The sequence below is a fragment of the Oryza sativa genome, chromosome 7, assembly GCF_034140825.1.
Source record: "Oryza sativa Japonica Group chromosome 7, ASM3414082v1".
NCBI lineage: Eukaryota > Viridiplantae > Streptophyta > Magnoliopsida > Poales > Poaceae > Oryza > Oryza sativa.
The window spans coordinates 17410908-17480960 of record NC_089041.1 but is presented as its reverse complement, the minus strand read 5'-3'; the positions used below and the strand labels follow the sequence as shown (position 1 = coordinate 17480960).

Below are 70053 nucleotides of genomic sequence, written 5' to 3'. Positions count from 1 at the left end.
ACTCGAAACCCTAACTCAAAACTCAACTCAATTGCTCTCAAAAGCGATACCAGGAAGCCTCACGCTCCCCCTCTATTTATACCTGAGGTAGGCAGCCTAAAGCCACGAACCAAACTCATACTAGGAGTCCTAAACACCTTAGGAAACTTTACATAACCAATCATACCAAATTTGGACTCCTTCCAAATTCGACTCCGCATCCCATACGAACACAATACCCCCATCGTATGACATATGGAATCTCCATCAACCACGTGCATCAACTCTAGCCTTAGTATCCCGCATGATCTCTGACCACCACGGACGTCGTCTTATCCCCAAGCCGACTCTTGGTCCATCACTGCAAATACTCTCTCGAGGCATCGAGTCACCTACACATGAAATAAACAAAGAAACCATATTCCGAGACCTAGCTATCTCCAACTTGACTCATTAGTAGCAAACAACAGTATTACATACGTATAGTATCCATCTAGAAGCCATAATCATGAAACAATCACGGATATCCAAACAAACAACCCGAAACTGAAACCGACATAGAGTCAGCCAGTCGATCACCGCTAGTCTGACCCACATACATAGCCCGGTCTGACTGGTCACATAAAATAACAGCACCTGTAATTCACCTGTAAATCCAATCATCTCCAAAACCACTTCGTGAATAAATTCCAAATAACAAAACCAATAATCTCCGATACCAATTGTTCATCATAGAATAATAATTAAAAACACCTTTGATTTTACACTTTTCCTAGCTTTTAACTGATGTAACTTAATTTCTTATTATTTTAGCGCAACCCAAACTTTTTCGATGCAACACCTTTTCTCTCTTCGAATAATAACTCTCAAAAAAAAGTTGGCAGACATGCAGAGAAGGTGGCTTAGTAAAGCGAGAGGGTACTAGGGTTGTGTTCTTCCCCCTCCTTTCCGAACTCACTTCTCTCGTTATCCATGCGCACACTTCCCAAACTGCTAAACAGTTTGTTAGAGCGAGTACAATAGTAGGCTACAAGTCAGCTGTAAACACATGTGGAGGAGGGAAGAGAAGAGAGAGAAGAAAAGCGGGCTACGGATTTGCAGCCGACTGCTACACGGACTCCAATACATTGTGTGTGTATGAAAGGTGGGACCATACATTAATGGTATAGTATATGCTTATAGGTAACTTGTATGAATGAGCTATTAGATTGGCTGCTAGAGCATGTGTAATAGTATAGCCAACTATTGGCTCCAAATCATCTAGAGCCAATTCATACAATAGTTACCTATAAACATGTAATATAAAATTAATGTCTGGTCCCACCTGTCATACAAATACATCTTAGAGTCTGTGCTGCAGCTGGCTACAAATCTGTAGCTCGTTGCTCTTATCTCTCCTGTTTTATCTGTTTAAAATATGTTTATAGCTGACTTATAGTCTGCTATTGGCATACAATGGCAAAGAAACCAAGAGTTCATGAACATGGTGGTCATAGCTAAACAAAAATTTGGATATCCTTTCTTCATCGAAGCAATTGCTACAGCACTCAGGAACATTTGGAAGAGGAGAAATGATCTTATCTTTAACAACATTCAGCCCTCCTTTAGTTACTGGAAATTATTTTACAAAGAGGAGTTAACTCTACTTTTGCATACAGTAAAAGAGCAAGACCGTTTAACTTGGCAATCATGGATTGAACATTTGTAATCTCTCCATCTCTCCCTACCCCGCCCCCTACTTTTTCTTGTGTATAAACCTTTGGTTTCTTTAATGCATCATAGTAAGAGCCTCTCTTGTTGTTTAACCGTAAAAAATAACTGCTAAAAGGTACGTTTTTTAAAAATATATTTTCGAAAGTTATATACTTTAAAGAATCATATTAATCCATTTTTAAATAAATTAGCTACCACTTAGTTAATCATGCACTAATAAGTCGTAATAAGTCGAACCGTTTTACGGTTGGAGGGATTAGTTTCCAACCCCAGTAAACGAATACAGCCTGGATGTTCTTGGCATGCATAGAAAAAAAACATGCATGAAAAGGACACTGACTGAGATTCATTTTTTAGTTCAAAATCAGATATTGATAACAGGATTCCATGAGTGATAGGTGTTGTGTTTGCCAAGCTCAAGGAGGTTGTAATTTATTAAATCGGGTTTGTTCCAAAGAACCGTGAGACATTATACACTGTTCAATATTTTTTCATTGATAGATTCAAGCACTACTTGTTCTACATTTGTTTCTGATGGGGAAAATCTGCCCAATGTTTCAATAATTACTAGTAAATTTCTAGTGTTTGTGTGTTCACCAAAAACATTAGTTATCTTACCAGTTTTCAGTTTTCAGCTCAATGAGTCCTCTGTTGTGGACTAACCTGATGGAGTGCCTTTTTATTCCCATAATATTGCTTTAACGAGTTTACTCACATGGTCTTTTACTATCCTCATCCACCCCCTCATTATATATATATATATATATATATATATATATATATATATATATATATATATATATATATATATATATATATATATATATATATATATATATATATATATATATATATATCTATATATATATGTGTGTGTGTGTGTGTGTGTGTGTGTGTGTGTGTGTGTGTTGGTCAATATCCTGTCCCCCCACCCCCCGACGGTTAATTTGGGCTTCCATTGACGAGCTACTTTCGGCAAGAAGTAGTGAAATTTCATCACAAGCCGTGTTCTGTGACGATCTTATGACGAATGATCGAGAACATCGTCGCAGAGCCCCTTCTGTGACAAAAACACTGCGTTCGTCGCAAACGGCCGTGACGATTTTGGATGTGTGATTCAGCCTTTCTTTTACAACGATGGCTCGCTTGGAATGGGAGGTATTAGGACGTACAAATGTACAGCGAGAGATGAACTAACGGGGCTAGCATGGTGTCCTGAAACTGCAAGTCAAATTGATTGCGCTGAAGCGACGAAAATTTCTTTCAGGAACACGGGTGTGCAGTAGTCATCCTGTCTGAGGGCTGAAGAAGGCTAGCTAATAGCTACAGGAGAGATATTTTCCCTAAGGTCTGAAATTCTCCTGCCTGATATGATGTTAGCGTCTGAACTAGATAGACATACATGTGTGGACAGTGGCATGCAGGCATACGCTATGGAAGTCTCATATACACATAAAAGCATCGAAGTAAGTTTAATTTGTATGGTCAAACGAGGTCATAGGAAAACTAACGTTTATTGTATATACTTATCATGGGAAAAATCCATGACTTGTTATCACCTGTGACATAGGTCCCCATTGGTTGGACAAGAGATGTAATAGCTTACTTATTAATTAGCGACAAAAACTAATTTATGAGTAAAACTTTCATATATTTCTTAGCAACTAAGCTAATGCTGAAAAACAAACTACGTTAAAGAAATATCGAAATAAACTTTAAAATTCAAAATTTGGCAGCGACTTATCAGCTAAAAATCATCACTTCTTTTTATCACCACTGACATACTTCCTCCGTTTCACAATGTAAGTCATTTTAGTAATTTTCATATTCATATTGATGTTAATGAATCTAGACTCATGTACCATCAATATAAATGTGGGAAATGGTAGAATGACTTACATTATGAAACATAGGGAGCAGTAGTTTTCACGTGAAGTTTAATCTGTGTGCCTACTCAGATAGATCTGCAGCTGAACATATTGAATTGCAGTCAGTTGATTACACTTTTGCTGGCACCAATTGCATAGCTTTAACGTTTTTCTCTCTGTTCGGGTCACCGGTCAACTTCAGTCATTTTTAGCATCGGCATGTGCAGATAGCAAAACCGTTCTCACCTACTTACCTGCGTACATTTGCACGACCTCTTTATGCATTTTTCACATTGTAGCTCATTTTTAAAAATCATCTTATAAATATATCCTTAAAAGAACATATTCCATGAGTGGACTCCTAGTTCATCGCCAACAATTCCATCTGATGTCTCGCCAACGACATTAATTAGCACCGAAACCCACCCCCATGGCACAGAAGCAGCTAACATATACTTAGGGCCCCTTTGAATCTCAGGATTGAAAAAACGGAGGAATATAAAAAACACAGGATTTTGATAGGAATACAAGTGTAAAACAGAGGATTGCAAACATAGGAAAAATATATGAATGACCGTTTGATTAGATTGCAGGAAAAATGCAGGAATCAGATGAGAGAGATAGACTGTAAAACAGAGGATTGCAAAACATATGAAAAATATAGGAATGATCGTTTGATTAAACCACAGGAAAAATGCAGGAATGAGATGAGAGAGATAGATTCAAGGAAAGTTTTCCAAGAGGTTAAAGTGGATGTTAACTTTCCTACGTTTTTGCTCTAAAATTATAGGAATAGGAAAGTTTCCTACGTTTTTCCTTTTCTTATTCATACGAATCAAAGGCATGAATAGTGTAGGATTTCAATTCCTTTGTTTTTTCTCCATTTTTCCTCCAATTCAAAGGGGGCCTTAAGAAATTACACATTCAACTTAAAAGGATACTCCCCATGATTGTATTTGATCATCATATAAGTTTTTTTATCAAGACTAAGCCTGCGTTCGAGCGCAGGAGAAAGAGAGAAAGATAGTTTTGTTTTCCGCGCGCACGCTTGCCGAACTACTAAACGGTGTGTTTTTTGCAAAAAATTTATATAGGAAAGTTGCTTTAAAAAATCATATTAATCTATTTTTGAAGTTTAAAATAATTAATATTCAATTAATCATGTGCTAATTGCTCAACTCGTTTTGCGTATCTTCCCAATCTCCTCAATCCCCTCCTTCTCAAACACACCCTAAGGAATGTTTAACTTTCCTATATTTTATTTAATGTGAGTATATGGTGGGACAGAATTAAGAAATTTGTAGACTTTAACTCTCCCCACATTCACAAGAAACGATGGCTTAACTACCCCAACTACCTTCCTATATGCATGCATAGATGCAATAATGTTGTGCATCAAATTAACAAATTAAAGGTCCAGGGTTATGTGATGATCAATTTGGAAAATCTGATTTTTGGTTATGTGATGATTAATCTAGAACGATGATTAATCTAGAACGGAGTATGTGTAGTCCAGTGGTGAGATGGCATGTGCATTCCTGAAATAAGTATTTTTAGGGGTTTATTTGTAAAAACTGCAGAAATACCTCATTTCACCTCTTTCTTTACACATTCATGTGTCTTCCTTCCCATTTATAGCTACCATATGTAGCTCGATCAGAATATGCATCACACAAGGTAGAGAGATGTTCATGCAGGTCGTTGTTCCCTACTCAAGCTGCTGCTGGATTTGTGGCTTATTGCTCGTATTAGACATGGGAAGTTCACTTAAAACACCCAATCCTAATCTAACAGCATACAGCCAGCAGATAAACATCACTGAACTGAATTACATAAAACCAATCATTCAATATCAGGTTATCTAAAACAAGAGCTACTACACCCGGCCCAGAGGCATCACACTACTGGAAAATCAGTTTTTGGTGACTGTCCCACAGCTTTTGTGATGGTTAAATAAATACCTTCACCAAAATATTATTTCGTGACAGTGATGAGTGCACTGTCATGAAAATAGATTTTCGTGAAAGCAAAAGTAATGCAGTCACAGAAAAAAAATGTTTTTGTGAGTAAACTCGTATTACAATCACCAAAGAGGCAAAGATCAATTTACTCAGGAACCCACTCTAGTATTAAGCTGAGGTTGGCCCAATAACAGGGAGAAGCCCATGAATACTCCAGGCCTGTTTATTACCAGTGCTTCTGATCGATCGTTATCGAGGGTTTTTTCACGTCGCGTTTTTTCCCACCGCCGCCGCCGCCGCCACCACCACCACTGCAGTTGCTCACCTCTCCGTCGCGGGTTACGTCGCCGGCGACCACCCTACCCTGTACTCACTCTCCTCCCCCTCCCCGCTCTCACCTTTCTCTTCGTTTTCTGCTGTTCTACATCTGGAAACTTTTCGTTTTTCCAGCCAGCCTGCGCTGATCTCCATCGTCCCGCGAGCGAGTAGAGCAGAGCAGCGCCGCTTCCTCTTGTCGTCGGCGGCGGCGAGCACTACTGTAAGCACATCCTCTTACTCATCCCTCGTCCCTCCCATCTGTACCCGCAATATGTGTGTCCTGGAGATGTTGCTAGTTTCTGGATCTGCAGCGATAGATTTCCCCTTTTTGAGTTGGACATATTCTTCTTTGTTCATGCACAATAGACATTAGGTTCCAGATTTAACCCCCTATATAGCATGGGCAAATCAATCTCTGGAGAAGTAAAATTCTTTTCACAGGAGGTGGGGGTCGTTGGGGGCAAATCAAATTTAAGTTTCATAAGTTCACTACTTATTTAGATGGGCTAGCTTTTTATTTCTTATTTAGAGCAATAGAAATGCAAGTTGTTCACTGTACATATCAAATACTACTGGCTTTTGTTTTTCATTTCATTTGTTTGTGGATTATGCAGATTACATTATTCTACTACTTGCTGTTATGTAGCACAATTGTACTGTACGATAGAAATTAGAAACAATATATCTATAGTGGAGTTGTCAAGTGGCTCAATTGATTTAGATGATCAATGGTTTGAGGAGGTCCTAGAATTGAGATAGTTTATTTTCTGAAATATACATTTTTCCTATACACTTATCAGTCTTGTATGCTTCTGCTTCTGAAAATATCAGCTTGTTTTTGGATAAATGATGCGTATATGATGTTGGGTTAGTAATCCTTCTGATTTAACACTCTATAGGAGACTAAACCTTGAATTTACTGGAGAAGTATCAACAAAATAGCAGACAAAATCAGTTTGATATCCATCAAGGTAAAACTGAAACACAATTTTCAATCCTTTCTAGTTCTTTTTAACTTTATCTGCTGCAATGCACCTGTATGTTGAATCCTATTTTACTGTTACATGCTATCATGTAAGAATCTTGATCTACATTGACACATGCATATGTAGAAATATACTACTATATATATATAACTACTGTTCAGGAGCAGTTAGTAGTACAACTCCTAGATATAGTACAACTCCTAGATATAGTGACAAGTATAACTACAGGTAGCTTATTAGATGTAGTATCTTGATGTGATTAGGCTGCTTCTATTGTTCATATCTAGTTTAATATATGAGCCTAAGTTTTATACTGAATAGAAAAATTCTTAATCACAGTATGGCGAATAACCGTGAGTGGATGTATGCTCGGTGGAAACGTGGTTGTGCACTGACTGATGAGTGGGTAGAACAAACTAAGGGTTTCTTCGATCACGCCTTTTCCCTTCCAAATATCGTTGTTAGTGGAAAAATTAAGTGCCCATGCTCCTTATGTTGGAACTACGTTTCGCACAAACGGCAAATGATCGAGATGCATTTGTGTCGTGAGGGTTTCAAGGAGAATTACATGAATTGGACAGAACATGGTGAGTGTATTGGTCAAGATCAAGCCACAACTTCAGAAGGTAATGAAGATTTTGATGAACCGGATCGGATGGATGACATGTTGGCTGACATAGCCAGCGATTACCAGCTTTCTGAGGAAGAACCCACAGCTTCTGCTCAGGCCTACTACAAGATGGTGGCTAGTGCAGATGAAAAGGTACACGATCAAACAACACACACCTGTTTATCTACCATAGCTCGTCTGCTTGCCATCAAGTCACAGTACAACATGCCATCAGCATGCTATGATGATGTGATGCAATTGATCCATGAGCTCCTCCCTGCTGGGTCAAAGTTGGATGATAACTTCTATCGTTCAAAGAAAACTCTTGCTGGCATAGGGATGCCATATGAAAAAATTTATGTGTGCTACAACAATTGCATGCTTTACTACAAAGACAATGCCGAGAAAGTTAGATGTGACTTTTTCAAAACATCTCGGTATGAGAATGACAATAGCAAAGTTCCACGTAAGGTTCTAAGGTATCTCCCTATCATACCTAGACTGCAAAGGTTGTATAGTAATGAAGAGATAGCAGTCCAAATGAGATGGCACAAAGAACACCCTACACATAAGCTAAATGTGATGATGCACCCACGTGATGGTGAAGCATGGATTCAATTTGATGTAGATTTTTCTACTTTTGCACAAGATCCAAGAAATGTCCGGCTTGGTCTAGCTATAGATGGATTCACACCTTTCAACATGACTGCTGCGTCATACTCCTGTTGGCCTGTCTTTATAGTACCATACAATCTCCCACCAGACATTTGCATGAAACCAGAGAACATAATGCTTGCCCTTGTTATCCCTGGTCCTCAACATCCTGGAAAGAACTTGAGCACACTATTGGAACCTTTGGTGGATGAGTTACTTCAGATATGGGATGATGTAACCACATGGGATGCTTCGAAGAAGGAAAACTTGACTATGAGAGCAGCATATCTTTGGTCGATCCATGGCTTTCGTGCTTATGGTGATTTTGCAGGTTGGAGCACCAATGGTAACTTAGCATGCCCAACATGTATGTGTGAGTCAAAAGCATTCAGGCTCCATAATGGAGGGAAAAGTTGTTGGTTTGATTGCCATTGATGCTTCCTTCCAAGTGACCATGAGTTTCGGACTCAAGCAAATGCATTTCGAAAGAACACAACAGTACACCACTGTTAGAATTTCAATGGTTACTCTCATTGAGAAGAGGATGGCACTTAGAATGGGGCAATTTTCTGGTTTTCTTCATTCACAAACTCAAAAGCCATATCCTCCCAAAGAGGATTGGATACATATTTATAGCTGCTTGTAGCAGCCATGCTAGGGCAAGTGGGTGCTGTCCTAGAGCATCCCAACAAACTGTCCTAGAGCATCTCAACAAACTGCTGTCCTAGCTGTCCTAGAGCATCCAAACTGAAAGTACAAATGCTGTCCTAGAGCTAAAAAGCAAGAAAAAGCACCACAAGACCAAGACCAAGACTTATTCATACATTCTCCCCCTAAGTCTTGTGCGCCGTCTTGTGGGAAAGTTGAGCCATCCCGATCCGGGAGCAAACCTCAAGGAACTTGATCCTCCCAAGGGGCTTGGTGAGCAAATCCGCAAGCTGGTCCTTGGTGTTGATGTAGCTCGCCTTGATGCTCCCTTCCTCCAAGTAGCTTCGGATGAAGTGATACCTCACCCGGATGTGCTTGCTCCGTTCGTGAAAACCAGGGTTCTTTACCAGGGCTAGAGCGGACTTGCTATCCACCCTGAGCTCCACCGCTCCAATGTCTCTGCCGAGGAGATCACTAAGCAGTAGAGCAAGCCAGAGCGCCTGGGTCGAAGCGGCGGAGGCCGCCATGTACTCGGCCTCGCAGCTGGACAGGGCCACCATCTGCTGCTTTACCGACTGCCAGCTAACGAGGCACTCGCCGAGGAAGAAGAGAATCCCGCTCGTGCTCTTGCTGGTGTCGATGTCGCCGGCGTGGTCGCTGTCGCTGTACCCGACGAAGTGTGCCTTGCCAGGACACCTCGAGTAGTATAGACCGTGGTCAAGAGTCCCCGCAACGTAGCGGATGATCCTCTTCACAGCCTGCTGGTGCTCCGTCGTCGGTCGCTGCATGAACCGACTGACGTAGCCAACGGAGAAGGCCAAGTCTGGCCGTGTGTGGGTGAGGTAGCGAAGGCTCCCCACAAGACGTCGGTACTGTGTAGCATCCACTTCCTCCGTCGTGCTATTGCGGCTCAGCTTCAGTCTCTCCTCCATCAGAGTGAGAGCTGGGTTGCAATCGGTGAGTCCAGCCAGCTCAACAACGCGCTTGGCGTAGGCGGTCTGTCGAAGCGTGATCCCGGAGTCGTCCTGGTGCACCTCGATCCCCAGGTAGAAGGAGAGGCCCCAGATCACTCATCTGGAAGGTGGCCTTTATCTCCTCCTTGAACGCTGCGACCTCCGCATCCTTGGTGCCGGTGATCACCAAGTCGTCGACGTAGACACCCACCAGCAAGGCTTTTCCACCATTGCCCCGTCGGTAGATGGCCGTCTCGTACGGGCTTTGCTCGAAGCCCATCCCCTTGAGCGTGGAATCCAACTTGGCATTCCACACCCTCGGTGCCTGCCGCAAGCCATAGAGGGCCTTGTGCAGGCGTAGCACTTTGCCCTCCTTGCCGGGGATCACAAATCCCGGCGGCTGGTGCACGTAGACCTTCTCCTTCAAGTCGCCGTTCTGAAACGTCGACTTGACGTCCATGTGATGGACGCCCCAGCCTTCCTAAGCAGCCAGCGCAAGAAGGAGTCGCACGGACTCCATCCGTGCCACGGGAGCGAAGGCATCGTCGTAGTTGATCCCCTCCTGCTGCACGAAATCGCGTGCCACCAAGAGCACAAAGAGTTTGTGCTTACAAAGCCTTTTCCAGCTAACTTGACCAACAATGCTCCTGCTGCTCAACGTAGGGAGCATGAAAAGCGATGCAATGATTATCTTGATATAAGCTGTCTCATGCTTGCTACTATGTCCCCTGAGCTTCAAAGGCAATATGAGGCATTGGATGCTCATACGATAATCACGGGACTACGTAACATGTTTGAGGACCAAGCAAGAGCTGAGAGGTTTAATACCTCAAAGTCCTTATTTGCGTGCGGGCTTGCAGAAGGTAATCCAATGAGCCCACATGTGGTCAAAATGATTGGTTACACCGAGAGTCTGGATAAGCTTGGCTTTCCCCTTAGCCGAGAGTTGGCTACTGATTTGATTCTCCAGTCGCTCCCTCCCTGCTTTGAGCCGTTCATAATGAATTTCAACATGAACAACCTGAACAGGACCTTGGCAGAATTGCATGGGATGCTAAAGACTGCCGAGGAAAGCATTAAGAAAAACTCCAACCATATGATGGTTATGCATAAGCGCAAGCCCAACAACAAGAAAAGTGGTCAAAAGAGAAAGGTAAACTCTGATGAGATCACGAGTACTAGCAACTCTAAGACCAAGGTTCAAAAGATAGGGCCCGCTAAGGATGCAGAGTGCTTCTTTTGCAAGGAGACAGGTCATTGAAAAAGAAAATGTAAGAAATACCTAGAGTAGCTCAAGCAGAAGCAGCAGGATGGAAAGAGTTCCACCTCAGGTATTAATGTTATAGAAATTAATCTTGCTACTTCCTCTACTAATTCTTGGGTATTTGATACCAGGTCAGTTGCTCACATATGCAAATCGTTGTAGGGGCTGAAAAAAAGTAGGAGCTTAGCAAGAGGCGAAGTGGACATTCGCATGGGCAATGGAGCAAGAGTTGCTGCTGTTGCGGTCGGCACTATGCCATTATCTTTACCATCAGGATTAGTTTTGGAGTTAAATAATTGTTATTGCATTCCAGCTTTGTGTAAGAACGTTATCTCTGCTTCTTGTTTGCAAGCAGAGGGTTATGGTTTTATATCTGTAGACAATGGTTGTTTAGTCTATTATAATGACATTTTCTATTTCCATGCACCCATGATGAATGGCTTATACATTGTGAATCTTGATGGATGTTCAGTCTATAACATTAATGCAAAAAGGCAACGTCCTAATGATTTGAATTCCACTTTTATTTGGCATTGTCGCTTGGGTCATATAAATGAGAAACGCATGGAGAAACTTCGTAGAGATGGACTTCTACACTCGTTTGATTTTGAATCATTTGAGACATGCGAATCTTGTTTACTTGGCAAAATGACAAAGGCACCTTTCATGGGTCAAAGTGAAAGGGCAAGTGAACTATTGGGACTAGTACATACTGATGTATGTGGACCAATGAGCTCAACTGCCAGAGGTGGTTTTGGGTACTTTATTACCTTTACTGATGACTTTAGTAGATATGGTTATGTCTACTTAATGAGGCATAAGTCTGAGTCCTTTGAAAAGTTCAAGAAATTTTAGAATGAGGTACAAAATCATTTGGGCAAGACAATCAAGTATCTATGATCTGATCGTGGTGGAGAGTACTTGAGCCTTGAATTTGGCAATCATCTAAAGGAGTGTGGAATTGTTCCACAACTCACTCCGCCAGGAACGCCTCAGTGGAATGGGGTGTCTGAACGGAGGAATCGTACATTGTTGGACATGGTGTGATCAATGATGAGCCAAACTGATCTGCCGCTAAGCTTTTGGGGTTACGCTCTAGAGACAGCTGCGTTCACACTGAACAGGGTTCCATCAAAATCAGTGGATAAGACACCATATGAGATATGGATAGGAAAGCGTCCCAGTTTGTCTTTCCTAAAGATTTGGGGTTGTGAGGTCTATGTAACACGTTTGCAATCGGACAAACTCACACCTAAATCAGATAAATGCTTCTTTCTGGGGTATCCTAAGGAAACGAAAGGATATTATTTTTATAATCGGGAAGAGGGCAAAGTGTTTGTCGCCCCACACGGTGTTTTCTTGGAAAAAAAAGTTTATTTCAAGAAAGGATAGTGGGAGCATGGTGCGACTTGAAGAAATTCAGGAAACACCGGAAAATGCTTCAGCGTCCACACAACCACAAGCTGAGCAAGATGTTGTTCAACAGGTTGAACAAGTTGTTGTTGAACTAGTTGTGGAAGCATCGGCTTCACGAAGGTCCGAAAGGATACGGCGTACACCTGCGAGGTATGCGTTGTTAACTTCAGGACAACATGATATATTGTTGTTAGACAACAATGAACCTACTACCTATGAGGAAGCAATGGTGGGACCAGACTCTGAGAAATGGCTTGGAGCCATGAAATTCGAAATAGAATCCATGCATGTCAATCAAGTTCGGAACTTGGTTGATCCACCTGATGGTGTAAAAGCCATTGAGTGCAAATGGGTCTTTAAGAAAAAGACAGATGTAGATGGAAATGTTCACATCTACAAGGCACGATTGGTGGCAAAAGGTTTCAGACAAATTCAAGGTATTGATTATGATGAAACTTTCTCGCCAGTCGCCATGCTAAAATCTATTCGGATTGTTTTAGCGATTGCTGCTTATTTCGATTATGAGATATGGCAAATGGATGTCAAAACAGTTTTCCTCAATGGAAATCTTGATGAGGATGTGTACATGACACAACCCAAGAGATTTGTTGATCCACAATTAGCTAAAAAGATATGCAAATTGCAGAAATCTATTTATGGGTTGAAGCAAGCATCTCGGAGTTGGAATATTCGTTTTAACGAAGTAGTCAAGGCGTTGGGCTTTGTCAAAAACGAAGAAGAGCCTTGTGTATACAAGAAGATTAGTGGGAACGCACTGGTATTTCTAATCCTATATGTAGATGATATATTATTGATCGGGAATGATATTCCTATGCTTGAATCCGTTAAGACATCTTTGAAAAACAGTTTTTCAATGTAGGACTTAGGGGAAGCAGCATATATTCTGGGCATAAGGATCTATAGAGATAGATCAAAGAGGCTAATTGGATTAAGCTAGAGTACATACATTGACAAGGTGTTGAAAATGTTCAACATGCAAGATTCTAAGAAAGGTTTCTTACCGATGTCACATGGCATTAATCTTGGCAAGAATCAGTGTCCTCAAACGACTGATGAGCGAAACAAGATGAGTGTGATTCCATATGCCTCGGCAATCGGATCCATCATGTATGCTATGCTATGTACACATCCAGATGTTTCATATGCACTTAGTGCAACAAGCCGATACCAATCAGATCTAGGTGAGAGTCACTGGATAGCTGTAAAGAATATCCTGAACTACTTGAGAAGAACTAAGGATATGTTCCTAGTCTATGGAGGACAGGAAGAGCTCATTGTAAATGGTTACACTGACGCAAGCTTCCAAACCGACAAAGATGATTTTAGATCGCAGTCTGGATTTGTGTTCTGCCTGAATGGAGGCGCTGTGAGTTGGAAGAGTTCCAAGCAAGATACAGTGGCTGATTCTACAACAGAAGTTGAATACATTGCCGCTTCTGAAGCAGCAAAGGAGGCTGTTTGGATAAAGAAATTCGTTTCTCAGCTAGGTGTGATGACTAGTGCTTCTAGCCCTATGGACCTCTATTGCGATAATAGTGGTGCCATTGCGCAAGCCAAGGAACCTAGATCGCATCAAAAGTTCAAACACATCTTACGGCGGTATTACCTCATTCGCGAGATAGTGGGTAGAGGAGATGTGAAGATATGCAAAATACATACGGATTTGAATGTTGCAGATCCGTTGACAAAGCCACTCCCTCAGCCTAAGCATGAGGCACACACTAGGGCAATGGGTATAAGATACGTTCATGATTGACTCTAGTGCAAGTGGGAGACTGTTAGTGATATGCCCTAGAGTCAATCATAGAGATGATTGTATCACATACTATGTTTACATATTTATCCGACTTTGTTCCTTGAAATAGATAAACTCGTTATTGGTTAATGAATATGTGATTCTTTCATGAGACTCTTTATGTTATGTGTTGCTATTTCTAAAGGATCTCTGATCAAATATCATATGTGGAACAAATATGTTTAGATGATCAGCACATGTATTAATTGATGATCATGTCTCATAGATCATGGTATAGAGATACCAAATTAATAATGTGGACACATGTTAGTGAACATGTTGTTGGATAGACCCAACATAAGACACGGCAAGAGCCATATGAGTTGTGTCATCAGTGATCTCATTGAGTGTTGGTGTTGAATCCTTAGACCTAAAATTATCATGGTTCTCAACATGTGTAGTAGCTTACTTACGGACTGCTAAACGCTACTCCGTAATTGGGTAGTTATAAAAGTAGTTTTCGGGTATGCTATGAAACATGTAGTGGGATATGAATAATCAAGATGGGATTTGCCCCTCCTATGGAGAGATATCTCTGGGCCCCTCGATGTTGTAGATTATGGAAGTGCATGGCCATGCCAAAGGTGATTGAGGAGTCAATCACAAGTTATATAATCTATCAACAGGTTCGAGTGAATGATTGAGCTATTAGAGGATGGCACATATCTAGCCTTGAGCTTAATCGATATCGTGAGGCAAAGGGGTTCATACAAGTATACACTAGAGGTTCAGGCGATATGATTTTTATGTAGGCCCGGTGGGTCAATATGTTCTGCTAGGGGCCGCTGTTGACGCGTGGACCGAAAAGGAGTTTTCGGGTTACAGCCGAGTATATATGAACCTACAGGGTCGCACACTTAATGGGCCAGAATAAGGGGATTGGATGGAGATCCAATATGAGCTTAATTCGGATAGGGATCCGAATAGGAGTCCTACGGGCCTTGGAGGCCCGAGTGATGGATCATATATATTCGTGAGGGTGTGACCGGCGGAGGCATTGCATCACATGAGAAACCCTAGCCGTCACTTCCCTCCCCGAGCAAAACCCTAGCCGTGCGCGGGTGCTAGCACATCTACGCGTGGCGTTCCGTCCCTGTACGTGTGGATACCGGTAGAGGCGCCGCTGGTTTGCGGTGCTGATCGGCGTGGGAGTACGGCGAGGAGAACGCACGAGGAGGAGAAGGTCGAGCCGGTGCGATCGACTACTTCCTCTACATCGACGCGCGCTACTTCGCGAGAGTTCCTTTGACTTCTCAGCGTCTTCTTCCGCTGCGCAGCGCGTCGAGTGGTAATGATCTATGATCTAATACTTGCATGGTTCCTGGTTTACGCGATAGAAAATTTTGATTTATGCTATCGTAGCCTACGTGTATCCCAACAGATATGAACCTCTTATTGGTTTTGTAAGGGGAAATACGGTCAACCTCTCATTGGCAGGAATAAAAGCAACTAAGTTTGATGGTATGTAAAACTAGATTATCAGATAAGTTCTTTAAAGTAAAATTTTGAGATTATGCACCCCCAATTTTTGGTTTTGGATATATAGATTTAGTTATGATCAATTCTTATTTACATGAGCATTAGGCTTTAATAGTGCTTAAGCTGGGTCCATCCGGTCTATGTATACTTCCGTGCGGCAAAGCCGCAGTTATTTTCTAGTGCAACCTGATTGAAGGTGGATGAATACAAGTGTATGTGTTTTAATTCTCAATAGCAAATCCAGCAAGTGGAGTAATAATACATGCATATTGCCATGTCGGTATACGTGCTAAATTAATGCATCAATTGGCTTTACTCCTCTCTGCTGATCTGGTTCATCTCTAATAGGTTCTATCATAATAAACCTAAAGAACCAAAAGCTAAGTACCCAGCCACTTTTACTTACCTCCTACCCTTCATAGTTCATCACAGGGATGATGTATCTTGCAGGCCTGTCTGCCTTCTTCCTCCTCTTACTAATTTCCAAAAATTTTCTTGGTTATATCGGCATGGGAGTTGTCAGGATATACAGATGGAGGTGAATGTTACAGCCCAGGACGAAGTAGAATGAACAACGAAGAACAGTTACCACAATCAGAGCCTATTTGAGACATTCCTGCACGAGGTTGTTTCTTGGAGGAAGAGGGAAGAGACTTCGTGGCCATCTCCATCTCGAGGATGTTTGAAATCTTTCTGAACATGAACAAAGCATTCCTTTCACTCTTGAATAAATTTATCTTGCTTTGTGTATAGTGTATAGATCGACCCTGTCAGGCCATTTTTGAGATGGCACACCCTTGAAATATGGTCATGACCACCAAGATCCATGTTCACTGCTCGAGCTGCTGCTGGATTTACGACTTATTACTCTACTCACCGATAACTTCAAGATTTTACTGGACACGTGCAAAGCTGTCAGCCAAGATTTTGCAACAATTGAGAACTCTCTATTGAGTGTTAACTAATTTACGATAAGACCTTGGACAAAGGATCGTAGCAATTGAAACCACAAGGATAACGTTGTGCATTGGTTAGAGGTTACATATATAAGTACGTCACTCACAAAAATAAGGACAAAATAATTCGAAAGAATTCATCGTACCTAAGAGACCACAGTACCTTCCATGAATACAAAAACTGGTAGGAGGGATACAATACGGGGTGAACGTTATCTCTTCCAGATCTGTTTCCCCCATCGATTCCATTTTCTCCCCGATCGAGCAGCTAGTCGCTTTGTCCTACTCGTTCTCCATTCGTCAACTCCTTTGCCCCAGTCACCATCCTCCTCCTTCCTCCCTCGACCCCTAGACCATCATCCCCAACATCGATGACATCACCTAACCTCTTTCTCTCCTACAGTGGATCTAGGGTATGAGAGAGAGTGGGTATCATTACTTGATCATGTATGGAGCCATCAACATAAGGAATAAAGGAGATATGTTTTAGTTTTAATGAGGTAGTGGTTAATGTATAAAATAGGCCTAACGTTAGCAGAAATCCTACTGTATCTAATGGCTAATATTTGAATGAAGAACAATCCAATGGCTACGCTTTTGATGATGTGGCTACACGTAATTGTAGATAATGGCAACATATCCTATGCACACAGACCCTCACGTGTACACACGTGCACACCAACTAAAAAATGTCACCAAAAAATCTAGAAAAAATCATACATATACTTTCAATTGTATTACACCTAGGGTTAAAATCTTAACGTCAAATTCATTATATTTTAGCTGTAACAAAAAAACAAAAAATCTGATAGTTTTAAGGTTGCAATTTTGTCAGAATTTTATCTTTTTTTGTTATTCTCTATGTAGAATGAATTTGAAGATGCGACTTTGCACGTAGATGTAATACTATTGAAAGTACATGTATGAATTTTCCTAGAATTTTTTGTGATAATTTTTAGTTGGTGTACACGGTGTGTACACGCGAGGGCCTGTGTGCATAGGATACGCTCCCGTAGTGTGGCTAACTATATAGGAATAGTAGATAACTCTGAAAGTCCAAAGAAAAACTCAAGAGTAGATACAAAGATGAATATCTTATATTGGTGCCTATATTGTAGAGAGGCGTCACTCTTTATAGCGTTACATACATGTTGCTCACTTGTGTATAGGACCATGTATCACATCTCTTTACTCCTCCCAACCTCCTATCTTCTCTGCTCCTATTTACACACCCCTGTTTTTAACCCTCAAACTTTCACTACTCCCTCTTTATAGTTCACATGCCCTCCCCTCTTTTCTCCCTCACTTCCCTGTTTAAAGGTTCAGTGATTCTTAGTCACTATCAACCAATTTCATATTAGGGTGACCGATACATATATCACCACCACATGTGAAACACAAGGTCGATTACACAATTTGGCAAGTCTTTGCTGCCGTCAGTTCATTCATTGGACTAAATCTTAATTGTTAACTATAACTAGCCTATCTGCCTTCTTTCTCCACTTTCCTCCAATTTTCTAGGGCATAGCTCATCAGCCAAGCACTGCTGGTTCGATCGGCTTGGGAGTTGTCAGGAGATGCAGATTATGAATAACAACAGAGCACAGGATGAAATAAAACAAACAATGATGTGGTTTATTTGCTTTGTTTGGGATGCTACTCGAACAACGAAGCATGGCGAACACGATCTGAGCCTACCGGGGACACAATCGCACGAAAGTTGTCTCTGCAAGCAAGACAGGTTGCAAGGCTCATTGTTTGGTTTATCTAGCTTTGACCAAGCCTCATAGGTGGTTACCGCACCTGCTGTGTAAGCGGTGTATTTTTGCCGTCGCAGGAGAGCCTCAGTGATCAACCTTTTCCTGGTTGTTATGGGTTAGATTGCCATCAAAAGCAAGGATTTTTATCGTCTACCAAACACCATAGGATTATCCTTGCTCAGATCCAAACGCACCCTACCTAGCCATCATTCCTTAGCCAGGCAATATTCCTTCAGGCAATGGATTGTTCTGAGTACATAACTTTATTTTGCTTGATGTATATACTTTGCCAGGCAATATTTTTTTGAGATATTGCACAAAGCATAAGACCCACCAACATCCATGTTCTTTGCTTCAAGCTGCTGCTGGATTAATTGTGTGTTCGTATCAGACACGCGGTGTGCTGTGTGAACCAGCAAGCACATGCGCCCAAGCAGCAACAGAACTCACTGATGATGAAATTGCAAACGAATTATTTAAATAAAATTTTGAATGTGAACAACAAATTTGAGGGAAATTGAAAAGGTGAGGGGAACAGCTCAACAGCATGCTGCCTCTGCCGCTGCTGTTGACGTCGCTGCACACCTGCACCTACACCGTCGCAGGAGCGTTGCTGCTATCAACTTCGCCGGAGGGGCGCTTTTGCGTACCGGCCGTCCATTATAGAAAATGGATAATTAGTATTTTTCTGAAGGAAGGGAAATTAGTACATTACTTATTTGATAAATGTATTTGGGGAAAGTGAAAATATTTTTTTGTTAGAACAATAAATCATACTTCCTCCACTTCATATTACAAGTCGTTTTGATTTTTTTTTCTAATCAAATTTCTTTAAGTTTGACCAAATTTATAAAAAAATATAGTAGTATTTTCAACATAAAACCAGCATATTATCAATATATTCAAGACTAGAGTTAATGAAACTAATTTAGTATTTTTTTTATGTTGCTGAACTTTTCACAAATTTTATCAAACTTGATAAAGTTTGACTGAAAAAAAAAATAAAACCACTTATACAGTATAAAATTAAGGGAGTAAAATAATCGATGGCTAGAGGGAGTAAAATAATTGTATGCTGACTCTTACCTTCTCCCTAGAGCGATAAGATGGAGCACTCTAAAATGACTCGACGATATAACTTGGGACAAAGGATTGTAACAATTGAAAACATTCCTTTAAAGAAAGAGGAGTGTGTTGTGACCTGAGCACCTGGCTCAACTAAACCACAAGGATAACATTGAGAATCGATTATGAGGTTACAGAGATAAAACGCATCACTAGCGTATAAAAACTAAGAAGTCACTATTCATTCATAATCTATGACAAAGTAAAAGACCATACACTACGGGCCTATTCGGATTACAGGGTAGGAAAAAATGCAGGAAAAATGCAGGATAGGAAAACCGTAGGAATATGAAAGGAAATCACGTAGAAAATAGAGGATTGAAAAACACAGGAATGTAGAAGCTAAGAGCATTCGGTTTACAGGATAGGGAGAGAACAAGAGCTTGGAGTGGATGGAATTTTCCTCCATTTTTCCTGTGGAATCGGCAGCAAAGGATTTTTTCCCTATAGTTTTCCCACAACCACTTTTTACCATCCGAATGATAGGATATGAAAAATATCCAAGTGAACAGTATTCCCATGAAATTTCCGTAAAAAGCCTGCAATCCGAATGAGCCCTACATGTTCTTCTTTTCATGCAAGTACTAATTCAACCGAAATCATCCCATCTATGAGAGCAAAGTGCCCTGGCCATGAAACCAAAAACCAGAGGTAAACAGAGACATGGTCGTCTGATGGACACTGATCACAATGCCAGAAAGCAGAGCTCGTCGGTGGTGAATTCGTAGTACTAGTCACGGCGAGCATCACGTTGCCGATGCCGTCGCCCCCCTCTGGTTCGGCGTATGGCGTACGTGTCCTCACTTGGTACAAGGATACCACATACTCCACTCCTCATCCGCAAGCAACGACTTGTCCCACTTCCTCAATGGCTAACTTTTGAATAGATATTTGCATATATTTGTGTATATTTTCTTTACTTGTTTTGTACTTTTTGGGGGCTTTTTCTTTAGCTAGCCAAGCTTGAATATATCAAGACTTGAGATCCTCCTCGATCACCTTTCAGCTTCCGGCGGGAGACACTGGATGTGCAAGTATTCTGATGTGATGGCTCTAAGTGAGCCACAAGAGGCAACCGGTAGATCTTGTAGAGCACTAGGTTGACGCGACAACTTATAGAGGTGGAAAAAAAGCTAGAAATTCATGGCTCAGATGGCTCGTAATGAGGTTTGCTCGTAGTGATTTAAACTCGTAGTCTTAATAAGTCGCAGGTTGCTTATTTAGCTCGTTTGTATAAGAGATCATCATATCTTTATATAGTTAGTGCTTCTTATCTAGTGTCTTTTAATTACATCTAAATTATTTGTGTTTAGTGAATTCTTTACTAGTTAGTGTTTATTATTATGTTTATCTATGATATAATGGTAAGTTTGAGATAATAACGGTGGTATAGTTGCGTTAATGAGCCTAATGAGCTTAACGAGCCAACTCACGAGATGCGCCGAATTGGCTGAGCTCGTTAAGATAACAAACTCAAACAAGTCGAGCTTTAATGAGCCGAGAGCTAGCTCATTATCTGCCTACCAGTTAATTTGTCAATGCTCATTAGAGAGTAGATGTGCACCGTGTTTTTTTACTCCTCCCAGGTCCCAAACCTTCTCACTCAATCAGACTTCTTTTGAACGGGTCTGAGTCAAATAGCAGTGATACGTACAACAAATCAGCTTTTTTCTACTGCACTTTTTCGGAAACATAAGACTTTCTCAGATCTTTAATTTACACCGCTACACCCTCTTTATAGTTCACATAACCAACCGTATGTCTTCTTGCCCTCATTTGTGATCCTTTATACAGTATATTGCAAGTTTCATGCTCTATCTCATTGTCCCTTAGCTGCATGCTAGTGGTGCTATGCTGTTGGTTAATTACTATCAATCGTTTCAGATTAGGGTGATAGATAGACACATATATCATCACCACGACACATGAGGAATAGTCATTTCCTTTTGTTAACTCGTTCATAGCTAAACCAAACACCCTTAAAAATAGGTTCGATCTAACCCGACCTATCTTATAATTCCAACCAAAATGTGTATGCTTAGTAGATTGGCATGGGAGGCACCGAGACATGCAAAGGTGATGGCCCTTTGGCTTTCTCGAGTTGGGATGGGCATGGTCCGGACTGACCCACCAGCCTCATTGGCCGGTCCCAAAATTCTGGCTCCAAAGGGTAACAAGTTTGACTAAATTAATCAAACCTCACGTCTTCGCTAGGTCTTCCTCCATCGATCCCCTCGTACAAGCACGCAGCAGTGGTGTCTCCTCATCCCTTCTCATGTCACCAACATCGGCATGGCAGCGCCTCCTCCCTCCTATTGTCCTCCATGCATCCGCGCCTGCGTGATGGCAGTGCCTCCCGTTTAGTCTAGTCCTCCATGCCGACGCCACCTGTTGCTTTCCTCCACAATGGTGCAACAGCGTCTCATCTACTCCCTCTGTCCCAAAAAGACTCAGTCTTTTTATGTTCAACGTTTGACTATCCGTCTTATATGAATTTTTTTTATGATTAGTATTTTCGTTGTTGTTAGATGATAAAACATGATTAATATTTTATGTGTGACTTATATTTTTAAATTTTTTCATAATTTTTTCAAATAAGACGGATGGTTAAACATTAGACACGGAAACCCAGAAATTGAGTCTTTTTGAGACGGAGGGAGTACGTCCTATCAGTTCTCTCCCTCGACTTTGACACAATCATTTGACAAGGAAGAGAACACTTGGGCTCTTCTTTGTAGGTAGCCAATTAACCTAGAGTTCCTCTTTTATTGATATGATCAAGAGAGTGTTGGAAATATGGTCATAAATCGGCATATTTTAATCCAAAATATTAAGACTATAAACATGACATGCACAGTGTGAAATGATCTAGTAATAAAGCTAAACATAACCAGGAGCATGCTTAAGGGTAAAATAAGCATTAACGTTGAGACAACGTAATAACATTGCGACTGACAGATTTAACAAAGAGAAAGGTAGCAGAAGGATGTTTATACCCTATAAAAGTCCCTCCGCTGGATTGTGAGGCAGAATTGCCTCCGTTGGTGTTCTCGATCGGTGCGCCACCTCCTGTTCCTGGCGCACCACCTCCTGCCGCACCGTGCGCGCCACCTCCTGTTCCTGGCGCCCCATCTCCTGCCGCACCGGAAGCACCACCACCAGTAGACATCGCGTGATGCAGAACGAACCGAACATAGACGAAGAAGCGAGCGGAGCAGTCGTGCGGAAGCACTCCCAAAAACCTGATCACCCGCCTACCCGTGCAGATTACATGCGAAGGTGTAGTTTTAACCGAACGTAGACGAAGAAACGAGCGGAGCAGTCATGCGGAAGCACTCCCCAAAAACCTGATCACCCGCCTACCCTTGCAGATTACAGGCGAAGGTGTAGTTTTAACCGAACGTAGACGAAGAAGCGAGCGGAGCAGTCATGCGGAAGCACTCTCCAAAAACCTGATCACCCGCCTACCCGTGCAGATCTCAGGCAAACCAAAAACCTGATCACCCGCCTACGCGTGCAGATCTCAGGCGAAGGTGTAGTTTCGAGGCCCTGCTCGTCCCAATCACTTGCGGGGAGAACAGAACAGAGGTAGCACAGGCACACAGAGGAAGAGAAACCAACCAGCGATGGAAAGAATGCGTGGAGAATCTGATCGACGGTGCGCCCGCCCCGCCCCGTCCCGGCGCGCGTGGCTTTCCGATCCCCACCTCAATCGGTCAACCGGGAGCCTCCAATAACTCTCTATTTAAGTTGAGATACTCCACTTTTAATTCTCAAGGTGGTATTATTATCTTTAACATTTATTATGGGCCCTTGAGATTTTAATAGAAATAAATCGGGCCTAACCCATTTATTCTAACAGAAAGCACTTGTTTTTTTAAAAAAAAAATTCAATCTACTCGATCTATTGGAAAGCACTTGTTTTTCTAAATTTCGATCTACTCGATCTGCTGCTTCCTCATGCTTCTGAGTTATTCCTCTTTTATCGATTTTGATCCAGAAAGCACTTGTTTTTCTTAATTTCAATCTACTCGTAGCTTTCTTGTGCTCCTGAGGTATTCGATCTGGTCCTATGAATCGGAACTTCAACTAAGTGTTATTGTCATTGCTGTAATTTCTGAAGCTACTATAGTTGTATGTGCTAGCACTGATGATGCGTCGGTGATAGAAAAGATAATCTCAAGTCGTTGCTATTAATTAACATCAGTTGAAATCAAACATTTCTGATCAAGAAATCAATAGGTTATATTTTACTACTACATTCTTTTACTTTGTTTGGCATGTTATATGTGTAATCAGGATATGATCTTCTTTTTTATGGATCGACTCATTGTACCCACCAAAACCCCCGTTTGACACCGTTAATTTACAACCTAGGTGGGTCGCATGAGACGAGTCTACGTCGGACCGTCCCGGTGCACGCCCACCCCTATCCCCGAGTACCTGACTGGAAAAAAGTTCCAAGACGTTCCGTCTTGACATGTAGCTAAGTATTACCTCCTTGCACAAATGTTTGACGTCGGTTAGTTCGATTTTGAGCTAACCAACGTCAAACAAAAAAGAATGGAGCTGGGAGTAGCACGGATGCAGTGATTCGCCACCAAATCTTGAGCAGCTTGCAGCGTTCTTCCTTTGGGCAGCTACACACACATCGGTCTTCCTGTCTTCTGTATCAGTGCTGCGTGCTTGTCTAGTACCTGCATCCTGTAGGAAGGACCAGGGAGACTAAGCATCGTTGCAGTGACTAACTTCACCGCTCTATGAAATTCTTGAAATTTTGTGGTTGTGCATGGTGCCTTCTCATTCCACAGGGTATTGAAGCTTTTCTTTAATTAATTGGCATATGATTTGTGACTTAAGAAGCTAATCCCAACACCAGACACTGTTAAAACCTTTGGCTAACTTAACTTCATGTTTATTTTGTAATGTTCTTACTATGGCTGTGTTGTATCCTGGTAAGTTTCAAATATATACTGCCGGAAACTTTATTTTAGTACAATTGATTGTCTGATTTTTTTCCCCTTTTCTTCAAGACATGGAACATCTTAACCTCACGCTTCTTGGTCTACACTATGCTGCATGGAAAGCAGTATGTGGATCATTATTCCTTCATCTGAGGCATAAATTAATTAACCAAAGTTTGATATGCAATGCAATTGAATTGATCGAATTGAACTAACATCTCAAGGAATAATTAAGTCTACACTCCGCAGACATCCAAGATATATAGCTGTAGAGAGTCAAGAGTACTTCACTGGGCTGCCCTGCACTTCAAGAAGCTGGAAAAAAAAAACATGATCCTTTTTTATCACCACTGACAATGCTGCCACTTGAGTACATTTTGGCACTTATGCATTTCTTTACATCTTCCCTCCCTCTTCTTTACTCACCAGTACTCAAACTTTTACTTTGGCCATGTCAAGCCTGAACTATACCACAGAATGCATACAGAGGGTAAGTAAAAACCATTCTCACCTGCCTACGGCCTACCTGCATTTGCACTACCTCGCTCTCCTCCTCTTTCTTTTACGAGGTCTTTTACAGTGCTTGGAAGGTACCTGAGGTACCTCCTTAATAAATTGTTATCCACCGTTAATCTTCAAAGGGTAATTTAGGAACAAAATTTTTTACACTGCACAAATCCATTCACCATGAAGGCAAAGGGTAATGGGTACTCGAGCAGGTCGATCATGCACATTGATGAGACAATCAAAATCGATCGAACATCTTGAATGATCGAACTAACAGCAAGGCAGTCAATCTCATCTCAGGTTCGGATCATCAAATTAATCAGAAGTTTCAGAAGCACAAGGGCCTCAGGCTGTCAGGCAGCCGAGATCACAGCTACAGGATACGAAAGAAAAACGACACCAACTGACCAACTAGTGATGAAGCGATCAAGCGAACAATCCAATCCTGCAGATAGATTGACCAGATCGATCACCGGAGATCTCAAATCAATTGACGCGGCCCTAATCAGAACACCTCCTCCCGCGCCATCCGCCATGGAGATCATGGAAACGAGGTCCACCGCTTTTGCCATTTACCGAAAAATAATTTAATAAAAATCAATTACTATTTTACCCTTCCACCTTTCGTACCTGGCCCACTCCTTTAATACCTTTTTTCTAGTACCTTCTCTCTCTGTCCGTTAGATCATTATTGATCAAGGGTTCTAATTAATTTAAAGTATTCAAGAAGATCTCTTCTTTTACACGTTCATATATTTGCATCTTCCTTACCATTTAGCTACCGAATATACAAGCAGCGCTCGCGATCGATCAGAATGCATGACACAGTGAGGGTACAGATCAGATCGATGTTCATGTAGGTCGTTGCCATTTCTTGGCCTCCTTTAATTCCTCCCTAGCTAATTCTATTCTTCCTTGCTAGCACGTCAATGTCCCGATCCTTATTTCGGCATGGGAGACATTGGGAGATATGCCACCCGTCGAATTCATGGATGAGAATTAATTAACAATCTAGACATGTAGACAGCTGAATATTTGGTATGGAATCAACGGGTTCATTGTTCACGTAGCAGCATCGGTATACTGAGGTTTGTGTTGCAAGCACAACTACTGCACACATATTGAGAGATATATAGTAATTAGAGATAATTAAGAAAAGGAGAACGAGTATCACATGTGTAACGAAGAGGAAAATATCAACTGCAGAGTAGCTTATGTTGCCTAGAGAGATTATTTTCTGTAGGATCGAAACACAAGAAGTAAGCCAACCAGAGAAGAGTGAATGGTTGGTATGCCCAAAAACCTAATCTTTTTGCGGAATAAAAAGTTACCCTCAAATTCGATGGATAGCGGTCTGACCGAAGTAGTTGCGCCGGTCTGACTGTCTGGAACACGTCAGTCTAACCGATATAGATCGATCGGTCAAACCGCCGAAATCTGCCGCTAGCTCCTGTCACCGCCGCCGGTCTGACTGCCGTGATACCGTCGGTCTGACCGTCGGTGTCCCGCCAGTTGGACCGCCGCACCCGAGAAAACACAAATCGAAGAACTCTCAAAGTAGATAACAACTTTATTTCTTCTCTCTATGTTTACAAAGTGCACCAACAGCACTCCTCTATCGTTTCCCGCGCGCATGTTTTTCAAACTACTAAATGGTACGTTTTTTGAAAGTTTCTATACGAAAGTTACTTAAAAAAATAAATTAGTCTATTTTTGAAAAAAAAAATAGCTAATACTTGATTAATCACGCGCTAATGGATCGCTCCATTTTCCGTGCACAACACCCAGCACTTACATACGAACACAGCCTTACACCTAATCCAGACTACATACCACTATATTGTATACATGCCAAAGGCTTGTGTTTACTCCTTTTTTAGGAATACGCAAGGAGCGCATTTTTTTCATTAAGAGAAATAAAAGTTATTTACAGTGATAAAAGGAAAACAAGCAGAGGACCGATACAGGACACTATGGAAAACTATAGGAATATCTCGCGCTAAATTTGGCTACCACGACCTCGTAAAGGCCAAACAGCGGGGATCTCGTGATTAGCCGACTTCCAAAGCATGGCCTCCTCTGCCATTGCTTTCGCCACTTCGGTCCAAGACCTTTATTGTTGATTGAAGATTCAGTTGTTCTGTTCCTTCCAAATTGTCCAAGCCACCAGTGTCACGACAGTGTCGAAACCTCGACGATGCCGCTCCCCAATCTTCATTCGGCTCTCACAGAGCCAATTGTTAAAGATGGCTCATTGACAGGTAAGCAGTTCGGACTCCTTATCGCCTGAAGCGTCCACCACCATAATTGTCTCGATTCAGGGCATGCTACTCATGTCTTCTCTGGCTCATCTTTTAACTGTTGCTCTTGCTCCCATCGTTTTAAACCTGAACCAGCTGATATCTACGTACGTACACAGCCAATTCACTTGCCTATTCCTCATCTTCTTCGATCGTCGTCCTGTTCGTTCTTTGGGTAGCTCGTTTCCAAAAAAAAAAAAAAAAAAAAAAAAAACGCTCTTGGTCTCGATCGGCATGGGAGGTGTCAGGAGATAGAGATGCAGGATCATGTCGAACATCAGTAGTAGATAGAATAAACAGTGCTGTGATTTGTTGGATTTCTCTGGGAGTCTAATGGAACAAGGAAGTACGACTACCATTGCCTGAGCCTGAGACGAGAATGCACCAGGAGATGTTCCTGGCAGCAGCACACACAACAAAGTTCATAGCCATGATGTGTGCGTGCGTCTAAAAAGTTGCAAGCTATTTGTTTACACCACTCATTGATGCCTATTGCTTCGTCAGAAAATATCCCCTTCGGCCATCATATAATACATGTAGCATTTCACCACATGTATTATATGACTTCAATTCTCTAGCCACAATTGCACTACCTCACATTCATATGGCATATTTCCACTTTACTTCTTATCCCTCCTTCACTGGGAGGATGTATCATGCACAGGGTTCACTATATCGGTTCAGGGTTTTCTATCGGGGGTCACCGAAATTTCGGTCTGAAATTTTCAAAATTTTGAACAAAATTTAGTTGAATTTGAACAAATATTATCCAAATTCATGAAAAAAAATTGAAAAATTCAAAATTTTCGGCCGAATTAATATCGTATCGGGGGTCACCGAAATGACCGAAATTTCCGAAATTTTGGTCCGAAATTTCCAACCTTGATCATGCATGCCTTCCATCTTCTTCTTTCTGTTTCTCCTCCTCTTCTTCTTCTTCTTCTTCTTCTTGGGTCTAGCTCATTAGTGAAACCGACTGTTTCGACCGGCATGGGTGGTGTACTGGTGTTAGGAGATAAAAATACACAAATATATTAAAGCCTACGAGCAAGGTAGAATAAGCAATGCTTCGATCAATTTTCTTTCTCCGCGAAGCGATTCATGACGGAAGTATGAGTGCAATCGTCCGTGTGGCTAGCTACCGGAGATACAAATGCAGAAGACACTAGTGTACCTGAGACATTAATTTGTTTTTTTAATTTTTACAGACAAGAGGAGGAAACAAAGTTCACACAGCCATGGTTTGTTCGCTCTCTGAAAGACTAGTCTCATGTAATGATACTACTGAGACTACGGGAAACTATTAAGATTTGGAGGTTCCTGATGACTTCCCAATTGTCCAGCCACCTTTAATTTCGGATCATATCTAGACGTTGTTTGAAATTATCATGAATGTGTGAAGAAAATTTGTCTGAGTAAACTTTTCTTCCGTACTGTATAAACCTTTAACCTTCTATGGCGATTTTGGAAGTGCCACAGAGTTTAAAACCCACCTAAATCCATGTTAGTTCCCACAAGTTCACTCAGTTAAACAGAAGCTCAGATCGACATGCAGACTACTCACAGGTGGATGAATACTCCCTCTGGCTTAATAATACTTATCGTTTTTGTCGTTTCCCGCTGGCTTAATAATACTTGTCGTTTTTGTCGTTTTGAATGAGTCTATTATCAAACTTTAAAAACTTTGACTATAAATAACATAAAAATATTTGTCTTACAAAATACCTTGATAAAATCATATATTTATTTATATTTTTATATATATTGTTATAAAAAATAGTGGTCAAAATTGTTTTTTTAAGACCATGTCACTGTCCAAAACGTCAAGAGTACTAACTGATCTCCATACCTAATCCAGCTAGTGGAGTGCACTAAGAGTACTCCCTGTGGGTTTGGATGCCCAACATTTGACCTTCCGTCTTATTTGAAATCGTTTTTATGATTAGTATTTTTATTATTATTAGATAATAAAATATAAATAGTAATTTATGTATGACTTAATTTTAAAAAAAATCATAAATTTTTCAAATATGTATGACTTAATTTTTAAAAAAATCGTAATTTTTTAAAATAAAATGGACGGTTAAACGTTGGACACAGAAACTTATGGTACACTTAAAATGGGACAGAGGGAGCAATACACCTAGCCATATCGGCACATGCCAAATTAAATGCATCACTTATCTTTACTCCTCTATGCTCTGCCTCGTCTCTAATAAGCTCCCATCATTTTAAACCTGAAGAACCAAAAGCTATGCATTTTTACTTACCTCCTACCATCGATCACCGGAAGGACGCATCATGCATACCTTCCCGCCTTCTTCTTCCTCTTCCTCCGATTTTCTTCGGCATGGGAGTCGTCAGGAGATATAGATGCAGGATAACAACACAAATCGAGAGGAAAAAGAATAAACAATGATGTAGTCTATTTGCTTGGTCTTGGAGAGTACACGAACAACGAAGTACAGCTATCACAGATGGCCTACCGGAGGCACAATTGCACTAGTTCGTTTGTGCAAGGAAGACAAAAGAGAACTGTAGCCATGGTTCGTTAGCTTTCTCCTGTCGTCGTGGTGATTTGGAGCTTTAACTCCTAAGAGCATCTCCAACAGTCTCTCCAAGTGACTCTCTAAGTTGAATTTTAGCCATTTCAACCAAAAAAGTTCATCCAACAGCCTCTCCAACCAGATGGCTAAGCCATTTGGCTGGCCAAAACCCTCCCCCCACTAGCCAAATTTGGCCAGCCAAAAGTCACTAGCCAACCGTGGGACCCACCCACTTTCCTCCTCCACTCCTCGTCCGCACCAATCTTGCCTCGTCAGTCGTCGGTTTGTCTCTCGTGTTGGCTAGGCCGTCGCCGGCCGCGACCGCCGCCCTCCGCGCCGTCGCCGCCCTCGACCGCGGCCCCCCGCGCGGTCCCCGGCTGCCGCGACCGCTGCCCTCGACCGCGGCCCTCCGCGCGGTCCCCGGCCGCCGTGACCGCCGCCTTCCGCACCGTCGCCGGCCTCGACCGCAGCCCTCTGCGCAGTCCCTGGCCACGACCGCGGCCCTCCGCGGCCCAGGTCATCGTCGTCGCGAGCCTCCGTGACCGCCGCCCTCCGTGACTGCCGCCGTCCTCCGCGCCCCATGTCTCATCATCACGAGCCTCCAGCCCTCCACCGCCGCTGCTGCCGGGATAGGATTTGGCATGGGAGAAGAAAGGAGGAGGAGGAGGAAGAGAGACTTACTTGTGGGACCCAATGTTAAATTGGAGAATGTGAATGGAGAGACTGTTGGACTAAAAGGTAAATTTGGCTCTCAAATTTTTTAGATGACTGGCCAAATGCTCATTTAGAGAGCTCAAAATAGCCAATCTGTTGGAGATGCTCTTACACCTGATCCAGACTAGCAACCTCATCTTTTCAATTATACTTATACTTATCAGCCAAAATTTATATTTTCAATTTTAAATTCAGAGTTGATTTTGGGTTTTTTCTCAACGTCGTTTATTTTTCAGCTTTTGCTTTTAAATCGTAAAGAACATGTATATAAAAGTTTTATTCACAAATTATGTTTCATTTGTAAGGTCCCCATCAAGCCAAAACGGCTTATTAGGAAATAAAAATAAATTTGTACATAAAACTTTTATAAATGTGTTCTTGGTGACTTAAAAACCAATATTGAAAAAGAAATTACTACGTTGAAAATATCTCAAAATTAAGCTTGAAAATTCAAATTTTGGTTTTTTCTTTGGCTGATTAGGCCAACCGATGAGAGCCTAAATATATAGTTTCATTTTTTTTCTCCAATATACTAAACGATGGGGCTGTATATACCGCTAATATTGCATACATGCCAAAGGCCTGTGTTTACTCCTCCCTTCTCTGGCTCATCTTTTAACTGTCGCTCCCATCGTTTTAAACCTGAACCAGCTGATACCTACGAACATACGCAGCCAATTCACTTGCCTCTTCCTCATCTTCTTCGATCGTCATCCTGTTCGTTCTTTGGGTAGAGCTGGTCAGCAAAAAAACCTTTTGGTCTCGATCGGCATGAGAGGTGTCAGGACTCAGGAGATACAGATGCAGAAGAATGTCGAAGCTTAGTAGTACATAGAATAAACAGGGCTACTGGAAAATGGAAGTACGACTACCACTGCCCGAGCATGAGACACGAATGCACCTGGAAATGTTGCTGTAGCAGCAGCACACACAACAAAGTTCCATAGCCATGATGTGTGCGTCTATTGTTTACACCACTCATGGATGTCTATCGCCTCGTCAGAAAATATCCCTTCGGCCATCTTAGCCCTTGTTTAGTTCCCAACTTTTTCTTCAAACTTTCAACTATTCCATCACATTAAAACTTTCCTACACACATAAACTTCCAGCTTTTTTCTTCAAACTTTTAATTTTGGCATGAAACTAAACACACCCTTATTCTTACGAACTACTACTATGTAGGATTCCACCACATGTATTCTCTAGCTACAATTGCAGGAGAAAATTTTTGAAGCAAGCAACATCGGTGCAACAACTTCCTGTTTTGGACAGAGTTCGGCTAAATTTCTTGTAGGAATGATCACATGTAATTTCCAGAAGTTCAGTCAAATAGCCTACGTCTGAACCTGCCCGGTCAGGAAACACCCCAGATGAACACAGCACTGAATTAAGTTACAGCACATCAACCATTCAACAATAATCATCAGGTTAGCTAAATTGTGAAGCAACAGCTACATCTCAGTGACATGGGGCAGAAGCAGCCCAACTAGAACTCAAATAGTTTATGAAAAAAGGGGGAAAAAATACTACACACAACACAGCCTACAGCAGCTGAGCATTCTTGATTTATACACAGACATGGCATGGATGCATTGTACATTGTACAATAAAACCGCGACATGGACCAAAGAGAAGCTCCTGCCTTAAATTGTTGCGAGAAATTAGTTCATGAACCGGCTGCTACGACAACTTGAAGGACTTGCAGGGGCTAGTTTGATGATAGGAAATGCACTCGGGCGAGAGGATATTCCTTTCCAGCAACCCAAACACCAGTCTGCGACCACTGCACATCCTCCCATTCCAAATTATCCTGCAGCACCTGCGTTGCGTCGAGGTAACAAGAAAACCGTGTGAGAATTGTGGTTTCTGTATGCGAATTATCCACCATTTTAATGTTAGAAAGCAGGACGTTACCTCAAGTTGATCAGCTGGCAGCGGGATACCGATGGAGCGCATAGAGCTCTCAGGCATCGCCTTCTTACAGCGGGACCATCGGAACAAATCCCGCAGTTCATGTTCTGAAGAGGCCCTGTCCCCATTTTGCGAGTGATGGTGGCTACTATTCTGGTGTTTCTCAGTTTCTGCGTCTGCCGCATTGGAGCTTGATCCAACAAGACGAGCCTTTTCTCCACTGAAGCACAGCTCATACCTGTGAAAACTTGCAGTAACAGGAGGGGGGGAAATGAAGGAACTGTGCTCCACAGAAGTCAAAAATATAACTTCAGGTGATGGCCAAATAGTTAACGGTAACAGCTCATACCTATTATAATGTGTTTCCAAGTATATGACTTCGCCTTTTTTCAGCCTCGCAGAAGTATATAATGACTTTTTCAATCCCTTGTCTGCCACAATGCTTATGCTGTATTTCAACCTGAAGTAAAGTAATCAGGTACAAGGTTAGTAGGAGCAACCTTAGCTCAACAAAGACCTAGACAAAGGCTTCTAAAAGCTGAGGAGTTGAGCGCTGAAACAAACAAGCACTCATATGCAACAGAAAAGGCTGCAGTACGTGCTGGATGGAACTTTCATGAGCAAATGAGTAGCATCAGAAGGTAGGTCAAGAAAGTACCATGGCTCGTTGCAGAGATTGTACTGTATTGTGACTTCCCGAACAAATCTTTGTTGACGTAACGCATTCTGCATAGATTATATTGAAAAAAACCTTAGTACAGAATATAGACAAAGATTGCTCATGATAACAAAAACTAAATGTTGCAAAGTGAAGTAAAATGTCTTTGAAATGAAAACATTGATAACAGAAAGAGGAGGTAGAAAATTACAGAAGCTGCTGCTCTTGTTGTCATTGTGCGCTCAACCGCAACCGGAGCAAGTGTAGGCTCCACAGCTGATGTATGGCTTAGGCGAGGCTCAAGATCAATAGTACCACCACCTTTCTGCAAAGCATGTAATACAAACTAAGCAAACAATCTATGGAGCAGTGGTCAATAAAAGGTTTTTACATCAGCAGATTAAAACAAAAGAAAGCACTGAAATTTTGCTCAAAGCAAAAGGAGAACACAGTAGCCTTATATGTTATCTTATACAGTCTTAATACCTTAACAATGCAGCAGCGTTCTATGCGAAAGCTACAACCAATACCAGCACCCCAAGCACGTGAGCGGACATTGTTCCTTAAAGTTGAAGTATAGCCTGGAAGGTAGATCAAGTGTTATACAAGTACTACTAATTTAGCCATATTGCTCTGACCTTTTTAAGTCTAATAATTGGACTGACAAAGAATGAAGGCTTACTGTCTTGTGGCGGTAGAACTCGAACAGTTGCTCGTAGCTCTTGGATTGCAGATGGTGGAGGTGATGATGTAGGGGAGCAGTAACCAGTATGCATAAGCACTAAAAGAAAGACCGTTTAGAAATCAGCTTTCAGAGGTTCGTTTCACGCTTGGAAAATAATCAAGAACTTACCAGCGACAAGATCTGAATCATTTGTATAAATATCCGTTCCCCAAAGTTGAGCACCTTTTACCTACACAACAGTGATTTTAAGAAACAAACAAAATCAAAGGAAGTAATTAGCTTCATTAATTTATGAAGCAATTTGTCAACTACATGAGCAGCAAATATGTAGCAATTGGCATATATGGTTTCAAGAGGAAAGATAAATAGAATATACATCTCTGGTTCAAAGAGATCACAATAGAATAATCTCCTGTAAATATATAAATCTACAGATGCACACTTGCAAGTGAATTACACAATCATTCAGTATTAGGTGTGTTAATATATTAACATTCTGGAATGCAAACTTGGAGATTGATGAAGGGATTAACATATGCCACCTGTAAAAGTCAACACTTACTTGACGGTTAGTGGACGTAACAAACTCTGCGGGTATGCGGATCTCAAGAGTGGGGCCATTTTGCACACTTTCAGCACTTTTAGCTTCTGGGGTTGCTTCAAACTCTTTCCATGATTTCAGAAGCTCTTGCATGCACTCACCAGCTTTATAGACAATGGCTGATGCCTCAGATTTACCTGCAATGGAATGAAACTAAGATAGCAAAATACAAAAACAGCAACTTCCTTACCAGCCTACCTTAGATAAATTATCATTATGCTCAATTTGAAAGTTGCAACGGAATCCTCATAAATATACACCCCGATTACCCTATTTATCCTCTCTGGCTGGATTTTGTCCACAAAATAGACACACACACTAGCACATGCAGTGTAACAAAAAATATCATCCTAAAAGTGAGAAATGTAAAGGGGTTTCAAAATTTTAAATGGATTGGTTATAGCATTAAAATATTCTGAGAAGAAAATGCAAACTTATAAGTCTGCTGGAAAGCTTTCCGTGACAGTTTTGAAGGACATGTCACTATCCCTATTCCATTTTATTCTTCTGTAGTACAAGATATTTGACTGACCTTGAGATCTGCAAGAAAACAAATACAGAAACATATCAAATAAATAATGTTTTTACCTGTTAAATCAAGGTCAGGAAGCACCCATTATGCATTTGAATCAATGATGAAAAAACATAGCAAGATGTATTGTTAAACTTACCCTTCACCATCACGCATCCTAGACCTAAATCGAGGTTCTCGTTGGGATGCTTGACTACCACCCCTTGATCGCGCCATTCTCTTGCGTTGGACACTTCCAAGGGCTTCCTTATCCTTCTCTATATCTCCTTCAGGGCAAGTATCATCTGATTCCTTGTCATTATATTTACTCCTTTGGTCGTGCCTTTCTCCTGCATCCATATCCTTCTCTCTTTTCTTGTCCTTGGGATCCCTATCATGTGATTTCCATGCATCATCTTTAAGTGTCTTCTGCTCTACTGTTTTATTCTCATGCTCGGCACTTTTAACAGCTCCATCAGATGCAGTTTTTTCCAGTATTGCATTCTCCTTTTCAGTTGCTACTGATGACTCCTTTGCAGAATCCTTCTCTCTATCATTGCCTTCCTTGTCCTTCTGGGAATCTTTTCTTTCCCTATCCCACTTTTCAGCATCCCTATCTTCCCTCTGATTCTCTCTTCGTTCAACACTATTGCCTCCAAGCTGAATACCAATTCGGCGATCATTTCTATCATTGTCTCTTGTGCCGAAGTCCCTATGCTTTTCATCCTTCTTTTTCCTGTCCTTATCTCTAAACTTATCTTCAGTTTTAGGTTCAGTTTTATTCTCACCAGTAGATTCATGAGCATCCTTGGACCGCTCATCTGCAGGAACTGGACCTTTGGAAGATTCATCTGTTCCTTGCAAACCAGGGCGGGGAAAACGCCAATCTGCATTATCAGATGGCTGCTCAATATTCCTTTTACCCCTATGTTCTTTGTTATCTTTCCAGGCTATGTTTGAAATTGCTGTAGGATGACCATCTTTGTCCAGTTTGGCATCACCTTTGTAGTCAGCATGTATCCGTCTGTCGGCTCTTATGTCATTGTCATCTGCTCTATTGTCCGTCTTTACATCAGTCTCAACTTTATTGCTCGGAAATTCAACCCTGGGATCACTGTAGACATCTCGAGTGTCAGCCTTTGCCTCCCGAACATCTACCTTAGTGTCCCATGGATCTTTATTTTGCTTTGATTCTAATCTGCCATCAGATGAGATTGAGTGGTCCACAAAGTTGGAGGGGCCAATAGGCATCCTATGTGCCAGAGAGGGCCTCTTATCATCCCGGGGCTCAATACGTTGAACTTTGGCAAATCTCCCATCATGTTCAAACGAACCATGGAAATCACTGCTGCCTGGTTGAATAATTTTCCCAGAAGGGCTTGAGTACAAGCTGCTGTCATCCAACGGCCGTTTTGCCGGTGTGGAGTGACTACCCTCCTCATGCGACCTCTTGGGTGCACCACTCATTTTCCCTCAAAAATGTCAACAGTCCTTCAATATGAACCAAGAAACACAAATACAAAAGGATATAGCCCAATGCCTTTGACACAATGCACTGCCAAAAAAAAATGAAAATTTAGGTCAGAACACATCAGTTACTTTCTTTTTTCCACATAACCAGATTGTGTAATTTAGAGTAAGACATGATGTATAAGGTATTTCACCAACAACAAGAACATTTAAGGGTGCTTATGGGCACATCTAAAATAACCCCCTACAACCTCATGTGCAGTAATAAAAAATCTGGAACAATTTAGTAGTAAAGAGCATGTTGGCATCTAACAATCCACAAAACGTCAATCTAAATTCAATCCAAACAACAAGAAACAAAAAGGAAGGTGTTCTGCTAAAAAGAATCTCCTTTGTTTCTTGACATCTTGATGCAGTTTGGATATGAAAATTTGTGGCGTAGAAGATGCCAACATGCCCTATCTTACTGTTCTTTTTCACATAATCTATCATCACTATTTGCATGGTTTTTAAGGGCTGGAAGCACCCTTGGGGAGTAACCGATACACCGCATTCCATATTGACCTCAGTACTCTGTTCCTAGTTCACCAAACAAGATTCAGCTGTATATTGCACCAAGCTCCCTGTTATCGACTAAGCTACTGTTATACTGTAGTCCATCAGAATGAGGGAAAATCTTCAAGTTTGTAAATGTTCAATTCTACAGGAAGATAAGTCATGAAAAAATGATTTGAATGTATTCTCAAACAAATTACGTGCAGCCCCCTCGTCAATTTCCATGCCAGCCCAGCACCCTCCTCTCTCAGCTACATCATGTCTTGCCATTTTTGCGGTGTCCAGCCGGACTGGTACAACAGGAACAGGGTGGAATCGGCACCCAACAGAATTAAAGATCATTTCTTTACCCCCAATTTCATTTTTTTTATCAAGAGAATGGCGTAGCTTTCACTAGTTCAAACGAAGGAGTGGCGGATCTAACATGGGACATGGGGGTTCACTTCAGTTGAACCCCCAAACCCAAACCTCTTTTTTTTAAAAAAAAAAAAAGAAAAACCAAACCTTTTTGGGAACCATCAAACTGTTATTAGTGTTAAGGGTTAGGGAAAATTTCTAGAACAGAAGCGGTTTGACGCAAATTCGAGAAAAAAAAGTGCGTGGGTAAAGAGAGAGATGGGAAAGAGGATGTGGTTCCTCACCAGGATGGATGGATGGATGGATGCGGCGAGGAAGCAGCCGTACGAACGACGGCGACCCTGCTCGGTCGGTCGGTCGCTGGGTGGATGGATGGATGGGGATCGGCGCAGGCGGCGGTGGCGGAGGATGAGGATGGGATGCGACGGCGGAAGCAGCAGGGACGAACGACGGCGCTGACGCCCAGCTCGGTCGCGGGATGGAATGAATTGGGGGATCAAATCAAGGGCAAAAACTGCACGAGGAGACGCACCACAGAGGCGTCAAAATGGCGAGGGTAACCTAGTAACTTCGCCTACCACTCAAAATGGGCCACACGGCACGGCCCGGCCCATGCACGATTAGGCACGGCTCATTTAGGCCGGGCCGTGCCGTGCCGACATGTAAGGCCTCGCCCCAAGCGTACTACTACAAATTTCAGTTATAGGAATAAGTTCATCTAAGGTCCCTTAACTTGTCAGCGAATTCAATTTTCGTCCTTCAACCCCAAAACCATATACAACAGATCCCTCAACTATCAAAACCGGTGCAGATAAGTTCCCTTGCCGGTTTAGATGGCGGTTTTAGCTGACGTGGCGACTACATGGCTATTTTGACTCGGTCTTCATATGACGTGGCACTAACATGGCGCTTACGTGGCAATTCGATCTAGAAAAATAATAAAATCTGTGGGACCCACACATCAGTTTCACACATATAAATAATAATAAAAAGGTGAGACCCACGTGGGCCCCACATGTCAACCTCACCCCCTCCTCTTCTTCCTCCTCTCTCTCCCCCATCTCCCGTCGTCTTCATCTCTCGCCCCCATCTCTCTCTATCGCCGGCGGAGATAAGGCGCGGCCTCCTCCATGGGCGGCGGCGGGCGAGCTCCCGCTTCCCCACCTGCTTCCCCGCCGCCGCCGCCGTGGGAGGGGAAAGTGATTGGCGGATATTCTTGTTTTCTTTTTTTGTTTAATCTTTGATTGTGCGTGTATGGAGTTCTGGATTAGGAGAAAAAAAAGGTACTTAACTGTCGGTGGATTAGGAGAACATATTAGATATAGCGTTGGTGGATCCAATTTTAATTTGCAAAATTTTGTCAGTACTTAGCTGTCGGCGGCAGTAGATCTGCAGAAATGGAGTCTTTTTTCTGATTGCTTGGTTGCAACCGATGCAGTGGGCAGATAGAAATGGCGGCGGAGACGTTCCTCTTCACCTCCGAGTCCGTGAACGAGGGTCACCCCGACAAGCTGTGCGACCAAGTGTCCGACGCCGTCCTCGACGCGTGCCTTGCCCAGGACCCCGAGGGCAAGGTGGCGTGCGAGACCTGCACCAAGACAAACATGGTCATGGTGTTCGGCGAGATCACCACCAAGGCCACCGTCGACTACGAGAAGATCGTCCGCGACACCTGCCACAACATCGGCTTCGTCTCCGACGACATCGGCCTCGACGCCGACCGCTGCAAGGTGCTCGTCAACATCGAGCAGCAGTCGCCCGACATTGCCCAGGGCGTGCACGGCCACTTCACCAAGCGCCCCGAGGAGATCGGCGCCGGCGACCAGGGCCACATGTTTGGCTACACCACCAACGAGACCCCCGAGCTGATGCCCCTCAGCCACGTCCTCGCCACCAAGCTCGGCGCCCGCCTCACCGAGGTCCGCAAGAACGGCACCTGCGCCTAGCTCAGGCCCGACGGCAAGACCCAAGTCACAGTCGAGTGCCTCAACGACGCCGGCGCCATTGTCCCCGTCCGTGTCCACATCGTAGGGAAGAAGTGAGAGAGGATAGTGGGAAGAAGGGAGCAGCGACGATGGCATGTGGGGCCCACATGGGTCCCACTTTTTTTATTATTTCTGTGTGTGAAACTGACATGTGGTTCCCACGGATTTTATTATTTTTCAAGGACGAAAATCAGATTCGCTGACAAGTTAAGGGACCTTGGATGAACTTATTCCTCAGTTATATTTTCTATGAATAAGTTCACTTTAGGTCCCTTAACTTGTCAACGAATCCGATTTTCGTCCCTCCACTAGAAAACCAGACACAGCGACTCCCTCAACTATCAAAACCAGTATAGATCCTCAACTATCAAAACCAGTATAGATTAGGTCCCTCGGCGGTTTTGAGGGCGGTTTTGGCTGATGTGGCGCTTACGTGGCTAATTTGATTAGGTCTGTCCCACGTGGCATTGATGTGGCGCTTACGTGGCAATTATATATAGGAAAAATAATAAAAACCGTGGGCCCACATGTCAGCTACATAAAAATAATAATAAAAAAGTGGGGCCCACATGTCAGCTACACAACAAATAAATATGGTGGGGCCCACATAGGCCCCACGTCAGTCAGTAGCAATTTATTTCTCCTCTCTCACCCTTCTTCTCCCCTATCTTCGCGTGGGTGGTAGAGCAGCGGGGTCGAGTGGGGGGTGGCGGCGGGCGAACGACGGTGTGAAGCCGACGGGGCAGAGTGGGCAGCGGCGGTGGACGCGAGGGCGAAGTGGTTGCACCCGAAGCCGATGGGGCGGCGGAGCCAAGCGGAGGGCGCCAGCCTCGTCGTCGGCGGGGAGTGGCGCCGAGTTCCTGCCCATGTGCGGCTCCAACTCGGCCGAGGCCCCCGCGCCGCAGGAGCAGAGGCGGAGCTCGAGCTTACCATCCCGTCGACAGGCAGGTGGGAGGCGGTTGCCGAGGAGGGGGTCGCGGTAGGTGGCGGCCGATGAGGAAGACGGAGGTGAGGAAGAGGGGAGGGGAGCCGGCGAGCTCGAGCTCACCATCCCGCCAGCCATCTTCCACTCCCGATGTTGCCTGCTCGCTCCCCACCATCGGCTCACGGTGGCGTCTTCCCCAGGAGCGAGGTCCGCCGAACAGAGGGCACCAGGCAGCAGGCCTCCAGGCTCCCAATGGCGACGGGCGGCCAGCCTCCAGATCTTGGCACCAAGCGGCAGCGGCGGCGGCGGCATCTTCCAGGTCGGCGCGCTTTGTCCTTTTTCCCCGCCGGCCATTGCTCGTCGTGTCGCCCTTCCGGCCGCCGTGACATGGATCCCAACATTGGGGAGAAGGAGGAGGAGACGGGGTGGCCGCCGCCGTGCCGCCGCATTTGGGGTGGTGGTGGTAGGCGCGGCGGCGGGCGTGGGGTGGTGTGCGCTGCGGCGGGGGCGATGGTGGCGAGGAAGCCGTAGATGTTGGAGGTGCCGAGGGAGACGGCGCGGCCGCCGTTGAGGTCAATGGTGTCGAGGAAGCCGAGGGAGAGGGATGAAGGGAGGAGTGAGGCTGACATGTGGGGCCCGCGTGGGCCCTACCATTTTTAAATTATTTTCTGTGTGAACTGACTTGTGGGCCCCACGGGTTTTATTATTTTTTCGAATCGAATTGCCACATCAGCGCCACGTGAGTGCCATGTCAGTTGAAGACGAGTCAAATTAGCCATATAAGTGCCACATCAGCCAAAACCGCCGAGGGATCTAATTTGTACCGGTTTTGATAGTTGAGGGACGAAAATCGGATTCGTTGACAAGTTAAGGGACCTCAGATGTACTTATTCCTTTTTTTTTCCCATCAGAGCTATTAGTCGCCCCGCGGCCCATCCCAGCCCATTACACCCCAAACCACACCCCTCCTCCCTTCGCCCTCGCCTCTCAAACCTCGCCGCGACGCCGCCGCCCCCACCCCCGTCGGCTCGGCCTCGCCGCCGGTGGGGCTGTGCGCTCCTCTGCTCCGGCGGCGCAGCAGGGGCGGTGCAGGCGCGCGGCGGCACGGCCGCACGGCAGCGGTAGTCCTGCTCTTGGCTTCCCGCTTTCGGCGCATTCGCTTGTGGTTAGCACTTAGTATAGTCTGTATAGAGGCTTGCTGCTTTGCTCTTAGTATTTGCTTTGCTGATTTTATCTGAAGTTCTATTTTACCGATTCGACTGAATGATTAGCCTAGTTAGCCATCAGGAATCGAGGATTCATTTAACCGCTTATTGTTATTCAACTTTAACACTTGCTTATCTAGTTAGCTAAGGGGATTCAACTAGCATATGGTTAAGTGTGGCTAAGTGTATATCAGTAATTCACTATATTTTTTATATGAGACACAATCGTTTGGAATTCAGAGAATTTAATGTTCATTTTGTGTATTAGTATGTTATTATGACCAATTTTATCAATATACTATACGAACCTATGCTCAATGTTACGGTGCATATACTATATACTATATAATTACTAGTACGTGATATTATACAAGCTAATTATTAGGATTTTGGGTGTAGACGTGTAGAAAAAAAACCCATGTTATTTTGAATACACAGCTTCTAAATCCTAGGTCCGCCACTTTAGCGCAGAGATGTTCGTGCTCAGCCAGATCGAACACAACCTGCCGATGCCGCCGCACCTGCTGAGCCGGCCACTCGTCGACGCCATCAAGGCTGAGCTTGAGAGGCTCTTCCTCGACAAGGTAATCAACTACCACGAGCTCAGTCACCCCTGTTGTTGATGCTTGTCTCGCTCACGGACGGTTGTGTACAAGAGATTATGATGATGTGTTGCATGCTTCTGCCCCCCCCCCCCACCTGTGCTGTATGTAGGTCGTCGCGAACCTCGGGCTCTGCGTCTCCGTCTACGACATCCGCTCCGTCGAAGGAGGCTTCATCTTTCCAGGAGAGGGCTGCTCCACTTACAAAGTAATTTGTGCTCCCATTGCTTTTACCCTTTTGTTTTGGTGATGGAATTGCGATATATGTATGATACATGTCTGCTTGGTGGTGTACTTGTCTCATAAGATTCTGTAGGAGGTGAATGCCTGAAAAATATTTCAGCACAATTGGAGACTTATTTAAGCTCTAAGTTGATTAATTCTGTTACTCATGTTGGTAGTGTATTTCGAGCCTATGTACTAGTTGCGATCGACTTGATGACAACATAGCATGTTCTCAATGACCCATTGTGATTAGAGTTGTGTCTATTAACATCAGTGCTCTTTCTTACAGTATTTCTGTTAGTGTGGTGTGTGCAACACGTCGTCTCAGTGAACTTATGCATTTAGTTCTGAGGATTCCTACAATTTGCAAATCACTCTTAGATTTCCTTATTTTCCCCATCCTGTATAGGTTTCCTTTAGGTTGCTGATGTTCAGGCCCTTCGTTGGGGAGGTTCTTGTCGGGAAGATCAGTGGATATGATGAAAAGGGTCTGCATGGTGAGTTGCTTATTTTCTTATTGACATTTAAAGAGCTGGTTTGCTGGCAATCTCTTATCTAGTTATCTTGCCTGTTGGAATATTCCATTCCTTTTGTAGCAGTTGTCTATAACATCGGATAACATTTTGTACTGTATGGAATTTTTATGTTCATATTTCCATGTCATAGTATGTCTTATGTCTTCTAAGAATAAGCTACGAAATTTGTATATGATGTTTAACTCTGTATCTGTTGCACTATTTTATCCTGAGGTCATGCTGTTCGAAACAATGGACTAGTTTACTTTCTCATATATCCTTTTGTTTGAATGAAATAGATGTTGATTAATATCATAGTATGCTTCTTTGCCACTGTAGACCTGATTACTAACCTGGAATCAGCATCCTCAATTGCATAAGAGTGATTACATTTCTTGGGGTACACAAACCATTGCTAGCTAAATATCTGGAGGGTAGTTCTGAACTATAGTTATCTGTTTTCAACATAGTATCCTGTTAAACTGAATATGTAAATTTTATCTTTGACAAGCGTGTACTCTTAACTAATTCCTGTTCTTTACTGTTGGACTATTTGTGCCTCACATGTGTATAAAAGTTACAAATGGCCCCTTCCTCTTCTGGTACTAGTTAGTAGGAAAAGCCTCATTCACAAACAATTGGTTGAGCTGATATGGCTACATCTGTTTGGCAGTTTCACTTGATTTCTTCAGTGATATAAGCATTCCCGGGCACTTGATGCAGTATGGCACGGCTAGGTAATGTTTTGTTTTGTTGTTCCTGTACAGCAGTAACTACTATAATTTGAAAACTTGAGGTTCTTACTCTTCTCTGGAGTTATATCATACATTTTGATTTTGATTCCTCTTAGATTAACTTGTTATGTTTGCATCTGCTTGGCATGTACTTCAACCAGATTGGTTATTATGAAAAAAAAATACTATTGAAATTTAGTTCAGTCAGGAACTAAAACAGAATCAGAAATACAGAATCTTTGCAATGGCTTAAATACGTTCTGGATTACTTTATCTGTGTTTAAAAACAAACTCTACAACTGCTGAGGACAGTGGATGTCACCTGAGACTGCTGAGTACACACTGCTACCTTGTTCTGTTTGTCATGAGGAAAGTACTTTCTACATAAATTTATGTTGCTTTATTTTCTTTGCTGCTCATTTCCCCCAGGGCGCTAGATGGTAGGTGGATGCTGAAGACTGAAGATGGTGATGAGCTCTATCTTGATTTAGATGATGAGGTATACAAAATCTGTTTTTTTTCTAAAAAAAAATCAAAGCAATTACCATTCTCTGTATGCTCATGATCAACTTGATTGCTACGCAGATACGATTCTTGGTATCTAGCATAAAATACCCGCCTATCCCAGTCGAGCAAAAGGAGACTGACAGGGCATTTGCTCCAATGCAAATTATTGTATGCCTTGAGAATTATGCTCAATTATTTGAATTCTGGCTTAGTGTCCTTTGATGAGTAACTAGGCTGACTAATGCTTTCGCAGGGAAGCATTAAAGGAGACGGTCTTGGTCTTCTTGCTTGGTGGGCTGCAGATGAAGAGGAAGGAGAGGCCGAGGCCGAGGCAGAGGAATAGTCCCAAGCTACTCCTTTCTCTAGTTTGCTGTTTTTGTGCAGTAAGAGATTTATAGGATTTTTTAGCTAGAATGTCAGTAATTTATATTCTGTGGTATCTGCAACTTGGTCATCTTCTGTTAGGAGCCTGTTCCGTTGCTGTGACATAACTGATGCTGACAGCCGCTAATTTATAACAGTACCAATGAACAGAAGATCATTTTTTTTACGTTAGGGCATGCACTAATTGAGCAGTTTCTGAACTGAACCCTTTTGTGTCAACTATGTAAATCTAGTGATCTGGATTGCTTCCTTGTGATGACATCCCAGGACCAGCAGTCAGCAGAGCAAACCAAGGAAGGCAATTTTGTCCAGTTTTTGACCGACATTACCACCTGCAAGTAGTGCATAAGATCTGGAAGTGAAAGCAACTTGCTGTGAGATGATGTGAACTTGTGGAGGACAAGCTGCCATTGCTGTTGATCTTTTCTTTACGGCGTAGGCAGCTTCCCTACGCTACCCTCTGTTTCTTTCCGTCTGAAAATGGAAGCCTGTAAATATCTTCAGATTCAGTTTGGGCATTTGACAAATGTTTGGCAAACCTGTGAGCAGTTCTTGTTTGGTCATCTTGTGGCTTCCATTGCTCTTGGTGAGCAGATCATTGTTATCTTCTTTTTGAGACATGGGGTAATTAATTAAGAAAGAAGGTAATCAGAAGATAAATTAACTGGGCAATCATATAGATAGAAAGATGGATGGATACAGATACAATCATAGGCAAAATCAAGTCTCGAACTTGCAATTGACGTTCCAAAATTCTAGTATTATTACACGGGACCAAATCAACGAGATAGTGTGATCAAATCGTCCCCATTAAGTGTAAAAACATCGATCAGTAGTGATGATCAACTTTCTATATGAAAGTTGCTCTAAAATATCATATTAATCTATTTTTTAAGTTTGTAACAATCAAAACTCAATCAATCATATGTTAATACCACCTTGTTTTGCGTAAAAAAACTTAATCTTCATCTTCAGAGATAAGAACACCACCTATGATAGATGGATGGATACAGATACAATCATAGGCAAAATCAAGTCTCGAACTTGCAATTGACGTTCCAAAATTCTAGTATTACACGGGACCAAATCAACGAGATAGGTTTGATCAAATCGTCCCCAGTATAAAACAAGCTTGATCTTCTCAAGCTAGTGTGGTGGTGTAAAATTACAATCATGATCAAGAGAGTAGTACAGTAATTAATTTAATTACGGTTGCTGCATGCAGCTGAGCTGCGTAGTGATGAATCTGTATATGTCTAGGTGACCTTGACGCCGTTGTATCTGAGGATCTCGCCGATGAGCTCCCCCCTGCCGGAGCCGACGTAGCGGCCGACGATGTCGCCGTCCCTGATGAAGAGGAAGGTGGGCACCTCGACGACGTCCATGTCGCGGAGGAACTCCATGCAGCTGTCGTTCTCGTCGCCGTTCATGCGGGCGAAGACGGTGGTGTCGGCCATGGTGCGCGACAGCTTCACGACGGTGGGGTACACCTTCACGCAGGGCCCGCATCGCTTGAGCCCCACGTCGAGCACCACCAGCTTGCCGCCCTCGCCGCGGTGGTCGGAGATGAGGGACTCGACGTCGGCGCGGGAGTGGAGCTGGACGACGGCGGAGTGGTGGTCGCCGTAGTAGAGGACGTCGCCGGCGAGCTGGTCGGGGCCGATCCCCTCCTCCTCGTGGACCTTCTCGGCGCCCTTGTAGAAGGTGAAGTGGGGCACGGCGGTGATCCCCTCCCGGCGGCACAGCTCCCGGGTGGCGTCCGACTCGTCGCCCATGACGAGGAGGAAGTCGACGTCGCCGCAGGTGCGGCTCAGCTCCACCATGCACGGGTAGATGCGGCTGCTGTTCACGCTGTGGCTCGCCGCGAACTCCACCACCACCAGCCGCTCCTTCGCCGCCCGCAGCGCGCCGTCGAGCTCCTCCGCGCTGTGCACCTGCACCACCCGCTCGTCCCCGCCGCCGCCGCCGCCGCCCTTCTTCTTCGTCGTCTCCGGCGCCTGCTCCGTGCCGGACACCGCCGCCCTCACCGCGCCGCCGCGCCGCCGCCTCCTCAAGAACCTCGCCGTCTTGCTCCTCCCGCTCCCGCCGCCGCTGGCCGGCGTGGCGCCGCCCAGGCTGGTCGAGCCGGCGAGCGTGGACAGGAAGGCGGCGGTGGATGCCATCGACGACACACAGCTGCTAGCTCCTAGCTTGACAAGCTAGCTAGCTACTGGCTACTGTGGCTACTGCCTAGTGATGAAGGAGAAGAGGAGAAGAGAGGATGAATTAAAGAAGAGAGAATTCAGCAAGAAATGGATGGCAAATAGTAGCTGGAATCCAATCAGAGTTCATCCACACAGCCACTAGTTCAGGATTGGGTTTGTGGCTGGGGGGTTTCAAGCAGCTGAGATTTTTCAAGTTGGGGGGGACTGATTATTTTGCCCATGCACTTTTGTTGGTTTCTCGCCTTGTCAATATTCCTGTCTTGTTTTTTTCCCTTCTAGAAATATATATTCATGGTTTGTTGGTAGCTAGCACAAGCCCTGATTTTTTCCCCCCACATTTAATTTATAGTCATGGTCAGAATTTGTTTTTTCAACTTTTGGAGAATTGGGGGCTGGTATTGAGTTCATGCATGCATGTAAACTTGGATATTTTTGATTTATTGTGATCAAGAACATCAATTGGGTCACCCCAGATTTTGTTGTGAAGGTTATTCCACCAGGTAGTGGATTTTTACCCCCTATCCCAGCCCTGTTGTAGCTCTGCTTCTTAAAAACAAGACAAATAGTGATAAAAATTCTGAAAAAAAATCAACAATATAGAGTACTATATTGCATCTACTACGACTCTCAACCAACTAAATGGGGGAAAAAGAAGGCAAAATATATATACCCATGAATAGTGCAATATTTACAATTTGAATTTGTCATTTATGTTTCTCATTGTGAGTCGAACTTAATTAGTCCTCAAATCTTCGGATAGTAGACATATATTTATTATACCAATGCTACCAGTTTTTTTTCATAACTAGTATTGGCATGTATTTTGATACAATGAATCAATGATGAGACACCCTTAAGGCGTGAAAAATTTCTCAATCCATTGTGATGTATTATCACAACTAGTTCCTTACTTAAAAGAGGGATTTTGAATTTTTTGATCTATAAATAGTTACAATTTAGGATGTACCACTCACGCATCTGTTATTGTGGGATCAGAACAACCACCATGTCATAGGCACGGAGGTTTTTTTTTGGGATCCTGAAATGCCACCTTTATGAGTATCAAATCCTAAATATCCCTACTTGTAAAATTATGAAATAACCGATCATCATGGATGTTAGATGGTCCCTGTAGTTTCAATAAATATATTATAGCAACATTCACAAAATGATTTAAATTTTGTTTTGTGATAATTGAGCACTTGTAGTTGCAATGGCATAATATGAGACGGTTCATCTCAAATTATCTCTAAGGATTCTGATAATTGACCTCCTATTATATCACATATATCTTTCACACGTCTCTATGATTTGTTTTATTTTAATAGGGATATATGAAAAAAATAGTTATCTATTGGCAGGCTACAAATAGATAGAGAATCACTTTAGTGTTTTGTTGCATTGGTGGCAAGCCTTATTTATGTATATCAATGGTTGTATGGAGCTCCTTCAGCGGGGAGGAGTGGCACCCCCCAAGGAAGATTTGGCTATGGAATGGGTGAGCGGAAACGAGGCAATCGAATCATGCAAATAAGAACATATGGTCTTTTTAGACAAGTTTAGGCTGCTCGGAAGCGTATCACCCTACTCTTGTGTTCTTGTTATGAATGAGGGTGATAAAGTTTACAATGTAGATTGGGTGGATGTTGTTCTAAGTAGGAGATGATGAACTCTTCTTCTCTTGAAGTGTGAGTTTATTCTAACTTGGCTTGAATCAGTCTAATTAACTCCGCCTAATCTGACATCGAAAAAAGCAAGCCCCCTTACAGGTGGTGTGGATCCTCCTTTTATAAACGGGGAGGGGGGGGGGTCCACGGTACCAATATGTACATATGAGAGTGGGCCCTACTCCTTAAGTTCGGCATGCTTGGTCTTGTCGATATCCCTTAGGCCTAGCGGAGGTGACTGTTTCACATGCCGATTAACGAGTGAAGTGAAGAAGTCAAAAGTTTTTCCAGGGTGACACGTGCTACAGGGGATAGGTGTGCTTCGTCCTATTGCGTGTTGTCCGGTCGCACACCAGGTTGGCATATACACCTTGCGCACTGAGTGTGAGGCTTGATAGAATACACACGTGAGGAAGTCTGAGCTTGCGAGAGTTAACAATGCGCTGTTGCTCTTCCGAGCACTTGGGGGCAAAGCACAGTTGTGCCCTGAGCACAACCCACAAGGGGTCGTCCCGAGGAGTGAAGTGCCTCGAGCACAACCCATGAGGATAGCACCCTGGGGGCAGACATGCCCTGAGTCGCTAGCGATGAGGATTTTGTTTTTCATTTCACCGACAATGGTAGTTCTAACCAAGATGTTATATTTTGATCATTAGTAGACTATCGAGGATAATATTATCTTGCTTTTTCATCAGCTACCAATGGATACTTTTTTTTATATCATCTTCATGTTAGTAAAATTGTGATTATGAACGTGTGTGCTTGGACAGTATCATGACGACTTTGATGGATGATCACACATTTACAAGGTTACACCCCACAGGACGTCCTTGTTGCAAGAAGATAGAGGCATGCAGCAGTTTGGACTTTGGCTTTGGTTTTTCTTCACTTTGTATATTTCCAGATTAGCTTACATGTATATATGCTCGTTATCAGCATTAGAAATTAAAAATACTAAATCAGTTGTATAATCACGATTCTAGAACAAAAGATACCATCAGCGAGTTATACTTTCTAACATTCATAAGTTCATAGAGATGGTTTTTGGCACCACATGCTTGTACATCGTAACACTTTCTATTTTCCTTTTTTATAAATATACAAGGCAGGAACGAGCACGCTCTCGCTTCGCCCTTCCTTATCAGAGGTGGCACGGGAGGCGATGAGCGCCGGCCACCCCCTCCCCCCATCTTCCTCCAACGCCTCGCCGCCGCCTGAGCGGCCGCCGGCAAAGCCACGCGGTTGCAAGGACGGCGGCGGCGGGGCTCCTCGTTTCTCGCCGTCAGACCTTGCCCGGGTGGCCTGGGGAACCACTCTGGGTGGTGGCGGCGGTGACCGCCAGATCCGCGTCGCTCCGGCCGGATCTGGCGGCTGGGATGGCGACGGCGACGGTAGGGGCGAGCTGTGCCGGGCGGCTGGATCGAAGGCAGCGGGGATGGCGACGGCGGCGGGGAAGGCAGTGGTGCGTCAGAGGCGGATCTGGCTAGGCGGGGCGAGCTGGCGGCGGTGGTGGCGGTGGAGCTCGCAGCGACGAGTCAGCGGCAGCGGGGCGAGCGACGACGACGCGAGGCTTGCGGAGACAACGGTGGCCGGCCGTTGGTACGAGCGGCTGGAGGCGCGGCTGGTGATGGACGACGGCGGCAGCGGCTGAGGCAGCGCCCGTGGTGGCAGCGGCGGTGGCTGATGGCGGCGATGGCTGAGGCTGGCGACGGCGTCTGTGAGAGGAAACACGGAGGGCGAGCTCGAGCCAGTGGCAGCGCTGTGGAGACCGTGGTTGTGGTGGGAGGAAGCATGGCAGACTCGGACGGCTAGCCAAGGGTGTGGCAGACGGCCACATCTGACCAGCGCGGCGCAAGAGGCGCGACTGGTGGTGGAGGAGGCGACTACGGTGCGAGGAGGAGCTGCCGGTGCGTGTGGCGCGGTCTTCGACGTGCGAAGGCTGGCCGGCGGGGTGCGCCGGTGTAGTGGTCCCACATGTCGGCAGAGGTTGAGTGGTGGTGAGCATCGGTGTGTCAGCCGTGGACTCGCCGGTGGTGAGCGGCGGGTGAAAACCCAGCTCGGCCTTAGCCGGACCGACAACGATGGTTCATTCCCCCTCCTGAGGGCGTTATCGTGTTGTCTCATCCCTTAAGAGTGGTTGCCGGGTGAAAGCCCAGTCTTGGGCTCTTTTGAGCCCCCGACGGACGGCGGCGGCAGTTTTCCATCGCTTCTCTCCTTGGAGACGTCGTTTAGACATCCCCTTGCTGAAACCACTCAAACGATTGGTGCAAGCACACTCTAGATAGAGTTAGGCTTTGTGTTGGTTGTGGGCGTTTTTTGGGCAATCTCGTCTATGTTCCTTTGTTGGTCTAGCGGCGGTCGGTCACGCTTTGCGGCGGCCGGTCCGGTACTAGCCTTCTCCTAGACCTGTGTGTTGGCGTTGTCGGTGTATGGGTTGTGGTATATTTTTTTTTCTTTTTCCTGGTTACGACCTTCCAGGGTCTTGTAATTTTTTTCCTGCTCTATCAGTAAAACTTCGCACCGTCTCATGCGAGTCGTTCAAAAAAAAAGTATACAAGGCATTGTTATAGTATAATGTACTAGTCATGATGAAGTTATATTATAGTTAATTGAAAGTTTAGAAAACCTATGAAATTTTTTAAGATTGTCGGAGATATGGGCCCGGGGGTATGCGAAGTGAGGGGAATCTACATTCCCATCCTGCCACGTGTCCCTACAGCCTGGTCCTACCCCCGCATTCCACGAGTCGCAGGAGCGGCCGGAGGGGGGAGGGGGGCCTCGGGGTGCCGCGTCATGCCCCTCGGGCCCTTGCACCGCTTTGCCCCAAGGCCCTCGCCCAGCCGCCATTTGGCGGGGGGAGCAAGTGAGGACGAGGCCCAGGCTGAACCTCCTTTTAAGCGCGCAGCGCCCCAACTGCTCCCTGTCGAATTTAATGCAGTGGGGCAGACGTGCGGCGTGCCCGACTGGCGCGTGATGGTCAAGAATGACCGGTCTGTGACCGGCCTGACGCCGGTCACGTCTGACTAGACAGACAACCGTGCTCCCACGTCGCATCTGCCTCCGGCGGAGTGGAGGTAGGTATGACCCGTCCCATCGGAGGGTCATTCGGAGGGCGGCCACCACAAGTCTTCACCCATTAATGAGGGAATGACAGGACTGTCCCCCATGTTAGGCGAGAGACGGCGCTGGGCCCCGCTCAAGGATAAGCTGTGGTTTAGCTTCCAGGCAAAGGCACAGGTCGAGTTCCGGTCAAGGTAGGGTGGGTCCCCATCCGAGAGAAGAGTAGGTAGAGGCGGTGCATGTGGTATCCCTTGAGGTATAAAAGGAGGACCTTGCTCATCGAGAAAGGGGATGACTCTCGGAAAACCTGAGCTCGAGGAGGAGGGAACTAAGTGTGTTCTCCGGAGTTTAGGAACCCTTGTAACTCTCAGTCTAAATCCCATACACAGGAGTAGGGTATTATGCTTCATAGCGGCCCGAACCTGTATAATTTGGTTGTGTGCGAGCTAGCTAGGAGCCTTGGGGACGGATACGTGATTTCTAGAGGCAAGCTTTTTCCCCTGGCCGAACTCACTAAAGGGGGGGTCTCACGATCTCCCGCTAGAGAGGATCACTCCTCGACAGCTGGCGCGCTAGGTAGGGGGAAGTCGCGCGCTTTAAAGAGAAGTCGTTTTCTTCTGCCCCAAGTTTCCCTCGGCCCTCGACGATGATGGTCGAGGTCCTGGAGGAGGAGGCGGTGGTGTACACCCCTACTCCGCCTGGGAGTGAGGATGCTAGCGAGAGCCGCGGCCCTCGTCACCGCCGCCGCAACTCTCCAACTCCTCCCCGCCGCGATCCCTCGCGGAGGGAGGACCCCACCCAGTCGGGTGGTTCGGCCCTCTCCCCGCCCCCGGGCGGAGGGAGGCCACGACGCGTCAGGGCACGGCGCCGCCTCACTTACGGTGACGGCGGCTCGCCTCGAGGCGCACTTCAGGCAGCGGGTGCCCTTCTGGGGCATCCCCCCGTGAACTCGGAGCCGGAGACCCCTGTCCAGCGCTGGTTGGACGACGTGGCCAACTTGGTCACCACTGCCCAACGGGAGCTGGCCGCGGGCAGCCGACCCGTCGTCACCGGTACGTCGCGTACCCCCATTACCCTCTCCTCGTCAGCGAGGAAGAGGGCCTGTCGATCGGCCACGGCCTCAAGGCGGTCCACGGCTCCAACATCGTCGGAGGCCTCGGGAAGCCGGAGGCGTCACGATGGCCTCTACGGGGAGCAGGACGCTCGAATCAACATCGAGCGACGCCGGGACGAGCGTCGAGCTGCTCGCATGGGGGAAGGCGCCTCCTCATCTGGAGTGCTGCGTTCCTCCTCACGAGGCGGCCCTCCTCCCACGCTCACCCCTAGAGGGACTAGTTGTAGGGCCTTCGTGGCGAGTCTCCGGAATGTTTGGTGGCCCCCGAAGTTTCGCCCCAACCTCACGGAGAAGTATGATGGCAGCATCAATCCCTCCGAGTTCCTCCAGATCTACACCACGATTATCGTGGCAGTAGGGGGCGACGACCGGGTCATGGCGAATTACTTCCCCATGGCCCTCAAGGGTCAGGCGCGGCTGGCTGATGACCTAGCCCCCCGACTCCATCAACTCCTGGGTTGTCCCCCGGATGGTCATTCGGAGGGCGGCCACCACAAGTCTTCACCCATTAATGAGGGAATGACAGGATTGTCCCCCGTGTCAGGCGAGGGACGGCGCTGGGCCCTGCTCAAGGACAAGCTGTGGTTTAGCTTCCAGGCGAAGGCACGGGTCGAGTTCCGGTCAAGGTAGGGTGGGTCCCCATCCGAGAGAAGAGTAAGTAGAGGCGGTGCATGTGGTATCCCCTTGAGGTATAAAAGGAGGACCTTGCCCACCGAGAAAGGGGACGACTCTCAGAAAACCTGAGCTCGAGGAGGAGGGAACTAAGAGTGTTCTCCGGAGTTTAGGAACCCTTGTAACTCTCAGTCTAAATCCCATACACAGGAATAGGGTATTACGCTTTATAGTGGCCCGAACCTGTATAATTTGGTTGTGTGCGAGCTAGCTAGGAGCCTTAGGGACGGATACGTGATTTCTAGAGGCGAGCTTTTTGCCCCGGCCGAACTCACGAAAGGGGGGTCTCACGATCTCCCGCTAGAGAGGATCACTCCTCGACAAAGATAGTTTATGGAAAAAGTATGAATTACCCCCTGAAGTATCGTGGTCGACCAAATCACCCCACTAAACTCGAAACCAGACATTGCTCACCCTGAACTTTCAATACCGGATAAATTACCCCCTCGACCGAATCCAGAGTGGTTTTGTCCCATGTGGCGTACACGTGGCAATCCAGTCAGCATTTTATTTTTTTAAAAAATTATGGGGCCCACCTATCATACCTCTCTTCTCCTCTTCCTCTTCCTCTCTCTCGGGCTCAAAGCGTGCACGGCGCAGGGACGGGCGGCGGCGCGCTGGGGCGGACGGGCAGTCGGCTTGCGGGGGCGATGGGTGGCGGCGTGCTAGGGCGGACGGGCGGTCGGAGCGCGGGGGCCGACGGTGGGCAACGGGCGATGGCGTGCTGAGGCGGACGGGCTGGCGACGCGCGGGGAGGGCGCAGCGGACAACAGGCGGTGCCAAGGAGGGCGTTGGAGGCGACGGGCTACGGCGACAAGTCCATCATCCCCTCGAGCTCCGCAGCTATGGCGACGAGGCGATGAGTCCTCGGCTCAGGCCGGCACCGTCGAGGTCATCCTTCCAGGCAGAGGTGGCAGTGCTGCTAAGACGACATGAGGTAGCCCTTGTCGTCATCGTCCTTTTGGATCTCAAAGTCTGGGAGGAAGGAGGAGAGAGGTGTGGAGCCTCTTCCCCGGTTCCGACAGGGAGTCGGCATGATCCACGGCCTCCCTCTCTCTCTCTTTCTCGGCTCAGGCAGGCGGCGGGCGATGAATCCTCCTCGGGGAGGGCGTGGCAAGCGGCACGCGTGGCGGGGAGGGCACGGTGCTCTACGACAATGAGTTCGCCGCCCATCCACATCGTCCCCATCGACTGTCGTCGCTGTCAATCGGAGCCACACACCCGCGCCAACGATTTCCCCTCCCTGGCCGTCGTGCCCGCCGCTGCTCGCCTTCGGCCGGAGTGACCTAGCCATGCGCACTGCCACTCGCCACCCAGCTCCGTCCTATGCCTCCGCGTCTCGCGCTGCCGCGTACCGCATACCCCCGCGCGCCACCGGCACGCCATGCGCGCGCGAGAGAGAAGACAGAGGAAGAGGGGAAGAGGATGTATGACATGTGGGTCTCACTATTATTTTAAAATAAAATGCTAACTGGATTGCCACGCGTATAAAACAGCTTAGATTCGGTCGAGAGGGGTAATTTGTCCGATATTAAAAATTTATGGTGAGCAATGTCTGATTTTCTATTTAGGGGATAGTTTAAGTCAACCCCGATAGTTCGGGGTAATTCCATACTTTTTTTTTCCTCTTTTTTAACGAGTTTACTCCTGTGACTCTCATGACGTTTGGCCGGCGGCCGTGCCGAGAAAAAACACGCCGGCCACGGTCAAATCTGGTGAAAAGCCCGACCCCTTTCCGTTCCTTCTCTTTGAATTCCAATTTCCAAATTCCAATTTCTACTTTTCCAACCCAACCTCAAACACAACCAATCCACCTCCGATTCCTTCATCCGCCGCCACCGCCGCCGTCGCCGCCGCCGGGATCCCGCCCGCAACCGCACCGCGGCGGCTCCTTCCCTTCCTCCAGGTACCAACCAGGTGCGTGCGCCCGCTGCCCATCTCTCCCTCGCTCTCCCGCCCCCCGCGGAGGCTGGCGCGGGGAGATCTCCGGCGTCCTAGGGCTTCGGCTGCAGCTCTGGCTGCTGCTTGGTGCTTAATTCGCGCGCTGCCGAATTTGATTGATTCCCTCCTCGATCGCCACTTCGTGCCTGAGTTTTTCGGCCCCCCCCCCCCCCCCCCCCCCCCGCCTCGTGGCCGTCGGTGCCTTGGGCGTGAGCGACGAAGGGGAGACGATTTGGGTGGGGGAGCAGTTGGAGCACACGCTCTTCGTGGGTGGGTTTCGCTGTTGCTCCAGCGCAGCACATCTAGAGGAGGCGAGGAGAATTGGGGAAACTGGTAGAGGAGGAGGAGGAGGGGTCCTCACCTCCCTCTCTTTTAGCTAGCGTGATGGATTGTTAGGGTTAGCTGCTAAGGTCTCGGTACCGTCCCTCACTTTGAGGTTTGAGGCTGCTGCAACTGGTCGTTGGATAAATTGCCACCGCGAAAAAGGTTAGAGAAGCTACCGATTCTTTGGGTAGATTGCTTTTCAGATAGATTGTGGTATATCCTACTACTTCAGATTGCTTGCCGACGACGCCAAAACGGCAGCCTTTTTAGCTGACCTAATGTTGCAAATTTTAGTTAAGTTTTTTCAAGGTCTTGCTGCTGGCTGCTTCTACTGAACAATTGTTTTTTCATTCCTAGATTGTGGGATCTTCCTAGAGAGCGCTGTTGTCCTGCACGAGTAGAATAGCAGATGGCGAGGATAAAGCCGAAGCAATTGCTAATTCAAAGCAAGACGAAGAAGGCCCCAACACGGATCAGTTACTCCACTATCGTTACTTGGAACCTAATTGTTATCTTGGTTGCGCTATCCCTCTATGCTACCTACAGGCATTGGCATCACAGGTTAGTGCCCTTTCTTGCAATATTTGTTGATTTGCTGATTTAGTAGCTAGTCCCAAGCACAATTGATCTAGCTTTACTTGCTTTTTGACTTCCTTCACTGATGAGATACCTCACAGGCCAATGCTCGAGACTGAAATGGATCTCCCTCGTGCTGAGGTACGCTAAACAATCTAGTTCATGCCCTATATGCTCTTCTTGTCTTGCTTTGTCTCCAAGTACTTCCTCCTTTATGCCAATGACATGACATGTTTGGGTCTTGGAAAACACCGTGTCTCTGCCTTTTCTGAATCATTGATCCTAGCATTTTGTTTTCCATCTATTTTGAAAACCTTCTTGTTCTATATTTAATGTCCAAATCATATGTATAGTTAATGACCATTGGAACTTCTGTGTTAGTGTTGTAAAATGAGCCATGGTAAACCTTGTTTGCAGCAAATACATGTGTCTTCCTTTTCTTATATAGGTTCGATAATATGCTATGTTATAAATATGACATTTTCTATGGACTTGCAATGGCTTCTGTAGGTGATTTGTGTCCTTATATACATTTTTTTAGAATGACGATATCTGCTGATACGAGCCATACTCAATCTGACATCAAATTCATTGATTTTATTCTCTTATGTGTTCTCTTCCTGACTTCCAGCATGTTGGAAGATCTGAGGATTCCACGAAGACTAGTAGACCAAGCTATGCGGTAAGTTGTACTATTTTCCTTTCACAGGACAAGATTTCTGACCAACTTAGCAGCATATGATGTTAATAAAAATTATATGCCCGATTGTCTTTTAAGTGTGTTGTTAGTATATATCGGGTCAATTTACAATTGTACATGGTACGTTAATTATGTCTTGCTCTTCTGTTGGTCTGGTAGTGACTGCTATACCAGGTTTTGATCTAAATCTTGTGGTATGTTATGCTTTGGAAATGTTGCAATCAACTATTTTCCTGCTTAAAGTAGAATCGAAAATAAGTACACCATGCATGGATATAAACAAATTATCCTTAGGGTAGTCCTTTCCTTATGCACAAACCCTGAACTCCTGAAGGCCTTAACAAGATAAAGAAAACTATCCTTGCCATTGTTGGATTAATCATCAAGTTTTAAATAATCAAAACTCCATAAAAAGACGATGAACTAGTGTTCATCCGGAATTTAGTAGGTTAAGTAGTAATAGTTTTACAGGCTTGAAATGCTTCTGCCAAATGTAGTTAATACTTTCATATCTTAAACATTGTGGTTTTATGCTGCAGAACTAGACCTGATGCACATCCTTTTCTTGTTATGAACTTATGATGTTTGGATGCTAATTATTAGCAGTACAAGCATACAATTAGTAAGAGAAGTAGATTGTATGCTATTGCCTGTAAATATAGGAAATTAAATCTGATGCATATAACCTTTTTTTATGGGAATTTGTGCATATGACCTTACTGAGTAGACATAAAATATTTAATGCAACAATCTTAAGCATTCACTGAACATAATGCTATTGTAATTTTCTTCCTCCAGGTTATTGATACTGCCAAAGGCTCAATTACTATAGAAATTTACAAAGATGCTTCTGCTGATGTTGTGGATAGATTTGTTAGCTTGTGGTGAGCACTGGAATCTTTGCTTAATCTTGTTTTATACTTTTACATGATAATGCTACATGGATGTTGACTTGTCTATGATCATTTTTGGGGCATTATTTGTTTGTGTTGGACTCTCTGGCTATCCGCAGTGGTGCAATTCCACACAAACATGTCATATTCAGTCCCTCTGATTATTTCATGAAAGATACAATTAGAGTATAAGTATCTAGATATGTAATCCATATAATTTTAAGATGGATTGTTGATAAATATATAAGGCTTGCATGCAAATTTAAAGGTCCTTTTCCTATCATGCTCCTATTGATGGTAACTTGCATAGTCCACCCATACAAAGCATCCACTCTCTTCTTTTCCAAAACAGTTACTAAAATGCATTTTTAGTTCCAAACTCTCCTACTTTCTCAATTTCGTAAGCTCCTTAATTCTTACTCAGTCAAATAGACCCCTATTGATTTATGAAGGGAGCATGAGCTATTAAACTTTCTTCAAGATTTTACACAAGAAGTTTTCAGCAAAAGGGTGTGCACTTCTCCCTCTAGTGTACCTCTTTTTGTGGACAGATTCTTCTGTGTTCCCTATTCCTTTCCTTTGCAAAATTTCTTTCTTTTCTTGTGTTCTTGGCATCAGCTTTATTTCTTTGAATACTTTGATCATAATGGATCTTTCTATTTTATTGATAACACATCACACATTGCAGTAATGAGTTAGACAGCTAGTGATCGCAGCATCATGATACTATTAATATGGTTGATAGTCTAGGCACTTGTTTTGGATCCAAATAGATGAAGTTGGTTGCTTGTATCTTGCATAAATGAATGATACCTTAGAGTTTGCAGCAGAATATATAAACCTTTATGGTTGCATGCAAGGTTCTTGAATCCAGTTTCTTGTAAAGATATTGCTTGGTAGGCTATTCCTGTGTCATTAGTCATGCAAAGAATGTAATCAAAGCAACAAATGAAATCTTTTTAGAGGTTGATGAATTGAAATCTGAAGACAACTGTATTCTACAATACTTCCAAGGCAAAAAAACACTACATTTTATTTGTGAAGTGCTTTTATGCTCACCGAAAGCAAGATCACATGAACTTCAATGCGAGTAATTTGAAGCAGGCTCATCATGCTCACCGATTAGCAACTCTAAATGCTTAATGCTCACAATATTTGTTCTTTGAGGTCAAGAAGCCAACTATGATTTATTAAGTACAGTGTGATAAACTGGTTTTGGTTTTGAATATGCGATGTATGATAAACTGTAGTCTGAGATGAGATGATGCTTTACATGTAGCAGCGTGTTTGTAGCGCAAACATATTTGCTACTCCCTCCGTTTCGAAATGTTTGACACCGTTGACTTTTTAGCACATGTTTGACCGTTCGTCTTATTCAAAAACTTTTGTGAAATATATAAAATTATATGCCTACATAAAAATATATTTAACAATGAATCAAATGATAGAAAAAGAATTAATAATTACTTAAATTTTTTGAATAAGACGAACGGTCAAACATGTGCTAAAAAATCAATGGCGTCAAACATTTCGAAACGGAGGGAGTATTATGGTATTTGTTATTTGTACCATATTGCCCTTCAGGATGTCTCGTAGTCTAAGAGTAACTAGTACAATTTCTCTAGGCTTGCATTGCTGGAAGGAATCATGTTTCAAAGGAGAATAGCACACATGTTAAGAATTTATCAAGATAAATTATCCTTTTGTCCTCTTTGGATTATCATCTAACATTTGTTTCAATTGCCAGCAAGAGTAACCATTTTAAAGGAATGCCGTTTCGTCATGTCATCAAAAACTTTGTAATTCAAGGGGGTGATTTCGATTTCAATGGTGCTGCCCAGGAATGGATACTGAAAGCCAAAGCCAGTGGAGAAAACGCTCTAAGGTTTGTCCCCAAATCAATGCACATATAGAATTCTGTTGAAAAGTCTTGGTTTTGCCAGACTTATTTTTTTTCTTTACACTACGTGTATTTCTATGATTTTGCAGTCCAAAGCACGAGGCATTCATGATCGGGACTACGAAGAATCCTAATAATAAAGGATTTGATCTTTTTATCACAACTGCTCCAATTCCTGACTTGAATGACAAGCTTGTTGTATTTGGGCAAGTTATCAATGGACAAGATATTGTTCAGGTACTTTACATTGAATTCTCTCTGGATGCATTAATTCAGTTGCAGTTTCCATACATCATTGGAACCTTTCATTTTTCATTTATATTTAATATCATTTTTCTAAAAACAATATATTTCATGCTGAGATGTTCATGTCCTTACCTCATGATTAGTATTGTTACATATTTGTACATTATTTTGAGTTACAGTAGTGCTAATGCCAATAGGAAATTGAAAGAGTTAGACATGAGTTTAATAGGTGTGCTAATGGAGAGGATATGAGCTAATTCAATGTCATTATCTACAAATGTATCAGACGCATGTGCTTCAACTGGTTGAATTAGTATTTTCTGAGTATGTTCATTTTAATGAGACTTTTTGCTTGTTTGATGACTTAAACAGGAGATCGAAGAAGTTGATACTGATGAGCATTACCAGCCAAAAACCCCTATCGGCATACTCAACATCACGCTAAAACAGCAAGCTTTGAGCTGATAGCTTGTTGTCCTTACCTGAAAATGACTTATCTGTACTCCAAGAGGGTCCATACATCGCCTCCAATTGCTGCTGAAATTGATTATGATTATGGCTTCCTCTAGAAGCCCATGGGTTGCAAAGAAAGAAGGCGCTTAATCTTGCCTGGCAGCTAAAAGCTTCTTCCGTCTCATGGAGTAGTTGTGTATAAATTTATCCCTGGTGTCATTCGGCTGTCAGTTTTTGCAGGCATTACAGTGTATTTTGATGCTTGGTTGTTTCATTGTAAATTTGAAGCCCATTTGGATCATGAATCATAGAACTTGGAATTCATAGTTAGTTATGAGGAATAAGTTCATCTGAGGTCCCTTAACTTTACACCGAATCCGATTTTCGTCCCTCGATCAGAAAACCAGACACAACGGGTCCCTCAACTATTAAAACCGGTGCAGATTATGTTCCTCAGCGGTTTTGAGAGCAGTTTTGGCTGACGTGGCGCCTACGTGGCTAATTTGACTCGGTCTTTGTTTGACGTGGCATTGACATGGCGCTTACATGGCAATTCGACCCGGAAAAATAATAAAACCCGTGGGACCCACATGTCAGTCTCACATAGAAAATAATTAAAAATTTGTGGGACCCATGTGGGCCCCACATGTCAGTCAAACTCACCCTTCCTCTTCTTCCTCCTCTCTCCCCATCTCCCTCTCTTCATCTCTCTCCCCTCTCCTCTCTTCTTCCGGCGAGAGCGGCGAGCTGGAGGGGGCGGTGAGACCGGCGCCCACCGGCGAGAGCAGCGAGCTGGAGGAGGAAGCCGGGGCAATAAAAGGGAGGGAGGATGTAGGGAGGCCGGCGATGGCCGAGCGCCGTGGGCGGGGGCTTGATAGCGACAGACGGAGGGAGAGGTGTGCAGCCGACGGCGGCCAGTGGGAGAGGGAGCGGCGACCGCCCTCCGCCGCAACCCGCCTCCACCACCGAGCTTGTCAGCGACCGCCCACCGGAGTGAGGAGGACGACAGCTGGCGATGGGTGAAGAGGACGAAGGCGGCGGTCTGGAGCAGAGGTCGGAGGAGAGCCCCCAGCCGCCAGGATGGCACTCGATCCGTCGCATTTCACCACCACCGAGCTTGTCAGCGGCAGCCCACCGGAGCGAGGAGCTTCCCCTTCCCCTTCCCCCCATTGACGTCGCCGCCGCAACAGCTGAGGCGCCGCTCCCCATGCCGCCGCTTCTGTGGCGCACGCCGGATGCGGACGGGGACGCCATGGCCGTGGCTGCGGACGACATCAATGTCGACCTCGGCATCCTTGGCGACTCCCAGGCCCCCGCGCCGCCGCCACTAGCGGGGGGAGCAGCGCACGGCGGACGTCCTCCTCTTCCGGCTGCCACCGCCACACCTCCCCGCATGGTTGCATCTCCTCCTCCTCCGGCGGCCATCGCTGCACGCCGCCCCTTCTCCCCGCCGGTCACTGCCCTTCTCTCGGCCGCCACTGCCGGTTCTCGATTGCCGGCGCTGCTCCGGGGGACCTACCGCCGCCCGGGTCAATCTGTTCCGCCCACCGCCGTCGCCGATCCCCTTTTATCGCCCCGGCTTCCTTCTCCAGCTCGCTGCTCTCGCCGGTGGGCGCCGGTCTCGCCGCCCCCTCCAGCTCGCCGCTCTCGTCGGAAGAGGAGAGGAGAGGAGAGAGAGATGAAGAAAGGGAGATGGGGAGAGAGGAGGAATAAGAGGAAGGGTGAGTTTGACTGACATGTGGGGCCCACAATTTTTTTTTATTATTTTCTATATGAGACTGACATGTGGGTCCCACGGGTTTTATTATTTTTCCGGGTCGAATTGCCACATAAGCGCCACGTCAATGCCACGTCGGACGAAGACCGAGTCAAATTAGCCACGTAGACGTCACGTCAGCCAAAACCGCCCTCAAAACCGCCGAGGGACCTAATCTGCACCGGTTTTGATAGTTGAGGGACCCGTTGTGTCTGGTTTTCCGATCGGGGGACGAAAATCGGATTCGGTGTAAAGTTAAGGGACCTCAGATGTACTTATTCCAAAAAAAAAGTGAGAAAATGGACATTTGGCCATGTTTAAAACGCGCGGTTTGCTGGAATGCCATCCCAAAAACATGTTTCTTTAAAATGCCACTATGAAACACGTGCTCACCGTCGCTTTGACATTTTGACCATTTTGGGCATTTTGAAAATCATTTTTGCTGGAATGTAGGGTGATGAGACGGAATTGCCCTCACCGGCGTCTTGAGCAGGCGGGTTCTTGCCTCGTGCCGGTTGCGGTGGCGCAGCTCCCACCGGGAGCCCAGCTCGCCGTCGTGGTGGCGTCCGTCGGCGGCCGCCGCTCCGCAGTCCTCTGCTGCGAGGGCGCGGCTGCTCCGGAGCCGTACCACCGCGGCGGATGGAGTGCGGCGGCCATGGAGGTCGCGCTCGGCGGGCTCGTCGTCGCTCGCCCGGCGATGAAGCGCTTAAGGTTCGATTCTCGAAACATCTGCTTCAACTCTTTTTTTCTGCTGTTCCTTTCTGATTCTGCATCATCACGGCTTATTGCAAACTTCTTTGTCCATCGATCGCAGAACGAAATAGGCTCTCTTCTTTTGAGCCTGCAGATTGCTCTTCTTCTGTATCTTGGTTCTTGTCCCATGGCGCAGAACAAAAGGCTCTTCTTTTCGTCTTCTCTTCATCCTGCATATAGGTTCTTGCTGGAGACCTTCCTCTTGTGCACATCATTGTTCTTGGCTTTGCTGTAGACGGAGCCCCAGGCCCTCAGCAGCTGCAGTTGCGCGCGCACCGCGCCTCGCAGTCCGCCGACGGCGAGTGCTGAAACGGCAGGAGCTCCTTGTTAGCCAGCTCCACGAGCTGCCTCCGCACCTCCCAGTACAGCCCGCCGACCTCGCCGCTCGTGCAGCCGCCGCCGCCGACGGCGCATACCGAGCCGTCCGTCGTGTTGGCCAGGCACTCGCACCAGGCGCCACTCTGGATTTGGAGGTTGGAGGTGTTGAGGAGCACAAGAGTGGGAATGAGGATGCGAGGTGGAGCACGGCGAGGTCGAGCATGGTGGAGTTGACGCGGAGGAAGCCGAGGGCGAAGGCGCTGGCGAGGGCAATTCCATCTTATGACCCGACATTCCAGCGAAAATGATTTCAAAAATACATAAAGTGGTCAAAATGGCAAAGTGGCGGTGAGCACGTGTTCCATATTGTCATTTTAGCGAAACGTGTTTTCGGGATGGCATTCGAGCGAAACCGCTTTTGAACGTGGCCAAATGTTCATTTTCTCGGAAAAAGTACACCAGAGGTCCCTCAACTTGTCATTGAGTTACAAAAACGTCCTCAAACCACAAACCACATATGACCCCGGATTTGTCCGACGTGGCGGCTGAGTCAGCGTAGGACCCACGTGGACCCCACATGTCAGGTGTCCACGTCAGCACCTACTCCTCTCCCCTCTTCTCTTTCTCCATTTCTCTCTTTCCTTCCTCCCTCTCGCTCTTTGCTCTCGCAGGGCATGGGGATGCCGGTGACGAAGGATGGTGCGGCTGGCGACGGCGGCTCCCCGGGAGGCGCCGTGCTGCTCACCGGTAACGTCATCGTCTGGGCCGCCACGTCGTTCCTCTCCCTCTACGCCGGCTAAGTCCTCCTCGTATGGACCTCGCACTGCTGCACCACCGCATCCGACAAAGTGGATGACACCAAGCAATCAACCTCCGACCTCACCGCACCGCTCCTCCTCGATGACGACGCGTCTCACCGCCTCCACTCCCCATCTCCTCCAAGCCCACCTCCGTGCTAAGAATGTTCGCGTGCCGCCTCGTCGATCTCCTCCACTCGCCACTCTACCTCCCGCGCCGCCTCACCATCCTGGACATCGCGTCGCACCGGTGGTCGAAGCCCAACGCGGTGGCCTCGGCGCTCCTCTCCCCGCTCCTCCTCGCCGCCGCCACCGCACCCACCACAACCGCCCTCCTCTCCGCCTTGCTCGCCGGCATCCTCCTCGCCGCTGCCGTTGCGGTCGCCACGGACGCTGCCTCTGTTGAGTTGTGATCCAAATTTATTTGCACTTAATAAAGGCCAGCTTCTGCTGTAGCGAAGCGGAGGCCCATTGCCAGAGGCTTGGGCCGGAGCCCCCGCGGTACGGATCGTTATCCCTTTTAGGGTTCCACCATATATATACCTCTTGTAAGCCGCCATGCGGCGTTGAAACCTCACCCCGATATAGTAAAGATATTTTGCTGGCTGGCGCCTGTGTTTTTCTCTCTCATGCTTTGGGAGGGTTTTTCCACATTAAATCTCGTGTCTTTTGTGATTGATCTATTGTTCTTTATTGTTTATTTGCCCATCGTTTCCTAACAAGTGGTATCAGAGCTTGTTATCAGATTAGGGTTTCGCGATGGCATCGATAAAGTATGATCTACTGCTGCTAGACTATAAGACGAGATTCTCGCTGTGGCAAGTTAAGATGCGGGCTGTTCTAGCGTAATCTTCGGATCATGATGAAGCGTTGGAAAGCTTCGGGAAGAGGAAGAAGGATGAATGGACCACTGAGGAGAAGCGGAAAGATTGTAAGGCTCTGTCGCTGATCCAACTTCATCTGTCTAATGATATTTTGCAAGAAGTGTTGCAGGAAAAAACTGTTGGAGAACTTTGACTTAAACTAGAATCGATCTGCATGTCTAAGGATCTAACCAGTAAGATGCATATGAAGATGAAATTGTTCACGCACAAGTTGCAGGAGAGTGGTTCTGTGTTGAACCACATATCGGTCTTCAAGGAAATCGTTGCCGACCTAGTGTCGATGGAGGTACAGTTTGATGATGAAGATTTAGGTCTTCTACTGTTATGCTCACTGCCTAGTTCTTATGCAAATTTTTGTGACACCATACTATTAAGCTGTGATGAACTAACCCTTGTAAAAGTTTATGAGGCACTCCAAAACAGGGAGAAGATGAAAAGGTTTGGATCAGTCTGATGCGTCGTCCTCCAAGGGTGAAGCATTGCAAGTCAGAGGCAGATCTGAGCAGAGAACCTACAACGACAACAATAATCGTGACAAGGAGCTGGCCGTTGGATGCGATGAAGGAAAGATCATGGGTAATTGCCCTCGGTGCAGAGCAGCAGTGCTCCCCCGGCCCTTCTCATCCCTCCCTATGCACAAGGGCGACGACACTCCCCTGTCCTCCCTAGACGGCAATGGCAGCAGCCTCCATAGACGGCGAGGGTGGCAGTGCTCCCCTATCCTCCGGCATATGTAGGCAGTGGTTTGCAAAGATGCTGGTGTGTGCTCTGCTTTCTTGTTTTGTTTATGATTGTATGTTTTTTTATGAAATTCTCATCTTCTGTTGTGGTGAAAAGCCTTTATGGCTTGATTTTGTTTGCAGCTTCATCTCTTATGTCTACAAGATGTTTGGTCGTGTTCCTCAAATTTTGAAGGTTTTTGGCCAGCAACCGTGCATACTCGTTCATTTTCCTCAAACCTTAAAGGTTCTGGGTCAGCCACAAACGGATCAGAAGCAATATCAGACTTATTTTGCTTCCTGCGGGAACCCTGCGATCTCTTCACAATCTGGATGTGCGCATGGAAGAAGGGAATCGGAAGAAAATACATGGTGTTGAGTTTGATGGATGAACGACATGGATGCGAGCTCGACACGGATAGGGACGGCATACAAAATTCTTGGGAAAACATCTTAGATTTTTATAATGGGTAAAGAATATATATACACCAGGTGATTTCCTGCTTTTTCCTACAGGAATTACTAAGCAATTCTCAATATATTTTTTTCGACAATCAAGCTAGGAATAAAAAAGAAAAAAAATAAAACATCAGGGTTTATCATTACTTATTATGAAACAAACAAATGATACACACACTTTAATGTAAAACATATTAATAAGTTAAAATATTGTGCAAATGATGTAGGGATAATTGTTGGATATGATTGCATGTTGATTTGTAAAATTAAATAATTTGTATATGATGTTGTATGCTTGCATGAGGTTATATATGTAATTATTGCTAGTGTGATGATGTGGCATGGTTGCATGTGGAGGTTTAGACTTAGTGTGCTATAACTTTATATAAAGTATATATATATAGGGGGAATATCCAGTGAAAACCCGTGAAAACTATATCTAAATTCACGAAGAAATTACTAGAGATAGGTATAGGCATGAAGTACATCAAATTTGTCTTTTTTGTTTTTCTCAAATGAAGTTGAGTTTGGACTTGAGATTTGATATGAATGTATTTCATGCCTATACCTATTTTTAGTAATTTATTCATGAATTTACAAAACTTTTAGATATGGTTTTCACGGGTTTTCACTTATTTGATGGTTTTTACCGTATGTGCCCCATAGATATAGATAGATACCCAATGTGTTTAGATTAATGTCAAGTATTTATTATTTGGTCCTAACACAATCGAATGATAAACAATATTTTCTTTTTCTCCGATTATGGTGGTAACTTTTATACCTCTAAAGTAATTACAATAGCACCTTTTCCCTATTAGCATGCGGCATACATGAAGCTGATTTGATTTTTGGGTGCATCTTAAGATTTTAACTGTTAGGTACTGGAGATTCCTAGAAATATTCACCATAGAGTACTTAGCAGCTGTGGGGCAGAGAATCTTCTGGGTAGTCACCAATCTCCAACAAAGGCTGTTTTTAGTTTCACATTAAAATTGGAAGTTTGAAGAAATTAGAACGATGTGACGAAAAAGTTGAAAGTTTAGGTGTGTTTAGTTTCACGCCAAAATTGAAAGTTTGACTAAAATTGGAAGTTTATGTGTGTAGGAAAGTTTTAATGTGATGGAAAAGTTAGAAATTTGAAGAAAAAGTTGGGAACTAGATCACCTTTGTGTGTGTAGGAAAGTTTGATGCGATGGAACAGTGGGAAGTTTGAAGAAAAAAATTAGAAACTAAACAAGGCCAAATAAAAAAAATCTAGCATTTGCGCTCTCTATCTCTGAAGCCATCATATTTACTCCCGTGGAATCCTATGTTCAATGCTACTCCCATTTACACGTGCATGTCAATATTTTCCTTCATTTGATGTGGTGAATCGGATACAAATTCTGCAGCTGCTTTACCGATTTGAAACAATACAATCCGGTCCATACTCCATACATAACGACACTCAAAATTATTTGACAAAAACATCTTGAATTTTTATAATAAGTAAGAAAAAAAATTGGCGACAAAGGGATGACAAAAACACTATGAATCTTTTAAATACGCAAAGATAAAAGAAAAAGAAAAACTTATATATAAGTATATTGGACTAATTATTTTACCAGAGTTTCACTTTTGCAATGTTTTTTTACTTATAATGCTAGTCATTGTTACTAATCTTGTACTGTGAACCATCTCTACATACTCATCTCTCTAACTCTCTCTTCTTCGCCTTCGATTCCTAATGGTCGTTGTTATCACCGCTAGCATGTCTTGTTGCTTAAGCTTGAGCTATGCGTCTGCTCATCGCGGAGCTCGAGAGCCTCTCCTTCCTTCAGAGCTCGAGATCAAGATATGATGGAAAGCTGGGTTTGTCACGGTAGAATTTTGTTTTTTTTTCTTTTTGTTGGTTGATCTTTTTCTTTTTCTTTGTCTGAAATTGTACTTTACATCATACCTATCATACTTATGTTCAAAAGTGTATTTCTAAATCATAGCCCTTTTTTAATAAGCCGTACGGCTTATAACTAACATATGGCCAATCTATAGGGCCGAATTACTATGATATAAATGAAATGCACCACATGTTCACGTTGATCATTAAAAACTTTTAGGACATGTACAATGATGATTAATAGTGGTCTCTCAGCGTTACTAATTAGGAATATTTGTTAACATGGAAAGGAGAGACAAAATATTGTTGCTATAGGTAACAATAACTCAACAACGATTCTTCACCTCTATAATATGGATACATGGTTACATTAGGGTGAAAAAAAGAAAGAAAGAAGAATAGTAAAAGGAATATTTTTCAGTTAATGGTTAGAGCCTTTATCGTTTCAACTATCATAAACACACGGTCTCTAAATAATAAATAATCTTGTACTCCATATGTCCTAAATTATAAGACATATTGACATACTTTGACCATTAATTTATTTCATATTATGTTCCTAACGAATATGAAACCAGTGATATAACATGCATAATATTTAGCATAGATATGGTTAATATGATTATTAGTTAAAAGTTATCGAGTGTGATTTTTTTAAAAACTAGCGCGTCGTATAATTTAGGAAGAATGGAGTATTGGCTAAGAGATTATACTTGTCTCTACTCTCTACTATTAAATATGCCCTGAAGCTGATGCATAGGAAGCTCAGGGAGTGATGCCACGTTAGATATCTAACAGTGGAATTTTCTTCTTCATTTACCTCTGGCCGGTATTTAAAAAAAAGTAAAATTCATTCTAGTCCACAAATAACCAAAGTGGCATATTGGACTAGGGGTGTATCTCTATTTCCACTTAGCACCACTAATCTTTATAATCTGTTATATGTTGGATTATGTATCTAGGTTTGTTCATGTTTGAGCCATGCTGGGTGGTAATTTCCGGTGAGACCGGCCATCGGTGCTCGGTGCATGGTAGCTGGGAAGCAGTTGACACAAGGGCTCCCTCGAGCCTCGAAGGCTCCTACGCCGTCCATGCTCCTAAACACACCCAATTCCACACATCCAACAAAAACACTCTTTCAAGGGACCGACCCCTCCGCTTGTGGCTGTGGCTGTTGTGCCGTGGTGTGAGCTTGGCTATCGACATGCAGATAACACTACGATATGTCCACCATAGTGTCTCCACCAAGGCCCTCACTATGTTCAACAGGTGGTCATCACGCGTTGTCATCCGAGCATCTGGCCATGTTGCCAGCATTAGGGCCAAGGGTCTCGGCCAACGCCACCTCGATGGCTTATGGAGGGTACTTAATCACCGAGGTCGCTAGTTGGTTGTGCAGATAGCTAGACAAGTAGTTCAAAGCTATCATATGGTACTCAATCTTGGAGCATGCTATCCAGGGAAAAAACAATCTTGAGAAAGTAAAACAAAAGAACATTAGCATCATAGCATCAACGCTGGCGTTGGAGACGCGATCGTACCAGACGATGATGTGGTGCATGTCACCGATGACCTCCTGGTATCGCTCTCTGGTGCCACCACAAGCAAACCAAAGCGACTAGTAAATTAGACCCAAAAATATAACACAATGAGTAAATCATATCCAAATCTATAATACACAATGAGTAAACATGATCCAATCTACAATTAAAATTAGATGATAACGGCTTGTTTGGTAACTCGATGGAAGAGGATTGGGAGTTTATACAAGGGAATTAATGATGAGATTAAGATGGAAATTTGATTTTTAATCCTACGGCCTGTTTGGCAAGAGAAGGGAAGAGGAATGTGAGTTTGAAGGAAGGAGTTGATGGTGGGATTGGTCATGGGAGTTACTTTTTTAGTCCCCATCCCTTGTTTGGTTTCACATCGAATTCCCTCTAAGTCTCACGAATTAACAGGCCTCCCCCAGGTAAGAGATTGGTGGGAATTGGACCCCTTAATTCCCCATCCCAAACCCCCTCAAATTCCTAAGTTTTCCAACCAAACTACAGACTTAAACTCCCATATATCATAAACTCCCATTCCCCATCACCAACTCCCTCCAACCAAACAGACCGCCAATATCTTGTTTGATAGAGATGATGGAAATTGATAGGGAGTTTAGTTGGATGTTAGGTCATTAATAAAAACGGATGGCTAAGATTTGCTTAGATAAAGTAAAGGAGGAATTCCCTCCCAGTTACCTGCCCCTACGCAAGAATTAAAAAGGAGGGAGTTCCTTCCTCAATTGCCCATCCCATCCCACCAAAATTCCCATGTCTTCCAACCAAACAAAACACTTAATAGCATCATTCCTCTAAACTCCCAA

At 44.6% G+C, this 70053-nt stretch overlaps 5 protein-coding genes and 3 long non-coding RNA genes across 17 annotated transcripts; 6 read left to right on the top strand and 2 right to left on the bottom strand.

Moving 5' to 3' along the window:
* Positions 1-15339: 15339 nt before the first annotated feature.
* LOC136357315 (uncharacterized) lies at positions 15340-16424 on the top strand. The gene is made up of 2 exons (XR_010742554.1): positions 15340-15474; positions 16189-16424. It is a non-coding gene; the product is annotated as an uncharacterized lncRNA (long non-coding RNA).
* A 13670-nt stretch (positions 16425-30094) lies between these two features.
* Positions 30095-32619, top strand: LOC112939613 (uncharacterized). The gene is made up of 2 exons (XR_003243381.2): positions 30095-30561; positions 31720-32619. It is a non-coding gene; the product is annotated as an uncharacterized lncRNA (long non-coding RNA).
* LOC4343221 (uncharacterized) lies at positions 31921-37801 on the bottom strand. Its single transcript, XM_015791244.3, has 12 exons — positions 37570-37801; positions 35064-36458; positions 34925-34932; positions 34354-34529; positions 33960-34020; positions 33789-33887; positions 33593-33687; positions 33318-33431; positions 33107-33174; positions 32798-32908; positions 32452-32686; positions 31921-32356 (listed from the first exon to the last, which is right to left on the bottom strand). Exons 2-12 carry the CDS (start codon positions 36368-36370, stop codon positions 32246-32248), a joined length of 2385 nt encoding a protein of 794 aa, XP_015646730.1. The 5' UTR covers positions 36371-36458; positions 37570-37801; the 3' UTR covers positions 31921-32245.
* A 926-nt stretch (positions 37802-38727) lies between these two features.
* On the top strand, positions 38728-39357 carry LOC107276652 (S-adenosylmethionine synthase 2-like). The gene has a single exon (XM_066312602.1). It carries the CDS (start codon positions 38737-38739, stop codon positions 39229-39231), a length of 495 nt encoding a protein of 164 aa, XP_066168699.1. The 5' UTR covers positions 38728-38736; the 3' UTR covers positions 39232-39357.
* Positions 39358-39962: 605 nt separating this feature from the next.
* On the top strand, positions 39963-44533 carry LOC4343220 (DNA-directed RNA polymerase III subunit RPC8). Of its 8 annotated transcripts, none has more exons than XM_066311978.1 (8): positions 39963-40514; positions 41867-41984; positions 42115-42210; positions 42637-42724; positions 43416-43479; positions 43906-43975; positions 44062-44151; positions 44237-44533. In XM_066311978.1, the coding sequence occupies exons 1-8, from the start codon at positions 40264-40266 to the stop codon at positions 44324-44326; spliced, it is 867 nt and encodes a 288-aa protein (XP_066168075.1). In that variant the 5' UTR covers positions 39963-40263; the 3' UTR covers positions 44327-44533. The 8 variants fall into 8 exon arrangements, with proteins under 8 accessions (XP_066168075.1, XP_066168076.1, XP_015646737.1 ...); XM_066311979.1 differs by having other exon boundaries at positions 40380-40514; positions 41872-41984; XM_015791251.3 differs by lacking the exon at positions 39963-40514 and adding an exon at positions 41140-41316 and having other exon boundaries at positions 41872-41984.
* A 776-nt stretch (positions 44534-45309) lies between these two features.
* On the bottom strand, positions 45310-46711 carry LOC4343219 (thioredoxin-like protein CDSP32, chloroplastic). The gene has a single exon (NM_001422155.1). It carries the CDS (start codon positions 46527-46529, stop codon positions 45624-45626), a length of 906 nt encoding a protein of 301 aa, NP_001409084.1. The 5' UTR covers positions 46530-46711; the 3' UTR covers positions 45310-45623.
* An 8123-nt stretch (positions 46712-54834) lies between these two features.
* On the top strand, positions 54835-60486 carry LOC4343218 (peptidyl-prolyl cis-trans isomerase CYP21-4). Of its 2 annotated transcripts, none has more exons than XM_015792489.3 (8): positions 54835-54990; positions 55707-55910; positions 56027-56066; positions 56557-56607; positions 57424-57509; positions 59266-59403; positions 59508-59655; positions 60037-60486. In XM_015792489.3, the coding sequence occupies exons 2-8, from the start codon at positions 55759-55761 to the stop codon at positions 60127-60129; spliced, it is 708 nt and encodes a 235-aa protein (XP_015647975.1). In that variant the 5' UTR covers positions 54835-54990; positions 55707-55758; the 3' UTR covers positions 60130-60486. The 2 variants fall into 2 exon arrangements, with proteins under 2 accessions (XP_015647975.1, XP_015647974.1); XM_015792488.2 differs by having other exon boundaries at positions 54835-55001.
* A 464-nt stretch (positions 60487-60950) lies between these two features.
* On the top strand, positions 60951-65960 carry LOC136357312 (uncharacterized). Of its 2 annotated transcripts, XR_010742541.1 has the most exons (4): positions 60951-62584; positions 64487-64911; positions 65027-65384; positions 65463-65960. It is a non-coding gene; the product is annotated as an uncharacterized lncRNA (long non-coding RNA). The 2 variants fall into 2 exon arrangements; XR_010742540.1 differs by having other exon boundaries at positions 64487-65384.
* Positions 65961-70053: the final 4093 nt, after the last annotated feature.

Bases quoted from the DNA above. Each gene is read 5' to 3' on its own strand.
- LOC4343221 (XM_015791244.3), bottom strand. From the start codon at position 36,370: ATGAGTGGTGCACCCAAGAGGTCGCATGAGGAGGGTAGTCACTCCACA. The intron at 33,688-33,788 runs GTAAGCCTTCAT...TCTACCTTCCAG, and splicing joins AGTTCTACCGCCACAAGACA to GCTATACTTCAACTTTAAGG. The intron at 33,175-33,317 runs GTAATTTTCTAC...TAATCTATGCAG, and splicing joins CAACAAGAGCAGCAGCTTCT to AATGCGTTACGTCAACAAAG.
- LOC107276652 (XM_066312602.1), top strand. From the start codon at position 38,737: ATGGCGGCGGAGACGTTCCTCTTCACCTCCGAGTCCGTGAACGAGGGT.
- LOC4343220 (XM_066311978.1), top strand. From the start codon at position 40,264: ATGAGGAAGACGGAGGTGAGGAAGAGGGGAGGGGAGCCGGCGAGCTCG. The intron at 42,211-42,636 runs GTAATTTGTGCT...CATCCTGTATAG, and splicing joins AGGGCTGCTCCACTTACAAA to GTTTCCTTTAGGTTGCTGAT. The intron at 43,480-43,905 runs GTAATGTTTTGT...CATTTCCCCCAG, and splicing joins ATGCAGTATGGCACGGCTAG to GGCGCTAGATGGTAGGTGGA.
- LOC4343219 (NM_001422155.1), bottom strand. From the start codon at position 46,529: ATGGCATCCACCGCCGCCTTCCTGTCCACGCTCGCCGGCTCGACCAGC.
- LOC4343218 (XM_015792489.3), top strand. From the start codon at position 55,759: ATGGCGAGGATAAAGCCGAAGCAATTGCTAATTCAAAGCAAGACGAAG. The intron at 56,067-56,556 runs GTACGCTAAACA...CCTGACTTCCAG, and splicing joins TGGATCTCCCTCGTGCTGAG to CATGTTGGAAGATCTGAGGA. The intron at 57,510-59,265 runs GTGAGCACTGGA...TTCAATTGCCAG, and splicing joins GATAGATTTGTTAGCTTGTG to CAAGAGTAACCATTTTAAAG.